This window comes from Ammospiza nelsoni, chromosome Z (genome assembly GCF_027579445.1).
Source record: "Ammospiza nelsoni isolate bAmmNel1 chromosome Z, bAmmNel1.pri, whole genome shotgun sequence".
Lineage (NCBI taxonomy): Eukaryota > Metazoa > Chordata > Aves > Passeriformes > Passerellidae > Ammospiza > Ammospiza nelsoni.
The window spans coordinates 23,867,828-23,939,916 of record NC_080669.1 but is presented as its reverse complement, the minus strand read 5'-3'; the positions used below and the strand labels follow the sequence as shown (position 1 = coordinate 23,939,916).

Genomic DNA, 72,089 nt, shown 5'->3' with positions numbered 1-72,089 from the left:
GGCTTCTAACAAGATAATTTACAGGCCTGGCCTAAGTGGGAAAATGCCTATTATAAAAGTCTGCTCTGTTCTGAGTAAATTGGGAAAAGAGCAACTTTTGGGCAATAGCATATCTGGTATTGCAATGTGGTTTATAATTTCCTTCTTCAGATAACGCCTTAATAGCAAAACATGAACATGTCTAGTGGTTAGCTGCACATCTGCCTGACCTAAACATTCAGTAACAAAGATAAGATAATCCCTATGGTTTCCATTTTCCCTAATGCTACTCAGATGGTAAATCACTCATTTAAAATAAATAAAATGTGAACTTTATCATTGTCTCCTGGTCATCAAGCTTTTAGGACGTCTCGTTTGATTTTGACAATATTTCCAGTAGTCTAGAATTTTACTTATGCATTCAAGATGTCTTTCTGGTCAAAATTTTACATTCACATGCAGTCATACATACCATGAGAACTAGTTCTCACTGCAGAGAGATCTGGACGGGTGAGGAAACCCCAATGCCCATTCACAGCAATATCTGCATTGTCCAGTGTGTTTTCCCTTGTGGGTATTATTACTTGGACTCGTGCTTGGCATAAAATTTGGCAATGTATTGTTGCCATACCGACATCTCTAAATCATTCCAAGTTCAGGAATTTTTTCTCTTCTTTCTATTTAATGAGTCAGCAGTTGAATTATATTTTTTTCAATTTATGTCCAGCAAGAATGACTTGTTAGGCTATTTTTTAGCATCCTTTTCAACAGGGTTCAATGTACAGAGGAGAATGACAAGATTGTTTTTGTTAAAAGAACATTAAAGAACATAATAAATTAGATCAGCCACACCCAGGTAATTTCTGGATATAATCTGTAAAATTGCTCTTTAAATTAATTTCAGGGCAGGAATGTATTTGTTCAGGTTAACAATGTCTTAAAGGGTATGGGAAATGAACTCATGTCAGCTCCTCCTATCCCAACAGATGTTCTACCTCTGATGTGCAGCCTGTTTTTCCTGCTGGTAGTTTGCTGTGGGTGGGTATGGGAGGATGTTTGGAGCACGGAAAAGTTATTACAAAGGCAAATCAGGACTAAAGAAGCCAGGGCTCCTAAAATCTATGATGTTTGTGAGTGTTTCTCATGTTTATCACTCTGGCTGCACTTGGGTCTCCTGTTCATGACCCTGCCAGCACAGTGCTGCTCTGACCCTTGAATCATGCTGCCTGTGAGCCTATGGACTTCTGTTTTCACTGTCTCACCACTATGTCCTAGGGACTGATCATAGCTTTTTCATTGAGGACAGATGGTGGCTCAGTTTCTGCAAAGGGGTTCCTCCTACAGGGAAGGACAGCAAACAAGGAATTCCTCAAGATTTGCCCCATCATCACCCAGCAGTTTCTGTTCTTCCATAGCAATGTAAAGCTACCCTCAGCACCAGCACCAGCCTCCAGAGAAGCAGCCTGTGTCACTTGAAAGAAACCTTTGTACATTTCAGCTGTGAGTCTATGCTTTTTGGGCTTCTAAGCTTTGGGCTGTCCTTGATGCCTCAGGTCAGGCCAGGAAATGCATGGGGCTTCATCTCTGGTGGAGCAGCTCTGCTCTGCAGCTGGGCATTCCATGCTGAGGTAAGCACCTCACCATTATCATCCCCCTTCATCTTTCTTCTGAGTGTGAGCTCCTACCAAGTGACTCCAGCCTGTCAGGAAATGCTTCATCTTGCCCTCACTCTGCCATTGCAGCTGGCAGGGGTCTTGCTGGGCTCTGGCATAGGGCAGGAATAAGGAGCTGAGACCTCCTGACCTGGGCTTTGACTGGGGCACTGCTCTGCACGGGGAGGAGGGCTGCTTTGGGTGGCTGCTGACCACACCTCCTCATTGCTCTGGCGGGGATCGCAGCCTCAAAGGGCTGAAAAACAGCTGAGGGCGGCAGGGGTCTCAGGAGGTCCTGGTCCAGTCCAACCCCCCTGCTCCAGCAGGGTCACTGGGGGTCAGTTGCCCAGATGAGATGTGAGTGGGCTGGATTTAATTGCAGAGAGAGTTTACATTAGACAGAGTCTGCAAACTCTCTGCAATTAAAGGCAGCCAGTGGCTCCAAGACTGCAGACAGTAATTATATGTGGTTTCTCACTTCCCCATCATATGAGAACAGACGCTGTGGGTTTGCAACAATAAGCTCTTGCCACTCCAAGGAAAGAGCTGGTCTTGTTTTCTCCACTCCTAGGGTTGTTGTAAGTATTTTTTATCAAAAATGATTACAGAAGATCTGAGTTTGAACCATGGGATTTACTCTGCTTAAGTGATGGATTTTAGTTTCTCAAATTTACATCTTAGTCAAGCTACTTAGAATATAAAAATAACTGATCATTTCTGAAGTCCAGCTCCAAATTCAACAGTTTATTTAAAGAATATAAAATTATTTCTATGGATTTTTGTCTCTGAAATTAATTCTGTCTTTTTGAGAAAAGAAGTTTCAGAGACAATTTTAGATTAATTCTTTAGTCCTGAAAATAATTTGTTTCAATGGAAGTGAATAGCATTTAGATGATTGTACAAAGACAAGTGTTTGAGGAGTTTCTGAAAGGTGCTTGCAAAAATTTTAATTAAAATACTTTTATCAATGTTTAAGTATTAGTATGGAGTATATAGATATTCCACATAAAGGTTAGGGAGCCTTTCAGTGGTTTTCTCATGGACAAGAAATCCCTCTGCCCTGGGCAGACAGGCAGTGGGACAGTGTTCATTTTATTGTGCTAGACTCTGGATCACTGTTTCACACATCAGCATCTGCCAGAAATGAAAACCAAAATTAATAAGTACTTAATAGTACCTATAGTACTAATAGTAATTAAAAATTAATTATTATTTAAGGGGTCTCATGGCATAAAATAGATTACAATCTAAAACCTGTCACTTTTTTACCTCTTATGAGGCCAAAGAAAATCAGGTACAAGGAGTTAGGGCACAAGACAGTGGAAAGAAACACATCTAGTCCATCCCTTGAGGACAGTTTTAAACAGTGTTCCCCTGCAGGGCTGGCACAGTGTTAAGGAACTGTTCTATACACCTGTTTCTGTGCCATGCACACTTAGATATCTCCTCCTGGAAAAATCAGTATCTGGTACACAAAAACTTCTCACCCAAGAATTCCCCTGTTAAGTTGTTAAGTCATCTTCAGATGACTCTAATAGATAGACTCACCTGCCTGAATTTGCTTCTGTGCCACTTAATTTCAAATTCAGGTGTTTTTCTCCTTGTATCAGCACCAGTGAGCCTGGCAGCATCTGGAGATCTGTGCTGAGTTTTGCCTCCCTGGAACTGGGCAGCCACTAACTCCATGGAAAAAGCCCAGCAGATGCCACAGAGATAGAGAAGGTGCTGGAGCGTAGTACATCTGGAAAGGGATGGAGAAAAGACTTTGGTACAATCTGGAGACAAGAAGGGAGAGAAGGACTCTTTTGGATGTCTTCAACTTCTTTGTGGTGGGGAAACAGAAAGGAAAGAGACAGACCTCTTCTCTGAGGTATAGAGGGACAGCACCAAAGACATTTGCCAGAGACCAAAGGGGCCCCTTTATTCCCCAGCAAGATGCTTGACTGAAGAAGAGACATACAGAAAAGCCATGGGATCTCCACTCCTGTAGATCTTCCCTGCTCTACTGAACAAGTTCTGAGGCACTCTGGTTCAGCTGATACTCCTTTAAACATGGAGCTTAAAAGTGTGATGGGGCAAGTGGTGGATCAGACCTCCAGAGCTCTCTTGGGAAAAAAATATTCTACAATACTATATCACAGTTTCTTGGGCACTATTTCAGCTCATTTTCCTGAAATATTCTCTGCAATCTGTTAGCATTCCAGAACTAACAGGAGTAGTACTCGGTGTGTTGGGTGACTCCTTGACTTGGAGGACAAATGCAGACAATAGGAGATAATTTGTTGTGACGCTTCTTTGACCTGAAGCTGTAGTATTGGTGACAGTTGCCCTGGTGGCAAGCCATCAAGTGCATTTCTACTGCCTGTTCCTCATGAAACTATGATGCCTTGATCTATCCTGATTTCAAAAGTTACTAGTGTTTTAAGAAAAAAGACTTTTAATGTGTCATGTTACAGCCAGGCAAATAAACTGGGATTATTACAAGTAAAGCTTTAAGAAAGCTTTACGGGAATAAAGGGAGGCAGAGGCTTCTGCAAGTCAAGCTAGGTGATGGCTACTGTAGAGGGCTAAGGAAAGTTGGTGGTAGAATCTGTAGTAGCAGCACCAGGTGCAAGTAGGTACAAGAAAAGACTAATAGCCTAATCCAGGATGAAAGTAGCAGAAGACTGAAGAAATTTAAGAACATATTACTGGAGAAAACAAAACAAAACAAAAACCAGCTTAGCAAGGAACAGGGTAGACCTGAAGTCTAACACAAGAATATGCTTTTTGTTTATTCCACAAAGATGGAATACTATCTGTTTGGCATGCTGAAAATATGAAAGTTTTTCACATGAAAATTATCACAAAGCTACGGGACAATGTGTTTCCCTTTATAGATAGCTCATATAAAAAAATAATGTGTGATTTACAGCAAGATATGGACTTTGGGATTATTTTCCATTTCCTGGGTCTGAGCCTTGTATCCCATGATTTGCCCTGGCTTCCTTAGTAACAAAACATCAATGTGCAAGCTGAAAACAACTGAGCTGTGCTGTTCTCCTTATAAGAAGCTAAAAATACAGTCTTTGTATTCCTCTGGTATCCAGCTTCACAAATGTACCCATTGTTTCTGCTTGTTTTCTGCGTGTTGCACTAGAAATACTGAAAAAGTAGTGCTGTACTCTCAGAGCTGTACTTGGGTATTCCAAGAGCCCCCCTCATATCTCAGCTTCAAACTTCTGCATGGCTAGGACAATGTTTCTGTTTGTGTTTTTCCTTTGTTATCTCTGGGAAACACCTTCATTCTCCTTTTAAAGTGTACTCAGCTCCCCTAAAGGTCTGGCTGCTTCAGGAGCCCGGATTCTGCCATCAACATCTCTTATCACTGTACTCTAAACATGATGCTGCACTGGTCACCATAGTAATACCCTGTCACTGTGAGTCTTTCATGCATTTCTCATCATGCAAATACATTTCTCAATTTTCTTTTTTAAAACTGAACTGCAGTAATCTAACCCACAAATGTCTTGGCATGATCACACTATTAATCACTGACATTGCTTTTTAGAAGCCTGGCATCTTGTTTCATCCTGTGTTTGCAGTTTGCTCTTTGATATTAAAGCTGACTTATGAGAAGGGAAGAAAGGTGGGATGGCAGCTTTACTGCCCTCCAACTCTTTGCCCACTCAAGGCTGCAAAAGCTTATGGAAGTTCTATGCCACTGAAATAAGCCTGCAGCCTGCAGATCCTCCCCCACGTGTTGGAAATGCGGCACAGATGGAGCTGTACTGTCTGTGGGGATTACATACTGAGGAGAGTGGCAGTGCACAAGAACCCTGTCAGTATTTAAACCCACTCACTGGAGGCTCATGGGGCGAGTGGGTAAAAAAGAACACAGAGAAGAGTTATGATATCCCAGTCTTGGGCTAGGGCCTGTCCTGGGCAGGCAAGCACAGATTGAGAGGTTTTCTTCTGACCAGAGACAGAAGAACTTCTGGAGAATCACAGTGGAAATGGATTTCCTAGCACCTCTAGGAAGGCCATAAGTGGGGATGAAAATAGATTTCTAATGGGCAAAAGACAGGAAAAACCCCAAACTCTGTATGTTTTCTATTCGTACAGAATGTGAGTTACAATCCAGGGACCTAAAAGGATCAGACCACATCAAATGGAAGTAATGTCTGTCTCTTGCTACTGTTCTCTTCAGGTCTGCCTCTCCTCAGCTCCTATTACAACTCTTCCACGTTGCACCATTCAAAGGCTATGCATATTACCAAATCAGAAAGTGCCAAAAATCATTGTTGAAATAATTTCTCCTTCTCAAAGGAGAATCATGTACTGTTTTGTATTCAGGAGAGTTTCAGGTCGTTCAGTGTCCATCTGACACTAGACATGGGGCAAATGAGGAGGAATTACTTCTGAGATCACTTACTCAAGTGTAGGTCTCTGAGCTCTCACAGATTTTTTGATTGCTGTGGTTTTTTAATGATAGTTGAGCATTACATGTATTTTAGATAACATGGTAATTGAGCTGGTACTGTTGACTGAAGAGGCTGTTGTAATGAAGTCGTGGATGGCTGCTCAGTATGCAAATGTCATAATGACACTGAACTCCGGAAAGCGAAAAGCACCCATATGGGAACTGTTTGCTGTAGCATGCAACAAATCTTTGAACTGCCCAGTGTTAAATGAGCCAAGCTGGATTTTTAAATAAATGGGTGTAGATTAACCATTAGATTATTATCTTCAGTAATTGATTAAATTCTACCCCGTGGCACTCAACAGAATTCTCTTTGACAGAAATTTGGACTCCCCAGGAGAACCCCTTCCCACTCTAACCCTTCCCATCCCAAAGAGAAAGGTCATCCTGTAGGAATCTGCTGAGGGATTTGCTCATCTCCAAATGAGGAGCACCAAACAGCTGCAACCCCAGCTAAGATGGCCCCAACATTGTTCTCAGTCCAGCCAGAGCCTATTGAGCACATTGACCATTTCATTAGACTGGAGATAAATGTGAAGATCTGACTCTGTCTTTACATATAATGAAAATTTAATTTAAATGTCTTAGGCATAAATTTAAATGCAAAACTTTGTATCCACAAACTTGGTTAATTTACATTAGGGGCTTGATCTGATTTCAGAGAGTGCTGGCTAAACTAGATATAATTGGTTTTGCCATGTAAACTGCTCACCTTCTCCAAAGTCCTTTACTGTCGGCCTAGTTTTCTCCCAGGTTAACAGTGAGGACTAGCTCTCCAAAACTACCAAAACAGTGCTAATTAGGTAGCATTTGAGGTACAAATAAAGAAGAAAAAGGTTAAGAAAAAAATCCAAATTTCAAAGCAGGCTAGTACCATGGTTGGTACTTCACCAGTTCTTGTAGTTTTATTTTTTGTTCTCATAGAAACACGGCACACTTTCATTCAAGCCAAAAATCTGAGGGAACCTAAGAGGGATTTAAGAATGGAAGCGAGGTTCTAACTCAATTTTGCTTCTTATTAAAAAAAAAAAAAATTAAAGGCCAATATATTTCAAAAGGGACTAAAGGTATTGATTTAAGAAACCAAAATGAGATGCCAGACTTCTAGAGTGATTATGCAATGCTTCTTATACTGCATCAATTTGAAATACCCCAAGTCGTTAATCACCAGTGACTAACATCATCTTCAAAGTTCATAGAAGGAATAAATGTGTTGCTGTCCATGGCTGGGAACCTTAGCAGACTAAGATTCATTAATCAGAGCTGTCTTTTCCTCAAGGAAAATGACAGCTCTTATAAATTTTATCTGTAGTTTTCATACGTGTGGGTGATTTGGCTGACTCATTAATCCAGACAGAGATTGTTAATCAGTGGATGACTGCTATGCGTGCCACAAAACCATGATTCAGATTTGCTCCTTTATGGAAATGCCTGATTGAAATAATAGTATGTCTTACATTAAGCTGTAGCCTTCTTATTTTGATCTTTGTTTTCCTAAGAAAAATGGCTCATGTCTGCCTCCTCCAAATCTTTGCTTTTCTTTGCCAATCTCCAAGACATTCAGCAATAAAGTGGCAACCTCAGTCTCTAGCTGTCACGAGGTTTATGATAGCAGGTGGCTGGGTCAAGAGACACTACATCACTGTAGCCCTCTTGATGGAAAGAGCTGCAGTCCTTACTAAACCTGGGAAGGAAGAAGGGGTACAGGAGTCAGGCTTTCACTTCCTTTGTTAGGCTGAGTGAGTGTGTCATTGCAGGAAATTCCTTTGTGGCCAATGCAGAAGGAGTTTTAGATAGGCAATTACAGACCTCCTGCTGAAATGTTTGCCCTTTTCCCACTCAGAGAGCTGATTTATTTCTTTGGTTTTGAGTGAACTAGTTCTTCTACAGTTGTGTAGAAAAACTATCCATGTGTGCAGTTACAGAATGGTACAGACACTGTAGAAGTGAAGAAGACCTAGAGGAGGTAGTTAGTATTCAAATCTTAGTATTCTCCAGTATAAGCTACTGTAAAAAGGTCAGTCATAAGCCTGAAAGTGTTGCAGGCTTTGGTACATGTTGTTGGACAAGGGCTAACCACCTCAAATCAGCAATTCCTTTACTAAAGCTATTAAAAAGAGATATGAAAAAAACACAACCCAGAACTTTCTGAGCTTTATAGTGGCTACATTTTAGAAAAAAGCCTTCATTCTAAATGTCTTTTCAAAACCTGTCATAAATTCACAGCTTCAACTATATCGTAGTTCAGCATACCTTGTTTTGAAAGTAAGAGGAATGCACTACTGTCAGTTTGAAAATGCAATAAATCTAACAAGCCAGGTGGCTTTAGTTCATGGCACGTAACCTTGAGACTGCCACATAACCTCTTTGGTTCAATAACAAAAGGGAGGACACCCAAAGGGGGGGACACAAACAGAAGGGGGGACACCCATTTCATTTCCCCTACCAATGCTTTCAAGTTTCCTGCAAAAGAGAAGTGTGTTTGCAGAATATCTGAAAGTGATAAATGGGGAATTGACTTTTACATACACTTAATACATTTTCTGTAAAACTTAAGAAAAAACAAATCCAAACTTCATATGCTCTTTCCTCCACTTTCTTTCTTTGCCCTCTTTCTCCCCTCCTACAGACTTTCAAAGTTTGCTTTAATTTTTTTCCTCCTTCTTTGCAGTATTCTTCTCTCTCTTACGACTAATTTGTGCTTAATTTTCCCCCTGTTTAGTTTGCCTAGCAGATCTCAGGGTGCCTATCTCCCAGCCTCCCTTCATTCCTCTTGCACAGCCCATTTCTTTGCTCCTTGTCCATTCTCTTAGATAAAAAAGAAAAATACTATGCAGTATCAGATGATGGAGCAGTGGAGGAAAAAGGTAAAGATTTATAGGTAGGTTCAGTGATTATAAGGAGGAATACAGTCCAAACACCTTCACTGTCAACATCTACAAGAGATTTGCTTTCAATTTGAGATGTCTAAGACTGTCTTTCGACAATTATCCCGCAAAATTACATCAGTATCTCATCCAAAATAAATAGCTACTTTGGTGACTTTCACTCACCATTAAACATTTCTCTATGTCGAAGGTTCTGTCTGTTCCTTCTTCCTGGTATACTCTTCCAGGTATATGTCACAGAAGGAGGAAACTTGTTCCCTTGTGAGACAGGGTCACAAAGATCAACCAGAAAAAAAGTGATTTACAGTAAAGGGCCTTGCCTTGCCAAGTGCCTTGCGAAGGTGGCTATTTTTCACTGAGTCACATTATCTATCTGAATGTTAAATTAAAAAAGGTAGTTCCGAGGTGTGGGCACACCTCTTGAAAGGTCCAGGTCACTAGCAAACTGGTTTAATCAAACAGCTTTAGACATCCTGTTTGCCCTTCATATATACATACATTTGAATCCTTTTCAAATCTGGGAGTCTCTGCCTAAAGTTAGGTAGCTCACATGCTTCTGTGGAACTTCATGGTAACACGGTGGTGTTAGTAGTTCCTGCTTCAAGAAAGGCTGTGAGAATCACCCACATGATGCAGATCCAGGTATTTCACTGGGTGGTTCGTGTCTCTTAGCACAGAGGGTTTCATGCAGAATCCCTGTAGCTCTTTCAGTCACAACAGAAAATCCCATAAAGTGCCTTCTAAAGCTGCTCAGGACGTGGTTTCTCCCTGTGCCTGCAGGTGTAGCCTGTTCTTGCTGTACTTAAGTCCAGCCATATGATGCAGCTTATCATAAGATAACTTTTTCATCATGGACTATAACTATTTCTTCAGAGTGGGGTGGCTGTTTGTGGCTGTGGTTGGCACAGTATGAATATGCTAGTCCCCCAAATGGATATGATCAGAAGGTGAACATACGAATTCCTGAGGTCTTGATGGCAATAAATTATTATTATAATTATTATTGAGCCTTTTTAACTTCCTATGCCATTTTCCTGATTCCTAGATCAACAGCATACTTTACCTCAAAAGCTGCAGCAGCATCTGGAAACATTTGCACTCAAGTACATCTAATATTGTCACTGATCTGACAAACTTTAGCTTATCATTAGGATGTTCCCCTATTTTTCCTGCCACAAGAAACCTGACCATAAATTTAGAAATCCTATGGTAGACTTTCCTAACTACTTGTCCAATTCCATATGGATGAATTACCAGGTGACCACATTTATAAGGAAAAATGCTTTCCAACAGCGTACTGAACACGTCCATCTACTTCCAAGATAATTAATTAATCTGTTGTAATACCATTGTGAAAAATGCTATAGAGAAGCCTTGCAAAGAATTGGAAAGCTTAGGAGGGAAAGTCCAAGGATGCTCAGGACAGGTTTTAAAAGGAGATTGTTAAAAGCCTCAAAAATCCCTATGCCTTGCTGAAGATCACAACATGTGCTAATGTGTCTTCCCACGGAAGAAAGTGTTTGCACTTCAGCACAAAAGACAATAGGTGATATGGGTCAGGATCAGCCAGGATGCCAGTGGTTTTCTTGGCCAGTCCTGGCTCATGTTCAGCCAGCTATCAACCAGCACCTCTAGGTCCTTTTTCAACAGGCAGTTTTAGAGCCATTCTTCCTTAAGCCTGTGGCACTGCGTGGGGTTGTTGTAACCCAAGGACAGGACCCAGCACTTCATTTTGTCAAGCCTTATACAGCTGGCCTCAGCCTATCAATCCAGCCTGCCCAGATCCTTCTGCAGAGCCTTCCTGCCTTGCAGCAGATCAACACTTCTGCCCAAGGAGACATCTGCAGGCTGACTGAAGGGACACTTGCTCCCTTGTCCAAATCATTGATAAAGATGTTAAACAAGAGTCACCCCAACAGTGAGCCCTGGGGAAAAGTGCTTGCAACCAGCTGCCAGCTGGATGTAACTCCATTTGCCACCACTCTCTTAGTCCAGCTCTTCAGCTAGATATTTACCCAGGCAAGAGTGCACCAATCCAAGCCATGAACAGCCAGTTTCTCCAGAAGAAAGCTGTGGAAAATGGTGTCAAAGGCTTTGCCAAAGTTCACAGAGACAACATCCACCACCTCCCTCATCCACTAAGTGGGTCATCCTGTTATAGAAGGACATCAGGTTGGTCAGCCAGGGCCTGCCTTCCCTAAACCTCTGCTGGCTGGGCCTGATCCCCTGGTTGTCCTGTATGTGCTGCATAATGGCCCTCAATGTGATTTGTTCCATTTGTTCCCCTGGCACCAGTGTCAGACTGACAGGCCTGCAGTTCCCTGGATTGTCTCTCCAGCCCTTCCTGGCAGTGGGTGTCTAGACTAACTTCTGGTCACCTGGGACCTTCCTCTTTAGCCACACCTGCTGGCAAATAATTGAAAATTACTTAGTGACTCCACCAGCTCCCTCAGTACCCTTGGGTGGTACCATCTGGTCCCATGGACTTGTGCTTGTCTAAGTGGTAAATCAGCACATGCTGGATTCTCAGGAAGAAATTATTTTTGTCCCTTTTTCTAAATGTTCCTTTCTCCTGAAGCCTGCTCCTCTTTATAGACTTTACTTCTGGCTTACTAGCTCTGCTTTTAATTTTGTACAGGTTGCATGGAAGTGTGTCTGCAATTAAATTGCTGGAATTTAAGTATTGATCTTTGTGGTTTGTACTTGTGTAGTCGATCAAAAGACTGACCAGTGTTCTTGACAGTGTTCAATGTGGCAAACTAGAGCCAAACTAAAATTGATGGTCATGAAGAAGTCAGGAAGGTAAGCGCCAGTCAGGAGGAGAGCTTCCTCCTCAGTTTCAATGCAATATCTATAAGTGACAGTCACAGGGACCACACATTGCCGTGCACAATGCAGTAGACTGCTGATAACTTTCCTCTTACTGGAGCAAGCTCCAGGTTCTGAGAACAGAATATCCAAGATGAAGAACTCCTGGGACCTGAGAAAGAATTTCTGTTTTACTTCTCCCTGCTGCCCCCTGCCCTCAGTATAAATTTCATAATTTAAAAGTATGTATATTGGTAAAGCTTTTGTGTTTAAAACCCAGATCATTGAAGGGATCTAAGCTGTGTTTATGTAAGGACTAGTTGCAACAGATTCTTATTTCTTGAGTCACTAAATCCCTCACTATTTCTACTTTTCTATCTAATGCTCATCTTTGAAACATTAAGAAGTTTTCTGGTGAGGAGGACTTAATAACAAGAAGTTTCTAATTGCTAGCTAACAGTTACATGCTCCGGCAAGAGCATTAATCTTTCACTTACCAGAGAAAATATTTGTAAGACTAGAGATACTTAAACGTCTGGTATTTGCTTTTTCCTCTTTTACAAATGATTGCTGAATCAGTTTGTCTCATACAGTTCAGTGGATTTGACTAGGGAATGAACTTGATTTATTTGACATTGAGACCAGAGAGAAAATGAAGGATTTTTTTTCCATGGGAAATGGAGGACCTTGAAAGCCAAGTAACAGTGACGACTGAACAGCTCAAATGGGTTGGAATGATTGAGGGTATAGTTAAATATTTATCACTTGGGTTTAAACCTCTCTGAATTTTATAGTATCCTTAATTCATAAAAAACAACTATGCAGATCAGTTTAGGAATAAAACTGTTTAGCTAGAGACTCAGAAAATGCTTTATCAATTCTTTAGCAAGGACAACAGGGAGAAAGATATCAACTCACCAAATCCAAAATATTAAAGTTATTGAAAGAAACAGGAATTTCCTACTATTCTATAGATGCAGGAGTTTGCACAACAGTTATGGTGTTAAAAACATATGGTTATTATGCTTATGCTCAGGTAACATCTATAACAAAATGCTGAACAATATTTCAGAATGTCAGAATTTGGGAAGCAGTGAACCTCCAAATAGTCTCTTGCCAAGACAGTTAGCTGGTTGATTGGCCTGTCACCTATGCAGCTGTGTCTGTAGGGGGTGGTAGCTCACAGCTGCTCCTGTGAAGGACCTCCAGGTCTTTATTTTTAGATCAGAGGATTAATAGACCACATCCCTGAAGCCAGAATATCGCTGTAGTGAAATTGACATTCAAATTACTGTCTTCCAGTGGTTCCTGGGCAAGAGTGAAGTTATCATTCGGTCCTTAGGATGACCATGCAGGATCTATAATGTAAGAATGGCAGTGCTTGGTCTGGGGATAACTAAAGAAGCGACACAGCTGCTCTACCTTATCCTCCTTTGTGCAGGGATCTTGAGTGATATCCAAATGCCCCTTCCAACCTCACGCATTCTGTGTGTGTGTTCTGATAATGCCTATATCTTACAGACTGGCCCATTAGAATATGGTGCTTAAATTTTGTGCCTGGTGCATATGTGTATAAGAAATAAGCTGGTCAATGCCTGAGCTCTTTGGTTTTAGGCTGCAAGGTGTTTGAGTCCAGCCCTGAGATCTTTAATTTCTCCATGATTCTCAGGGACCAAAGTGAGGCTGTAGTTCTCTAAATTATCTTTCTTACTGTTTTCAAAGACAGGTGAAATAATTACTGTTCTCCAGTACTGGGGGACTTGCCTGGTCACCATGATCTCAAAAAGGTGATAGCTGGGGAGTAGCCTTGCAATGGCATCAACAGACTCTCTCAGCACTCGCAGTCTCATTCACAGACCTACAGAACTGATGTAGCTCTTGTGCTCTGAGAAACTACTGGATATTAGTTCTCAATATTTCTCTTCCTAAACATTTTATCATAGTAAGTCTTAAATTAGAGTAATTCAGTCCTTTATTCTCCTACTTTGTGCTTTATTAATTTTATTTGCTACTTTTCTGCTTTGCTTATGAAAATGTGTTGCTTTGTTGGGTTTCTAGTAATTTCTTTGTTTATACCATTAACATTCTCATGCTGACCAGTTCCTTTTCACTGTTAGAAGACCTAAAGAAAGTAAAAAAACCTTCTTTTACCTGAGATGTCTGGGGTGCTTTTTTGTCAACAAGTTCTCAGATTCTGTTCCATGAATTGTTTTAGTGAGGAAATACATGTTTCTGGAAGGTAGAGATTCAATTTACCCATGTTCACATCATGCTCTTATTTGGGTGAAAATTGTGAAGACTAATGCATGTAAAGTGAACTTCAAGATTCTTTTAAATGCAGTTTCTAGTTCTCCTCAAGTCACTCAGAAATTCAGTAGTTTGACCACAGCTCACTGACTGCAATGCAAACAAAAACTTTCACTTCTCTTCTAATATCCAGAGTTGTAGTTCAGAAAAGGCACTCTAATTGTGATATTAGATGCTTTAGTCACTGGCAAAGCTTATATTGCAGAGACACCACTTATGTCTAACACACACTTTAATGGTACTGCCGAAGGCATTAGCACTGATTTTGGGTGATGAGGTTGTGAAGAGAGCAAACCACTGCCTGTGCTCTGAGGGTCACAAATCTTGTCACAATGGGTATATTACCATAAATTGTTGTAGTAGACATGGTCGTATCATCTTGATTAAGGTGCCATCTTCTAAAAAAATTCTATAGCAAGAGAAAGTCAACACCTATACACCGTGGCCTTAATGGTTTTCCCAATTTGTAGTGTTTGGTCTGGAAACACTAGGAAAAAACAAGACAACCAAACAAGAAAAGCAGGCATACAATTTATAATTTCCTGCACATGCTTATAGTTTGTTACTTTTTCTTCTGGATACTTGAACCCCAGTTCCAGGGCTCAGATAGGAAGCCCCATTATTTTCTACAACACACAACAAAGTAATTTGTGGTTAAACTGGAAACAGAATTTATATTTCAGATAGACAAGATGCACTCATGTAACTACATAACCCTTGAACTGAAACAAAGCAAATCTAAAATGCTGACATATTTTCCATTAACTCAGGCTTAGTATCTGGAAAATATAGCTCCCAGAGCCAAGCACAGCCCCTGTCTTGGCACACAATAAAAGCTCAGTAGTTTGTAGAACATGGAGGGCTTGTGCCATATCAGATAGCCCATTTCCAATGGCATTTTTAGACAAGGTGGAAGATTGTCTCATGGCTCATTCTTTGTTGGAAAGGAAGAAAGGAAAGAGGGAAATATGCAGGTATTTTAAAGGATCACATTCAAAATATGTGCATATTTGAGAAGATTGGTGAAGATTGGTTTGCTGTCTTTAGTCTTTGGACAGGTGAATTTTTAAGTACTTGCCTTTGGAAGTTAAACATACAGCTGTTTGGTACAAACTTGAACTTGGCATGGGCTTCCCAAGCTTTGTGCGTGCTCTTTGACCTATGAATTCACAGCTTCAGGAAGACAGGATCTTGTTATTTTATCAGTCAGGAGTGTTTTGAGCCACCTACACTTTGATACAGTGTGTCTTGTGACCAGTACTCTTATTAAAATTTCTCCTTCCACCAAGCTCCTACTGAAGTTTCCACTCTCATCAGTTGGAAAGACACCTGTGCGCTTTTGAGGAAAACCTTTCAGCGAGAAGAGGCGGCTTGGAGCAACGCACAGGCACATCCTGCCTAAAAGCCAACCGCCTTTGCTGATGTCACCTTCCTGCTCACAAGTTGCATGGATTTTTCAAGGCTGGGCACACAGCCTCTACTCCTACCCCTGCTCTCTGCTGGTGTGGCCTCACCTTGAGTGTTATGTTCAGTTCCAGGCACCTCAATGTAAGAAAAGTATCAAGCCATTAATATCCAAAGGAGGGCAGTGAAGACAGCTTTGATGGGAAGCCATTCCAGCAGTGGCTGAGGTCAGTTGGTCTGTTCAGCCTGGAGGAGACTGAGGGGGCATTGGAGTTTCCAACATCCTCACCAGGGGAGACACACGGGCAGGCACTGCTCTCGCCTCTGTGGTGACCAGCGACAGAACCGGAGGGAATGGACTGAAGTTGCGTCAGCAGTGCTTTAGGCTAAGTATCAGGAAAAGGTTCTTCCCCCAGAGGGTGGTTGGGCACTGGAACAGGTCCCCCAGGGAAGTGGTCACACCACCAACCCTGACAGAGCTCAAGAAGCCTTTGGACAATGCTCTCAGGCACATGGTTGTGATTCTGTGATTCTCAGGGGTGTCCTGTGCAAGGATGAGAGAGTTGGACTCGATGATCCTGATGGCACCTTTCCAACCCAGCGTACTGTGCGGTTCTGTGACCGGGACATGGCTCGGGCCCAGCCCTGTCGGGGGCTCCGGACCCCCTTTCGCCGGCCCCGCTGCCCGGGGGAGGGAAGGAGGGGGCGGCCGGCGCCGTGCCCGGGTGAGCGCCCCGCGCGCATGCGCCGCGAGCGCGGCGCCCCCGCTCGGCTCTGCTCGGGCCGCACTCGGCTATTTCCGCCTCTTTGTTTTAAACTCCGGGCCGAGCCCTTTAAATCCCCCGTTTTTCTTTTTAAAATTTTCTTGGGAAAGGGAAGAGGGGCCGGTGGTTCCCTCCGCCTCGCGTTTCCGACTCTTGTGCTCTCTGCCCTGCGGTGGCGCTCGGAGAAGGACGGGCCGGCGAGCGGAGGGTCGGCGGCGGCGGGGGGAGCTCCCGCTGTAGCCCCGAGCGGCGGCCGCGCCCCCCGTCAGGTCAGTGCGGGGCCGGGGCGGGCGTGGGGGTTCCGGCCTTGCCCCGCCGAGGGGCTGAGGGGCAGCCGAGGGGCTCGGGGGCGGGCCCGGCGCCCCCCCGCCCGCCTGCGGGGTATTTGCGGTGTGGGCTGCGGGGTGAGGAGGGGGTGCGGGCCGAGCGTCTTCTCCGCCCCGACGGCTTAGGGGGCTGCGGAGGAGCGGGCTGGGGCTGGGGGGGCCGCGCTGGAACTTTCGGGGCGGGCGTGGGGTGGTCGCAGGCGGGGTGGGGGGTTTTGTGGGGTTCCTCTCCCGAAACTGTCAGGGAGTCTCCGTGGGCCAGGGGAGCGACTGTCCCTGTCCTGCCGCGTGTGCCCACCGCGGGGGAAGGAGGCTCTCGGTGCTGGGGGAAAGGCAACCCGCACACCCCCCGCCCCACCCGTTCCTGCCCGCGGGAGGAGTTGCGGTTGTGTGGAGGGGCCTGGGCAGGGAACAGAATCCCACGGCTTGGGGAGAAGGGGTCTCTTTGAGTGGAGGGGTGAAGATGGCGTTTCCAGTAAGGTGGAGATAGAGGGGACACGTCCCTTGGGTGTGCGACTTCAGCCGTCCAGGTATGTGGCTCCAGTGCTGTGTATCTATGATATGAAGTTGTGAGAAATAGGAAATGAATTGGTACTCGTAGGTAAAGTACAGGGGCTTGTTTTGCAGTCTATAGTCTGTAGTCTGTTTTGCAGTCTATAGTCTGTAGTCTCTTTTACAGTCTAGAAACAAATACACATGTATGAGCACACGCACGCGTATATAGATGTGTATGTGTTCAGTATTAAGAAATTTGGAACGTTTTCTAAACCACTGAGTTCTAGTAACTTGTGGTGTCACATTTGGCCTTTTAAGTTGGTCACTTCTATCCTCAGAGTGTTGGGTGTTACTTCAGTGTCCTGTGTGGAAAGTTTTGCATGTCCCAAAGTTTATAAGGTTCGAAGAGGTTTGATTATTGAGGGTTATCAAGCGCTTGGATGTTCTTTTGCTGCTTCACATATTTGCAATTTCTCCTTTTTTTCTTTTTTCTTTTTTTTTTTTTTTTGCTTACAAAACTGTGCAGGCTTTCTGTCAGATCAGTTTAGGCTCTTCCTGCTTTCTGTATGAAATGCACGCCTCTGAGAAACCAGTTCAAGAAATTCTGGTTTATTACCCCTACATCCTCTGGAATGTTCTGAAAATATTTTCTTTGGTGTTTTTCAAAATAATACTGTGTATTTTCTTCCAGAGTATCACAGAAGAATTAAGTCCATGGATGACAAGTTTTGAATTAAAAAAAAAAAAGTTGAGATGAGCCTTTATGTTTAAGGAGCATCCCATGTATTTGTCCTCCATTATAGATTGTTTTTGTTTATACAGAATGAACAATTAAGCATGTGGTAGCTGTGTTGTTAGGAGTCATTTTAGTTCTAGCTACTGTGCTGTTAAAAGATTATTATTAGTTATTTTGGGGTAGGATACTTGTGAAGTTTTCTATTCATTCTTCTAGTGGCAGATCAGATTAGAATCTCAACTGTGGTACTCATCATGTGTCTCATAAAGGCGCTCTGAAATTCATTAAATTATTTTGTGACAAGGGGAATAGAAACAGAAACTTTGTACACTTTCAGTAGCATTACTATTTCTTTTGAGGCTGTACTTGTAGACAGCTTATAATATGTTTAAGGGAATACAGAAGCTGTGCAGAACCCAAGATATGTGGTGGAAGCACATAGGATGCATTAGAAGAGGGTCATGCGACTTTCTACAGAACGCTTGGAAATATAACATTTCATAAGCCAGTTCTGGAGGAAAATTTATTAGATTTCTCTCTGTGGGCTGATGTGGCTGATTTGATCTTGTTACTCTGCTGTCACTGTTGGAAATCAAGACTGAACACTTGTAAATGTTACAATAAAGTAGACTTAGAGTTTGTAATTATCCTAACCTAATAGTAATGCCAAGAATGGCAGAAATTAATTGCCATGGTATGAAAGATTTCTGCTACTAAGAGGCTGTAAAGTACAGCTTTTAGTCGCTGCAGCTGTCCTGGTCTTACATCTCCTGTTCACTTACATGATTTAGAGGAGGTCATCTCAAAGCTTTATATTTGAGATACAGGTAAGTTTTCTTGTCGAGAGCCATTCTATGCTTACTTTAATAGCTTTCATTTCTTTTTTCCCATATGGCCATTCAATATAGGTAGTGTGGCCTTTTTAGCTTTTATCATGTAATGAACTCCCAAGACTGAAATAATTCTGGATAAAATTCCTGAGCTCTTTGGGTGACACCGTGAGAAGAAGTTGAAGCGTTTCCATTGAAACTCTTAAGTGGAGCTACTAAGCTCTGAGCTGCAAAGTGGCTGTGGACATGATGTTTTGAAAAGCATGCATGTTGATAGCCTTTCACTCTACAACTACTGTTCTAAATTACAATACTGGCTTACAAGAAAGTATAAGGACATCTTGTATTTTATACAATAAATATTTTCTCTACTTCTTGCTTTGGAACTGTTGTTGTGCGGTACATATATGTAGTAAGTCAGTAGTTACTAAGTGGGAATTTGTTTTGATAGTAGCATTTAGAGATGCAGTTGATTTAAGACTGTCAGCATTCCTGAGAGGCTATTTATCTGAACCTCGGTCTCTTTTTGTCAGTGCTGCTAAAGATGTTCAGTGATTTTTAAACTCTGATTTGCTGGGTTAGGTTTGCTGTTATATTTAAAGGAAATGGGGAGGAAAACCTTCTCAGGGCAATCTGACTGCAGTAGGTTAGAAGCCAGGCAGAAGGTGCCCATGTCTTCTAGCTTACACAAGACTTACTTGGAAACTCTGTCTTGAAGTAGTTTTGCATTACTTACACCATCCTTCTTAAAATACAAGCTTGCTGTATTAGACTGCAAGTTTAGGTGGTATGTGAAAGTCTTGCAAGCAGTACAAGAGAAAAAAGAATCAGGTTATTCTGTGTTAAAAGCAATCTTACCTATTGTGATATGTAACACATTTACATTGCTAACTGAAGAAACACTATAAATAGTGGTTTGTTCTATAATTGCTCTGAGGAGCCTAGAGAAAACTTGCTGCTTTTATTGAAATTCATACAGTCATAGCCTGTTTGGGTTGGAAGGGACCTTAAACGTAAATTTGTTCCAACTTCTCTATTGTGGACAGGAACACCTCCCACTAGACCCAGTTCTCCGGGCAGCTTCCAAATTTGCCTTGAAGACCTCTAGGGATGGAGCATCCACAGCTTCTCTGGGCAACCTCTTTCAGTGCCTCACCACCCTTACAGCAAAGAGTTTCCTCGCAGTCTAGACCTCCTGTCTTTCACTTTGAAGCCATTCCACCTTGTCCTGTCAGTAAATGCTCTTGTAAAAAGTCCTTGTCTTTTCTTGTAGTCTCCCTTCAAGTACTGGAAGGCTGCTGTTAGGTCACCCTAAAGCTTTCTCTTTTCCAGGCTGAGAAACCCCAGTTTGCTCAGCCTTTCCTTGTAGGAGCTGCTCTAACCCTCTGGTCGCCTCGATGACCTTCTCTGGACTCGCTGCAGCAGGTCCATGTCCTTCCTGTGCTGCGAGCCCAGAGCTGGATGCAGGGTTAGGGTAGACCCATGTGCGGTCTCACCAGAGCAGAGCAGCAGAATCCGCTCCCTGGCCCTGCTGGCCACCACCAGAAGCCCAAGTCCTTCTCCTCAGGGTGGCTCTATTTATCTGCCAGCTTGATTGCCTCACCAAGGCTTCCAGGTCTGGATGCAGCTCTGAGCTCTTGCTCAGGAGTCCCTGACCTTGGGAACCCCCCTGTACATCTTGATCTAGTGCTCACCCTCGCACTTACCTCAGTCACTGCTGGTGATGCTGCCTCATTGTCTGACTGAAAATTAGCTTTTCTTAAGTCAATTTTACTGAAGAAGTGCATCTGTACTTAAATCAACAGAATATTAAATTGAAATGCTCAGCGTGGTGAGAACTAATTGGACTGAAAACCTTATGTGCTACTGGTAGTTTGACTGAAGTTTGTAGAGACCTGAAGTTTTGCAATCATACCGAAGAGCCAGCATTGTAGGAACAAATAAACCCGCAGTGAGTTCTTCAATGACATTATTTTCTTTCCACGTCTGCCTTTTATCTCTTTAATCAGAAACAATACTTTAGACTTGGAACTTCACACTATGTGTAGGAACTTAAGGGTCTCTTTATTCCTTTGACAAACACAACATGTACTTTCCAAAAATAGGGGATGGTACAGATCATTAAAAGTAGGGGGAATGACAAACTCTGGTGGGCTCAAGTTACTTGTTCTTTGTGCCAGAAAATGAGTGTTCTCACAGTTATGACTGCCTCTTTCAAATCACAGTTTTAAGTTGATGGAGCCAGTGGGGAAATTGTTGAGGAGGTGGGGGTGAGAACTGGAGTAAATCAAGTTATGTATGGTAGCATTATGATAGTGCAGGGATTGTAAGGAAAAATATGCAAGAGTGATAATCAGGTTTTTTTGTAGTTTTGTTGCTAATAGAAGAACTTAAACTAGCTCTGACACTATTTTTCATCTTTGCAAAGTGGTATGGAGAAGACTTACTCTCCCTGCAGATGTCTATATCGGAGAATCTTAAGAGATAACTATTTTGTATTCTGAATTTTTAACTGACAGTAACTTAGAACTTGGTCTACATTAAAAAGGTTTGTGTTCGGGCAGCAGTAAGGATCCTCCTTGTTTGATACTGAGACTGTCCTTATTGCTGGAAACTGTTGATTTATGAATAGCATTAAGTTAATTTTGATTTAAGACAGAAAGCATTCTGTGTATGTTTGGTGTCAATGAGAAAATGCTGTGCAGTAATTAGGAGAGGAAAAGTTAATTTTTTAGGTTCATGGAATGAGTTTGTTATTTGCCAACTTGCAAATCACTGTTTTGTCAAGATTTTCCCTTAAGAACTTTTTTTTCTCTCTGCATAATGAGACAGCATACAATGCCTTCTCTAGCTGATTATTATCCAGTAACATCACAATTATTATATATAATGCAATTTTTGTTTGAATTATGATTATATTATACCAGTACAGGTAATCTTTGTTATTCTTTTACAATATGCATGTAAACATTACAGTTTTTGTAATCATGAATGTCATTTTTTCATGCAAATGTGTCAGTGCAGTGTTTGATGAATTTTCAGGGAATGTGTTATGCTGTATAATTTTTTCTGGTTTGTCACTTGAAAGAAGAAGCTGAAAGATACAGTATAGCTGGCTAAGTTAGAAATTTTTTATTTATGAATAATTGTATGTGACACTTACTGTTGTATTTGGACTATTGAGTATAGAGACTGGCATAATAAAGGCCATGGATCAGTTGATTACTTAATTAAAGGACATTGCCAAATTTATTTTAACTGCCTAGACAAATGTTTTTACAATAAAAAAATATTTGTTTTGCTGTGCAATGGCAATCAGTAGAAGAGATCTGAGGAACAGGATTTTTTTGTTTGTTTGTTTTGTTTTGTTTTTTTTTTTTTCAACATCTTATCCATACAAAGTACCATCTTTTGTTCCTTCAGAGTGACTTTTCCCAGAATTTGTTGGAGCATGGAGACATTTAGAAGCTTAAGCTTTGTCTTGGCACTAACATCAAGGTGGTCTGGGATCCTAACTCCTGCATTTCAAATTATTGTATTTCCTACCTTTTTGTTGTGATAATAACTGGATTTTCTTTTATTTACTTTTTTCCCCCTAATATATAAATTAATTTCTGGACACAAGGACTCAGATATTGATATCAGGATTCAAAATAGGAAGAGGTAAGGAAATTTTTTATGTGCTTTGTAAGTACCTAATCATGCGTGCTGCTAAAAGTGTATATACGCCCCTGTTCCTACATCCAAGTATTTACATTTTAGAATGTAACTTCTGTTAAATCTATATCTATTAAAGATACTTCTAATGGTATTTCATCACTTTAAGAAAGTGCTAAGACATTGTATTCAAACCCATCTTCCTAATGCTTGGAAAGATTTTCTTTCCATCTTGGAGTTAGTCCTTTCCTCTGAGGTCTGAACCTCACACCAGTGTACAGTGTTTGCCTGATTGTTTCTGTCTGTACTCAGGGGAGCCCCTAAGTACAGGGGCTGTTTACTGTCTGTTTTTGAAGCTTTACCAAACCTTTTTTAGGAAAAAGCAAGCATAACTTGTTAAATGCTCACTTAAAATGTCTTACCCCTATGTGCAAATTGTTCTTACCACGTGCAAAAGACTACACTTGTGGAAAAGTTCCATGGTGCAGAAAGTGTAGTAAAAATTACACTCTTGTGTGAAATCCGTGGCCTTAGAGAAAAATGTTTACCTTTTTTAGTAACATTTGCATGGATTTATTTAATTTGTTGAATGAAGTAAGTAATTAAACTATGTTTTCCTGTAGCACTTGCCTTAAACTAATTGCAAAGTAGATTTCCATCTTAAATCAATTTATGCTTTAAGATCATGCTTTTTTTCTTGAGGTGCCATAAGATGATGATTACTTCACAGATATTTAGTTTGAATATTGGTAAAATAAAGTTCTCTGATTTATGCTTGTTCTCAGATAAATTTCAGATGGACACTATTTTTCTATTTTCCTTTGAAAAATCCACATAGGCCTTTTCTGTGACTGAAATTACTGCTTTTTCATATCATGTATTCTTGTTAATAGTAGTGTTAGACTTGGTAGTACCAGAGTAAGTAATTTATTTTCATATCAGTTATTAATTTTCTGTTTCTAGTCTTGTACTTCTCTGTCTAGATTGGCTAGAATGAAGTAGAAATCCCTCCCAAGATCAAGCTATTCTGCAACAATTTCAGAAGACTTGTATTTATATTGGTAAAATACTTCATTTGTCATTTTTTGACCATTGGCCATAGGAAAAGTAGCCTAGTATTGTAAATGGCACCATACCACTCCAGGTGGAGCAGTTTTCTTCTCTTCACTTTCTTGCTTGTGAGATTCTTTCAAGTTTTTTAAAAAGTCACCAGAACTGATCTGTGTGGTATTAAGTGAATCTTGGCACTTCAAGGTTTCATTTTACTGTCTTAGAAATATATAGGTGTGAAAAGTACTGTTTCAGTTGCAGTAACTTTTAATGTAACATTTTAGGGATAACCATAGATAGTGCCACTGGAAATTGTTTATCTAAATATGTTTTCTCTAATCTGTAGCAGTTATTCAAATTATGTAAAGTTATTTTATCCAGACAACAATAGCTCTTGAGTTGTGTGGTTAAGATTTTATTGCTAAAAATGGCTTGAATTTGGACAAAGTTTTGCAGATACAGGGAGGATAATATTTTGTTTTGTTTCCCATTGATTTTGGTTTTTTCTTTTTTTTTTTTTTTTGACAAAGATGTATTTTACCCTGGCCTTTTTTCTAATTTGCTGAATTTATCAATGCTATGGGTTGAAAATAATTGTAGGAGTAATTATTTATATAAGCTATTCTGTGATCAAATATATAAATCGATTATGGTCTTCTTTTGCTGCTTCCCTTAGGGAAGAGAAAGTACATCCTGTCCCCATTCTTCAGTTGCATTCTCCATCACTCCACCAAGTGGGTCAAATTACTTTCATAGTGGAACTTGATGTACATTTCCACAGCCAGTGCTCTGTCAGAGCATTTGTTCTCGAGTCACAAGCATCAGTTGCCAATGAATTGAATTTCTGGAGATGTTTGGAAAGTGTCTTAAGGGTTTTTTGTTTTTTTTTTTCCCCTTAATCTTTAGTATGGGAAATCCAGGGTATAAGTAAATGCAAAAAGTTTCTCGAGTCCTCTTCTGTTATATAGGCCTGATGATACCATAGATATATTCACTGTAAGAGTGAAGGGAAAAATGAGCTGCTTTTGCTTCTCCCCCAGATTCCTTAGCCATTTATGGTTTCCCATAAGTAACCTTTTTTTCGACTTACTCATCCATTATCGCCATCTGCAGAGTTTGACAATTTTAGCATTCAAATGGAGAAAACCTCCAAATTCAGCTCTCTTCTCCCGACTTTTATCCAAAACCAAAGGAATGATTTTTAAAAATTTTTCCTCTGAAATTACATATTTCTAGTATGAAGAGACCTATACATGGTAAATCCTGAGAAAAGAAAGTCTTTGAGATGCCCAGCATTTGCTTTGTGAAGATCGCTGGAGACACGGTCCTTTCTGAGCCTGTCAGCCAAACTTTTACTGGTGCATGCTTGTTGTGATGAATGTTGTGTTCTGAAGAATGGAGGGAGACAAGTGTCAGTGTGGGTGTCATCTGATAAAAAACTATTACATTTTTAATAAAATTAGTAAGTTATTTTGGTTGTCTCTTATGGCATAGTTCAGTCACCAAAAGCAGGTCTTCGTGAATTGCAGAGGACTAAATTCAAGCCTACAGATACTACTAGTGGGCTGCAGTAGTTAATAACTTGCAGTGGAAGATCTTATTTTCTTTTTACTGCATGTCATACATCCATCTAGTATTTGAAATTTAGGGGTGTATGAAAGAGATTTGGCTTTAAGAAATTCCTGAGGGTAGTTCAAAAGTATATCTAGAATGCAATTATTAAGATAAGTAGCAGAGATGATGTTTATTTATTTACTTATTCCTTGCATGGACTGTCAGGGTCTGTTTACGCTGAGCCTTTTCAGAGAATAGTTTATTTCTATAGTTTTTCAACAGTTTGTATCAATGGGCAGCTGAAAAGTTTTGGGTGGTAATGACTATCTGTTTGGATGGTAATTGTCAATTCTGTAAGTTCAGTGATGTTTCTAATAATGGATACCTTTTTTATACAGACTAAGCAAAAGATAATTATAAAAAGCTGTAGCTCATCAATGACTTGCCAGTGCTTTCTTTGTATTTTGCTGCTTTCTGATATGAAACTGTGGATTATAAAAGTTTTCATATATCAGAAAATCATTATGACCATCTGAAATGCTGTCATGACTCTTCACAGCAAAAAAACCATTTCCATTTTAGTAATTATTTTAGTCATTATTTGTCTGCTTTCATACTAGTTTTCCACATAGGTGTTTTTACTTCATTTCACATGTCTGTTAGTGCTGTCTTTTTTACTTGAAATTGGCAAGAGGTAACTGGTTATTCGGTTTCTTTTTGGACATCTTTATTTTCACTAACAATTTCCCATTACCTATAAAAGTTGACATCAGTGTCTTGTTATAAGGGATTCTGAGAGTTTTGTGCAAAGATCTAAATGCAGAACATGTCTTCAACTCTTTTTTGGATTAAAACTAAACTATTCCAGAAACCGTAGAGTACCATTACCAGGACTGGATAAGGAAGAACAACCTAACTTTTGCACTGCTCAAGTATTGTTTTTTATATTTCTGACTCCAGAGAGACAGCCTTCTGTCTGGCTAAATGACAAAAGACAAGACTGGAAAGGGAAACTTGTACTACCTGGATTATGTGGATCTTTTGTTAATGTTGCAGCAGGTGCTGAGGTGCTTTTAAGAGAAACTGGTAACTAACTGCTTACCTTCTCTGGGATTCAGTTAACCAGCTGGTATTTGGCAGTTTAGCAAGTGTTTCCTTGGCTACTCTTTCCTGATTAAACTACAACTCTTAATGAACTAGGGGAAGGAAGTACAGACTATCATTTTGGCAGATCTTAATAATGTATGCTGTTAAAACAGCACTTGAGAGTTCATGTCAGGCAGGTTGGTGGATGTACCTCTTCTTTCATCTGCCTTTTTCCCTGAAGTTTCTCCTTGCTCTTTTGCTATATGAAGCCTGTATTGCTGTAAAGTTGCCTTCATCATTAATTTGTGGTAGTATCTGTTTAAAATAAGCACCTGATCAATAAGAAGGTTCTGCTTTCAGGTGGTCATCTCCAGCAAGGGGAGTGGGCAGTTCCAATCAGCAGTTTCTAAAACCGCAGAAGTGAATGTGTCTAGGCTCTTGCACAAGTGAAACAAGCCTTGGGTGAGATTTCATTGCCTTAGTAATTTAGACCTTTCAGCTCCTACATACTGCCAAGCAAATTTTCTCAATTTTAAATAAACCAGCAAATGTCACATCATGGCAGTGATTAGGTCACTGCAAATAATTCAGATGTAAGCGCTGAAGTCTCTAATGGTGTTATGGTTCACTGTGGGCAATGTTCTTCATTGACACTGACGGACAAAATAGTGATGGTGTAATGGTGTCACTCTGCTTTTTGGTCAGAGTTTGAGGAAGTATCTGTTAATGACTTGATGCAATGTTTGGAATGATTGATATTCTATATATACTATCAGGTTTTCTTGAACTGTGACACATTATTCGGTTATGCAATGAAAAAAAAATTGTTACAGTAAAACTTTGGAAGTATTTTCTTTCTGCAGTGTCTACAGTGAAATATAAAAACAAACCCAAAATCCACAAACCACTCAACAAACTGAAACAAAGCCATCAAAAAAACCTCAAACCAATACCCAGCAAAACAGAAAAAGTTTTGATAACTGTAGATATTTTCTTTTTGTGAAGTATCATTTCATTGTGGAAGATAATGCATGTTTTCATAATGCTAGACATTTTACTTCTTCCCTTTGTTCCTACATGCATGCAAAACACCAGATCTAATGCTGAAATGAAAGAAGAAATGAAAATAGAATGTGAGTGCTTTAAAGGTATCATTCTTTCTACAAGTGTAAGTTTTCAAATGTTGTTGTCCTGCTGAGAATATTTTGAAATGGGAAGTGGAGTAATTCTTATTGCTGAAATCATTCTGACTTGGAAGTGTAGTAGTTGTTTTACATGAGCACACATAGCAATGTAAAGAAATTTCAGAGATGCCTGGCTCATGTCTCTGTAATTATTTCATTAAACCTGCCACAAGCATGAGCGGAATCTTTCCTTCACATAATGGGACCAATCCTGAGTACAAACATAGTAAGAAAAATTCAGAATACCAGAAATGTGAGAGACATGGCTGATGAAATCTAGTTATGAATGTCTTTTGTGTTTCGGTAGAAGATACTATGTGCTGTCTGAATGGATACAGCACCTAATTGCTGAAAATTTGTAAATAAAGGTTAAAAAAATGCTCTTAGGACAGCTGGGTTAGTAGTTTACAGCTGCTCTTTATGTTCCTATTTTGATTTAATATGGTAAAAGTGATATGTTCAAAATAAGCTCAAATCTTAAAAGCTTGAGTTTTACTGTATTGGAAGGATGGTTTCGTGCTTATTGGATGAGTCCAGAGGTTTTTATGCCCTGTCTTAGTCCTCCTTGTTGAAACTGTTGTTTTTCACTTTCCTTTTTATTACCTGTCAATGTGCCCATTTCTTTCCTAATTCCTCTTAGATACTCCTTCTGCTATAAGCCTACATGTTTTTGTCACTCTGTTTTGGCAGCCTTCCTTTTAGTCTGTTTATATTGAGGGCTGTTACTTGAGTTCAGTTTGCATTGGTACAAAGGGAGAAAAGGAGAGTTCTGCTAAGTTTGATTTGCCCAGGTTACTGTTTTCTCCCTGCCTTTGTAGGGGTGACAAGTGCTTATTCATTGCCCTTGATTCTGTGGAGGACAGATGGGCCTAAGGGGTTTTTGTGCAGCTGAGGAATAGTGTCTAACATTTTTTGGACAGTTCTGCTGCTCAGTTTCAGGCTGATGGAAATGGCTTTGGACCTTCACTGCTGGCTATCTGCTCTTTCAAGGGAAGTTCATCACATGCCATGAGTGGTACCTGAAAAAGACTTAACCATGAAAAACATATGTGCAGTACGAGGCCTGTGGGGTTGACACTGAAGAGGGGTCTGCTAGAATAGGAGGAGTGGATGCTTCTTCATGACACATGCAATCTCAATAATAAGTGATGATTTTTTCCTGGTGTATTATTTTGCTTGCAGTGACTGACAAGTGTGGCTTTATCCCAACTGTTGATGGATTAATGTATCATTGAAATTATTTGTAGGTCTTCTTGTTAAAAATGGGAAGCTTTTAATAGTGTATTCTAGCATATATTTAAAAAGGAGAAATCTTCCAGTCTTTGTAAATAACTCAAAACAACCTCTTGTGGTTTAACTCCAGCCAGCAGCCAAGTAGATGCCTGTATTATCAGCACTGTTCAGCACATATCCAAGACATGGCCCCATACTAGCCACTCTAAAGAGAATTAGCTCTGCCCTATTCAAAACCAGCAGATTCCACCCCTTATTCCATGTTGTTTACATCATGCTCAGGTCCCACACTATTCCGTACAAGCTCATTAACCACCATTCTCCTTCCCTCTCTTTGATAAAACACCCAGATGTCATTCCCATAGTCTCTGGACCACCCCTGCAAAATGTCCATAAGATATCCTTTGATTTTGTGTAGTCCATGACTTTGGGCTCCATCTGTTGTGGTAGTCACTGAGGACAGGAGAAGAAATGTGTTGCATGCAATTAATTTAGTCAATTACTGGGGACCAAAGCCAACTCAGATTGTGTCCCTGCTGTGCTTGGACTTCTGGAAGGCTTCTCCTCCATTGGTTTGAATAGTTCTTGTTATATTTACTTCTGCCGCATGCAATTCAGATAATGGATTGTAACAATCTAATGATACATCCATTATAATCTTCACACCTGATCCTTTTGGGTTTATAGGTGTAATATTGCAGTGAAATCCTCTTCTTGTCCCCAGCCCTGCTGCAAGGGGTTTCCTGTTAAGGATCCACTGTTAGCGGAGTCCATATCGTAGGCCTTCCTGGGGCAGCAGGGACACAGCCTGCCTTACCATGGTCTTCAGCACAGGCGGCAAGGGACTCTCTGCTTCCCCTACTCCAGTGTGTGGCCCCACTAATGGGTAACATTGTCCAGCGTGTGTCCTTGCCATGGGTTGCAGTTGTCCATAAACTGATCCAGTGGGGGCCCCCTGTGGAGACACAGGTCCTGCCAACAAACCTGCTTCAGCATGGGTTTCTTTCTTGTTAAGTCATCTGCCTGCTCTAGCAGGGGATTCTATGTGGGCTGCATGGATCACTCCTCCACCATTGAGAACACATCCCAGTCTCTTCAGCTCGTCTTCAGACCAAAGTTGAACCTGTCAGCACAGTGGCACTATGCTAGCCATCTGCCAGTCCAGGTACATCAATGTGGTGTTACCAAAGTGTTCCAAGGCATAACTCAGGAAGGTGAGAAGCAGTGCAGCAGTACAGAAAGCAGTGAAAGCAAAAAGCAAGCACTAGCAAGCACTAGGCTCTTAATACATGTCAGGAAAGCAAGCCCCCAGGCAAGCACGGGAGGCTGCTGTTTATCAGCTGAACAGTACTAACAGCTATTCAGTCTGATACATCCCAATAGAATGTTATCTTGAAGCCTTTGTGATGGTTTAAGGGTGTACTCTAAAAAAACTCATGGATTTAGGTAATGACAGTTTAACAGGGAAAGCAAAAGCTGTATGCAGAAGCAGAAGAAACAAGAAAACAAATTCACTACTACCCATGGGCAGTGTTCAGCCATCTCCAGGAACAGGGCCCCATCACTTTTAACTGTCTCTTGAGAAGACAAATACCATCATGCCAATGTTTTCCTTGTTCCTCTTTCTTCCCCCACTTAATACACTAAGCATTTTAACAATTACATTTGAGAGAGGAAAAAAGATGGAAAATGTTTTCAAAAACCAGAGTTTTAAGACTTCTAGTGAAGAATTGAGGGAATTAAATGCTAAAAAAAATGGAGGACTGAACAGCTGTGGATGGAAAGAAAAATAGCTTTTGTGCTGTATTGGTTAAACTCCTGTTGTAGTATTTAATATAAAGTAAATAATGTAAACAATTTGCTTGTTTCTCATTGCCAGATACGAGGATTGTGTCTGGGGTAAGAAAGCTGCTGCAGCAAGAGTTCAAAGGAGACTTTAAGTTTGTTGTATCATTGCTGCAGTTTATATCAGAAAGAGCAGAATGTCAGAATAATGGGAGAAGCATATGAACGGAGTGCATCTTAGAGTCCTCCCAGGCTTTCAGGAACAAAAGAACAATTTTGCAAGGCTTCTTTATTATTTGAATTATATGGTAGATGGATAGCTAATTTTATGTAATTTACTGTCTGTACATTTGAATCCACAAAGACTCCAGAATACCTGCTAACCACTTGCAGGTTATGGAGCAATTCTAGCAATGTTTTTTTGTTATCTGTTCTAGCAGCACAGATGCAATTATTCGGCAGACCAATGAGGTTGAAAGCCTTAGTCACTTAATTTTTTAAACCAAAGGATATGTAGTTTCTCAGGGCCTTTCAAATCTTTGGATTATTTAACCATCAAGTGCTACTATCTGGGCTTAATCTACATGTGAATGTGAAAAAGTGTTTGTTGGTAAAATGTGTCTTCAGTTGAATTGTAGTACCCTCCTGCTTCTTACCAGCTGGTAGCTTCTGGCCTGTCACTACGTATTTCTGTTTTAACATCTCTTATTGGTCTGCCAGTGTACCTGGACCAATAAGTGGAGTCAGGTGACTGAAAACCAGAATTTTTAAGGACCTTTTAATAGATAGCAAGAGGAGTTGTCTTAGGACAAGTACATGAAGATTCTTCCTCTCTATTTCAGAAATAATTGGTAGAGAAAATTGTTGTTTCTGATAGAGATCTGTGATGAAAGATAAAAAAATCCTAGTGCTCACTTTATCATACAGTTACTTACTAGGGATACACGTTTTTCTTGTCTTTGTTAATAAGTGGTTGATTTCTAGGGTTATACATTTAATTTCTTATATAACTAGACATTTTTATTGTATAATTAGGATTTTTCAAAAGTGGAAGTTAAAACATACATGTGTAAGTAGAGGAAGGCAAAGATCGCCAAACCTTAAAGATTTTGAGGAGCTGATGGCACAGATCCATGAGGCTTCTTCTTTCTAAGGGGTAAACCTTTCAAGCCCTGGTTTTCTTGTCTGGATGGAGTCAGAGCAATCAGTTCAAATGTACACCATCAGATTCAAATGACAGCTGAAAGTAATTTGTTATTTTGAGTTGTCCATCTGTTCTGCAGAGGTCTTCATAATGAATGTAACAGTCTGTTTCAGCTGTGGTTAAGACCTTAAATTACTTCTCTGAAGTGCATGGATATTAAACATTCAAAAAGTGATGTGAAATCAGGTAGTAAAATCTCGCTGAAGATTTTTTTCTTCATGATATTCAGGACTGGTTTTGATCTCAATTTTAATTACTGGAAGTCAAGGATCTCTTGGTCTGTGTGAAACAAAGTGCTTTTTTAATGACTTGTAGTTTACATCTCTAAATTCTCAGCATGTAATGTGCTGGAATATGTTCTTCCAGTGTATGACAAATGTCTCCATAACATTTTGTCAAGACTTGATCTGGGATAGCACTCAAGAGTAGTCTTTTCTTCAAAAGCCAGGAGGCCTTTAGCAATGGTTTTGATTTCTGATAACGAGCCAGATTTTATTTAGAGAAGGTCATAATGGTGTTCATTACAGAAAACCACTTCTGCAGTAATGCTTTGCTTTTATAATATTTTAAAACTTTGGGAACTTTGCTGCTTCCCAGTTTTATCCATGCTTGTAAATGGATGTTGATTGAAAATGACCTCAGCACTAAAAAGGAAATAGCAGAATGTAAAGAGTAATTTGAATGTAATTAAATCTGTGTTTCTTTGTCAGAAGTTGGAAAATGTTTAGTTCGATAAAATCTTGCCAGACAGATGTTTTTATTCAAGCTATCTTGCAGAGAATTTTATCTGTTGTTGCACAAATATTTTTCTCTGTCCTTGTATTTGTTACTTGGTTCTTAGGACTGTGTCAAGACCTTGTCATGAGCATCTCATGGTCTAAACAATTAAGCATGTTTTAATTGGAAGAAGGGTCTGGAAAGCACCTAAATTAAGAGTTTTGAAGGAAGTGGTTTCACAGACTGAGGAGCCAAGGCAGTGGTGTTTTGCTGCCAAAAATTTCAGTTTTCACCATGCAGTGTATCCTCTTTGCTTGAGCATTCTCAAGTTCTCCATTAACCTTCCTGTTAATGAGTGAATTTAGCCGTCCTCAGAAGACTGTCCATAGATTTGAGTCATTCCCAAAGCATCTCTAAGCTCTGAAACAGCACTACCTGTCTGGAAGATACTGTCTTAATGTGACTCTGTTAGGAGGTGCTTTGACTGTACAGTGGTGAAAATCTAAAGTCAGCTAGTCAAGACAAGCTAGATGTCAGTTAAGAAAATATGTTTTCTAATGTAAAGTGCCACAAAATTCTTGCAAGGAATTTTATGGACAATGTAATTTATAAAAGCTTTTCTAAGTAAAGGTTTAATCAACACAATTTTATTTAAATGTATACCTTACTAGTCTGTATAGGACTTTGTGTACATACAGGTATTGTACAATAAACCACAAATACAGTAGTAAGTCCATTTGATTTTTAAAAAATCCACCAAAATAAAAGCAAAGAATAACTGTGGTATTTTAGAACTTTGAAACTATTAAATCACTATTTCTAGTTGGATTATATTACAAATGCTTAAGATTCTCTTAGGTTTTCTGTTACCAAATGAAACATTTGCTTTGAGGCAGTGTTTCCTCATTTTCCTGTTTATGTTGCAGCTGCCTAAATCTTAACAGCATGAAATGGAAATGGCTTACATTACCAAAACATGATTTCATATAGATGTATAAATACATTACTTGCCTTAGATACGTTAATTGCTGTCAGTGAAAGCAGCTCTGTCAAAATGGTTTCTGTTGAGGGCAAGGTAGTGACTGGGCTGAAACACAAAGTGTTGACATGTGACAGTCAAATGAGTTTTAAAAACCATGCCCTCCCTATTAACAGATGAGTACAAAAGTTGTGAAGAATAATTCTTTATCCTATGACTCTTTATAGTCTGACATTATAGTTAAGTATGCATCCCTGATTTCTGTGATACTGCGCACAAGCACAGCCAAAACAAGTACAAGACACCAAGTTTTAAAGGTATTTTGTTGTTTTCAAAACCTTTTTGTCTTGCCCTTTCTTTCTCTCTGGTTTTGTGCTGCTGACTCCTGCTCTGCCCACTGCATTACTTGTCTCAGAGGTTAAAAGGAGTGAATGAATCAGAAGGCTGGAGCTGAAAATGAAAGAATCACATTTCCCTTAGCAGCTGGCACTGCAGGTACAACAAAACTTAAAAATTTTTGTGCTGATGCAGTGGAGCCACCTCATATGCTCTCAGTTTGAGTCTCCAGATACACTGCTGCTCATTGCAGATCTTCTGCCCAGACACTTTTCCTCCCAAAATACAGAAATTCAGTACTAGGTCAAAAGCTTGTAAATCTGATCCCAGTAATTAGGGTCTCTTACTAATGCAGTTCAGTATCTTGCTTCTGAAATTTGGCTGGCTAGCCAGTTGCCTTCATCCTGCCTGATGAAGGAAATGTTGGTGTGGAAAAAGCATGTTTAAATTATAGGAATTCACAATAATAAATATCCCTGTATTTTTCTGGTAGTATGCTTACTGCCATTTTAAATGTCATTCAAGAAAACCTTGAAGAATATAATCACCTTGTTATCCTCTTTATTGAGGTTTACAGTCTAGCTTTATGATGATATTAATACATAAGACCAATACCATTTAGGAATACTGACTGTGGCATGCTGTTTTTGAGATGACTTCTTGGAGACAAAATAGTGAACCACTATATAAACAAGCAATACTCCAAACCGTAGTATCCTAATACACTTCAGTAAAATAATAGGAAAGAAATATTAGCCCATCTGAAAGTACTCTGAGAATTGGATTTATCTTGTGTTTTTTACATTTTTGGCTAGCTGTAGGAATACATGGTCCTTATAATTAATGTTTCCTTCTCTAGGATGAATGTTTTCTCCAGTAATCATCCCCCCCCCCCTTTTTTTTTTAATCCTTTTTCTTTTGTAACAGCAGCAGTCTTTGGATTAGTTTCAATAAATTTTGAATATTGATTTTAAGATAAGATATCATTTTACAGTGAAATCTGTATTGTGACTTACAAGCTCAAGTAAAAGTACTGCAACTGCACTTACTGTAACTTTTTAAGTTAATACTGATACTGAAAGAAAACTGGAAGTACCTATACAAAATTCTCTTATAATGTATTACTTCATGTTCATTATCATGTTTTATTTCTGATAAGAATGCCTGCCATCCGTTGCCACTTGAAAAGCTTCCTATTGATGGATTATGGGAATGTGATCTCTTCCATAATAGCACTTCCAGTGTCTTGGGTGGATGTAATACATATTTTTCCCTTGTCTGACTCTAAGAAATGTTGAGGCAGTGGAAAAAGTGGAGGAGGAAGGATATGGGGAATAATGCACTGGGGCTGACAGTAGTGATGGTAGGTGGGAAGCAATCAAGTAAGTAGGCCAGGATGTTGCATTTAGTGTGTGTGTATGTACATGTTCCTTACTTCAGAAATCTGCCATTCTCTCTTATTTTTCACTCTCACTGCTCTTCTTCCTAAACAGAACCTTTCAAAATGCCAGCTCTGATTTAGTATTGGTGCTTTATGCATATTAATATAAGACAATTATTAATCATCATTGCTTGACACAAGGAAAACCTTAATCTTTAATTGCTTTGCACTGTTTGCTTTTGCCTTTAGAGCTGAAGGCAGCTAATGCCAAAATCTGTCTCCAGCTTCCTGTAGAGAGGCAGGGCGCTTGTTTCTCTGCTCTGTTGAATTCCCATGTGTACATTCTAAATGCAGTTTCATTTTATTTCCTCATTGTGTAGTCCTGCAGCAAAACTCTGTAGTGGGCTTCTATAATAAAGATTTGGAGAAGTTACAGGTGGTCTTTATGGGAGGGGTTAAATAATGGTTGTGGTGCAAGTCAGAGTTGAGAGTATGACATCGTTTGCATTTGTTTTTCTGCAGTTGGCACACTGAGAAGGAAAAACCACTTTTATTGTTATTTTCCTGTGTTTGCTGTGACCTTGCTGTATCAAAGGCACTGTCTTAGAGAAACTATAAAGCCAGAAACTCTTGTCTGGATCATTTAGTTAACTTGACTCTCCCCCTGTCTTTAAGTAAACAAACAAGGTGCCTTATTACATTTCTACATTATCTGAAGTATAGAAGTATTACAGATATTTGGGAACATTTTTCTAAAGCCCACATAAATATAGCTCTTAGATAGTTTGCGCATGTAGTTTCTTTCCAGTGTATATTTAATTTAAAAAACTGTTTTAAGTTTTCTACTTACCTTGTAAGTAACAGTCACATAGCCCTCTCAGATCAGGATGTGATAGGTGAATATAGGAAAGACAGAGATTTTTTTACTCACAGAGTGTTCTGATACTTGGTCCAGTTTCATGTCATTATTCCTTAATGTGTTCATCTAGAATGAAACATTATTTCAAAAGATGCGTTACTTAGTGGCTTGCAACATTGCATTTAAGGCAGACTGTAACTATTTAAGTTGGCTCATGATACATTCTGGATTAGTCTCTATCTGATTATGGCTGCAGTAAATATTGTCAATGTTTGAAGCCTGTGCTTTCACATGTTTGGATGGAAGATACTGTCCATCTGTCCATGCTCAGTTTTTATACTGTTAAGTCTTGGCATCTGTGACTTCAAATCTACAAGGAGTCTAATGAAACTCAATATTTATTGAAAATAAAATATGAATCATAGTGCAGGGATTATGTCTTTCTTCTTTGGAGTCTTATGTTATTGGTAGGTGAAGATGTAGATGTGTTTTTAAAGTAAACACCATGTATAATAATACTCTAGTCTTGCCATTTTTCTGACAAATAGGTATTTGTTGTCTTTGGTTGATTTTATTACAGGAATAATGGTTACTTACTTGATTTTCAGTGTATCTTCCTTAATTTAGTGCTTTGTAAGCATCTGTTGTCAGTTGAAATTTTAAACAACTCTTACTTTGTTGATTTTGGTATTTGCTTATCTCTTTAGCTGCAAAGATGGATCAGTTTTGCAACCATTTTTTAGCTAAATTTACCAGCTTCCTTCCTTTCCTTCACGGTTCAGGATTCTAATGCAGTAAATTAATTTTAATAAAAACTCCAAATCTAAGCAATGTATAAGAGAAAATACTGAAATAAAACCTTATATTAAAATGTCATTGTATTCAACCCTGGTATTAAACACATGTCTAGTGAATGAGATTTTTAAGATATTTGGCAAACCGAGATTGAATAGCTCTTGTTGTTTGTGGTGATCACTTTGTGTGTGTGAAGTTATTTTTAATATGTTTAACATTTTAATAGTATTTATGTCTTACGAATTTTCTAAGGAAGTTAATTCCTGTGACAGCTGGGAGGGGGTGGTGTTTTATGTTCGTCATTTCATTCTTCAGATTGAAATGACAGAAGATGTTACCAAAATTTGTGTGAAGGGGTGTGGGACCAAATTTTGAGTCACTTAGTCACTTAGACTTCAACTTCATTGCTATTTCTCCTGTCTTAAATAAAATCCTTCTTTTCTTCATTATGCCTTTCACTAATGATATGTAAGACAGAAATTTTGAACATCTTTGCTGTTTTGACAATTTACTGCAGGGCCTGTTTCATTTTCTCTGGACACGTGTTTGGTGGAGAAGTACCAGATAGATCAGCCTCCCATTGTACCATAAAAGAAAATATGTGATGTGAATAAAGAGTAGATGGATAGATTTAATGCTTCTGTGTCCTGATTGTTGCTTCTACTTTATCTCAAACATTTGTGTCAGACCTTTAATATCATTTATTATCAGTACTGTCTTTTAATTTACATTGAAATTAATGAACTGTGTGTAAAAGTGAGTGTGTTTTGCTTTGGGGTGAACTTTTTTTAAGCCTCCTCAATGCAACTATTAGTAACATTGTGAATATATCTTGAGTGGTTTCTCTTGAACCAGTTAGTCAAGTCTTTTCGAAAAAAGAGCCAGGTTCTCTTGAGTGTAATAGGTGAAAGAAATAAGTACTACATGGTCACTTTCAAGGATGTTTTCATGAAAGTGGTGTAATCACGCCACATCTTTGTTTTTGTGGTGTTATTACACCACTTCTTTCTTTTTTGATGACTTCTTGTATTACCTGATAGCTGATGTTGTCATTAATCATGATCCAAGTTCTCTAAAATAACACGGCAAACTTAATTACAAATAAGTTGGCTAAAATCTCATTATTTGTATTTGGTTGACTTGTCAGCTCTTTGTCTTTTGATCATGAATGTGAAGTGGGAATTGGCTAGTGAATAGTAAGAACTTCTAGAGTAAAAATCTGTCTAGCATAAAGTTCATCAATGAATCAGCCTCTTGGGTAGCAGTATTGAAGATCAAGTTATACTTCCTATGTATTGGAAATTTAACCAGAGAAATGTTCAGATAGAGTTTATTTGAGTTGCCTGCTGGTTGCAGGGAGGGAGAAAAAAACATTTCACTCATTTGTTTAGTTCCAAAAGCAAGACTAGAGATGAAAAAAAAAACCACGAAATCTAAACATCTTTTTCAGTTACCAACTCACACAGTCACTTTAAAACTAGGATCATAGACTTTGGTTTGTAAAAAATGTTCTCCAGTATTCTTGTGGCAATAGTAATGCTCTTGTATAAATTAGAAATTTTAATATGTCTGTATCAAGGATGTTTTTACTTGCTGTGTGCAAAATAAGGTGGGGATTTTGTCCTTGGTTGGTTTTCTGGGTTTTTTTCCCTTTTTTGATTTCCTCTTAACTGGACTTGAAATAAATAGACTTAGGGAGTGTTGCAGGGAGAAAAATGTGATATTCTAGAGCTTTAAGTACCGCTCCAGTTTTTCTTCTATCACCTTCTCTTTTGCTTAGTTGTATTCTCAGGGTTTGTGAATGTGTTTGGTAAGCATTGTTCTTGGAAGCAGTTACCTCTGACACAAGCACGCAGTAATATGAGTTATTGGGAAGAATTCAATGACTTTTCTGCGTCTTATGAAGTTATCCCTGCTAAAGAAAGTTCCTACTTTATTAAGGAACAGTGAAATGTCCCAGCATCCCCATCCACCTTGTCCTTCTGAAGTATTGGAATACATAAAAACAAAATAGATATGGATGTTAGCGTGGAGTAGGAAGGCATGGTGATTTTCTTCCTAATCACTTCGTGAAAGGTAAATGCATTCTCATAACTTTTATATAGGCCTTGTACTGACCTAGTTTTTAATCTTGATTGATTGACCTGATCTCTTTCAGTGACAAGGTGACCCGCTTAGTGAATGAGGGAAGGGCTTATCTTGTTTATATTTGGCTTCATTTCCTACAGTATTCTGTAGAAACTGGCTGCTTAGGCCTTGGACAAGTGCACTAAAAAAAAAGCTCTCTGGATGGCCAGGCCTAGAGACTGGTGGGAAATGGAATTAAATCCATCTGGTCAGTGGTCACAGGTGGTGTTCCCAAGTGCTCAGTACTGGGGCTGGTTCTATTTAATGATTTTATCAACAACCTGTGTGAGGGGATTAAGTGCTGCTTCAGTCAGCCTGCAGATAACACCAAAGTGGGTGGGAGTATTGATCTGGAGGGCAGGAAGGCTCTACAGGGTTATCTGGACAGGATGAATTGGTAGGCTGAGGCCAGTGATATGAAACTGAACAAGGCCCAGTGCCATGTCCTGCCCTTGGATCAAAACAACCCTATGCAGTGCTACAGGTTAGGGGCAAAGTGGTTGAAAAACTTTCCAGCAGAAAAGGAGCTGGGGATGCTGGTCAACAGCAACTGAACATGAGCCAGGAGTGTGTCCAGGTGGCTAAGAAGGCCGATGGCATCCTGGCCTGTATCAGCAATGGTGTGGTCAGTAGGACCAGGGCAGTGACTGTCGCCCCTGTACTCACCATTGGTGAGTCCACACCTCGAGTTCTTGTTCAGTTCTGGGCCCCTCATGACAGGAAGGACATTGAAGTGCTGGAGCAAGTCCGGAGAAGGGAAAAGGAGCTGGTGAAAGGGTCCTGATTGTAAGTCCAGTGAAGAGCCACTGAGAGAGTTGAAGTTATTTAGTCTGGAGTAAAGGAGGCTTGGGTACACCTTCTAAGTCTTCACCTGAGAGGAGGCTGAACCCAGGTAGGGATCAGTCTCTTCTCCCAGGAAGCAAGTGATATAAGAAGAGGAAGTGACCTCAAACTATGCCAGGTGAGGGTTAGACTGGATATTCAGAAATATTTCTGTGCTGAAATAGTGGTCAGGCATCAAACCAGGCAGTCCAGGGCAGTGTTGGAACCCTGAAGGTGTTTGAAAGATGTGTAGATGTGGCATTAAGGGACATGGTTTAGTGATGTGCTTGGCTGAATCTGTAGTTTATAGTGCCAGCAATTATAGTAAAGCAAGTGAGTGCTACTGACAAACCAGCCAAGCTTACCAGCATGGACAGGCATGTGTGTCTCCTAAGGGGGAGATGGGAGGAACTGTTGGGGTGACCAAGTGTGTCTGGATGGCTTCCAGGGACACAGCAGGATCTGGAAGTCTCCATCGTGAAAATGATGGTGAATGTGTTGTTTTAATGTATTTTTTTCTGTTTCAGAGCAATCCTGTTTTTTTCTGTGCTCAGTTATTAAGGTACAGCTACTGCTTTATTGAAGTCAGGGTACTGGTGCCATCTGGTGGTGTTAGGACATTCCCAGGAATGACAATTGGGAGGAATTCCGCTGAGATGTGAAAAATTGCTGACATGATACTAAAAAAAGTACATGGATACATTTTCTGCCTTAGCATGTAATTATTCTCTTGAATTAAGTCATAAAAATCTGCACATGTACTCATAAATAAGCTTGCTACAGCAAATTAAAATATTTAATCTATTGCTTTCTGCTCAACAGAAAGGTTTGTTTCTAGTAGTATCTTTTATGAAACATTGCTTTGCAAACACAACATAAGAGTTTTATTGGAGCGTACAATATTTTAAAACTAATTTTAAAATACAAAATATTTTCTGTTACGCCATTTTGCTAAATCCAACACAAACTTCTCACTGCTAATGGTTGAAGTCACTGTGCTCTTTTATATGTTGCTTGTATGTTGTTTCAAAGTAAAAGTTCAACAACATACAACTGACAACAGTTGAAATAAAAAACCTTGGTATCTGAAGCAAAAGCAACCACAGTACTGTTTTCTTTGTCCATCTGAAATCGTGTCCTGCACCTTAAGTTTCTTACCTGAGGTAATATCCTCATCCTTCTTCAGAATACTGTACTGGCTGTATTGACATTTCTAGCAATGGAAGTAGGACTATGACTGCTTCTCCAGTTCTCTTGAAGTAAATGTCTGACTGATAAGTGTCTTGCCCTAGAGTGGAAAAACTTGTAAAAGAGAAAGGTATTATTTTAAGCTGGTGAGGCTTTTTAATTAATTTCATTTAGCTGTTACTCTTCATTTGTTGCCGGTCACCGTATTATTTGAATAAGTTATTTTATTTTATCCTTATGGAACAGAGGTCTGTTTGTTCAGTCATTAACAACTTCTACCTTTCTGTTGCAACTGATTGGAAAAACAGACTATTTTTGTTTTAATGCAGGTAGTTGAAAAAGACAAATTCTGTGCTTGTATCTCTTCGTAATCTCTGACCTCATGACCATATAACACTTTACTTGCATTGTGATGGAAGTGCGAATTAGACTTAGTTCTAAAAACTAATTGCATTAGTTCTCTTATTACATGGTTGTGTTCACAATATCAGGAGCCATTTTTTAATTCTGTCTTTATGGAATAAGGTGTTTCCAGGCCTATTCAGCTAGTATAGTGTGTGGAATTAGATAGAAACAGTTATAAAAATTGAACATATATAATAGTTCTTAAGAATTTAATGTTAATATTTAAATTAATAGTTAAGATGTTAATTTATCAATATTTGTTGGTCAGCTTTGAGAATAATGAAACTCATTGCAATAGCAAGGTTAATTCAGCTCATTGAAAATCTAGGTTTAACTAGTGAGTGAGATGTGTGACCTCCGTCATCTCACAAAAGTGAGATGCTTATGCCTGATGTAAGCCACACAATCATAACATCAGATTTGAAATTCTTCTTTTCCACACTTAGTTTTGAATCTGAACAAAGATCTGTTGTTGTAGTGCTTTGTTCTTAGAGCTTTGACTTTCACCTTAAATACCTTGTGAGTTAAGGTACACCTCTTGCTTCCAGTACAGTTGTCATTCAGCTTTCGGTGCTGTATGACTTTAGTACCTTTCAGCAAAATTATTCAACTAAACTGTTATTATTTACTACATATAGTTGTTTTCCTCAGAGTTCCCCCACTGTGAGCATTATCTTTCTGGTTTTTAATAAATTAACATTATTGTGCTATATTTCAGCGAAAGAAAAATACGTATGTTTACTCTGTTAAAATAGAGCAAAGTTGTAATGGTTTGTAAATCTGCCATTCTCTTCAGTTCTGAATTTGTACCTGGTAAGAATAACTTCCCATCTTGTTGTACCACAAAGCTACCAGTTAGTTTGATAATCTGACAAGTTGTTAATAGCAATCCTAGCACTTAAAAAATCCTTAAAGAAAATATTTGTACTCACTTCTAACTTATTACAAGATCAGTACAATGATCCACTTGCCCAGTCTCCAGCAACCATCTAGATCTAAAAATGAACTGAATTTCCCTGTTGTTAGCTTTTATAGTGCATCACTATCACCCTGTAACTAGAATTGGAAGAATATAGTGATGATTTAGGACCAATTTGGTTGATGGTTTTTTTCCTCACAAATTGAGTGCCTCTTTCAACATGAACCGAAGTGTAAGTGTCCTCTTCCAGCAGTAGTGAGGGAAGATGTATGACAAGGCCTTTTGGAAGACTGGTTACTCAAGTTCATGTTATGATGTGCTTTTGGAGTTGTGATAAGCCTCTAAGCTGGTGTCTTTAGAAGCAGAGTGACTGCTCTCCACATTTTGCTGGAAAAATAGATCTTTTAAATAACAAAATCTTATGGAGTTTATTCTAGTGTATGAGAAGCTTTGTGTCCTCAATGGGGATCTTTTTTGTGGATTCCAACCAAAGAGCATCTCCTGCAACTCTGCATTGCTTTCAGTTAATAGTAGTTTTTTTTTTTTTTTTTAATTCAGTCAAAGAAGTTCAGAGTGGAACTGCAAAAAGATTTTTATTGGCATTGTTCTGAAGTTTTTGTGAAGTGCTATCATTAACAGCTTGTTTTGTCATTGTTTTCATAATTCCCTTAGCAATATAACAGCAAAATCAGTAACTACAGGCTGTGCCTTTGATTTTTTGGAGCAGGAAGATGGAACTAGTAGTACTCTTTACCCGTCACTGTAACAGCTGAATCTTCTCTGTGTGAATGAATAAGAAAAATTGCTTTTTCTGTCAAACTTACCTATTCATGTGAGATTGTTTCACTTTTAGCCAAAGAATAAAGATCTTATTTTTTATTATTTTTTAAAATATAATTTTATTCTGGCAAATAGCTAGAGATTCTGGAAATACTAGTTATTTCCTTGAAAGAATTTTGGAAGATTAAGATACAAAGAGCAGATTATTTGAAAGCATAGCTTGAAAACTGAGAAGGTTGCTTGTCTAAATGTGCATCTTCAATTCAAAATGTTTTCTTCCAGACTTTCTAGTCCATACGTTGTTGTTAAAGAAATCTGTTTATTTATTTGGTTATTTTCCCTGGCACTTTTGAAGATAATGAATTTCTTTTTATTTTTCCATCACATGATAACAGGACTTCTTAGAACTTCTTTTTTGAGCAATTCTCCTGGTCTAGTAGGAGACTGTGTTAAATCTTATTTTTCTTTATTTTTCCTGAGGATCATTTTTTCCCCCTTTTCTTGCTTGCAAGTGCTTCTGCCCCACTGTTCTCTTAAATTAATAGAGATACCTAAATACTTAGCTGAATTTAGTGAGCTGAGTATTTCTTTGTGCCAGCTGTATTTTGAGGAATTTTGGATGTTAACTTTCAGACTATTTTTCTGTCTTTTCAGGTCTCTGGATGGCAGACTCTGAAAAGAAATGCTGTTTTAAGAGGTATGCCTCATGTAGGCCAAAATATTCTGGACTGGTTTCTATATAAAGGATAAGGCTGAACTTCTGAGGAGTCCCTCTGCTGATCCTCTCTGTAATCTTGCATGAACAGTAGTTTCAGTGCTGACATCTCTCTGCAGCGTGAAAGCTTGTGCTGAGATATGCAGGCTTGTCATATCAATTTTAGTGGAGAGGTCTGTAATATGTTGCTTAACTTTTTGCTTGATCATCTTAGGAGAACAGTGCCTTAGTGGACGAAGGGGATGATGGACAAACAAAACAAGTCTACTTTCTGAAATGTTCATGTCCACTTTCAGCCACTCATGACTTTGTGTGTGTAGGAGTTCATTTGTTTGCTTGTTTTTTAATTGGGACTATAGTCCAGATTTTGTAAATGCCCTCACTCCCTTTCTGGTGTTTTGTAAGACATCCAGACCGTGAAAGGCTGACACCGTGCCAGCAGTGTGGTTTAAAATAATGTCAGTTGGATCCAAGATGAAGAAATACTAATTTTTTTGCAAATTATCTTTTTTTTCATGTTAGCTGAATGTTTGGAACATTTTCTGTGTTTGTTTGGGGTTTCATGTTCCAGCACTGAAGAAAGTTTCTCTTCTCTCTCCATTGTTGGTATGTTTTTGAACAATTCATTGCTTGGCAGCTGTTAAGAAAACTGTCTCTTCAAAATGGAATTCTTCTACCAGGTCTTCCATCCATTTCAAGCAGATGTGATGGCATGTGTTAGAAAAGTAGGCTTTGTCTTTGTAAGAGAAAGATTGGTGTGAGTGTTTTCTTCTTTTAGCTTTTTTAAACGGGATCTCTCAAGTCTTTTTAAGTACCTCGGAGGGCTTCTTGTTTCTCTAAAGCAGTGCAATGCTGATTTGTTCTGCCTCCAAAATAATAACCAGGATGAAGTACTAACAACTTGGGTTAAGAGTGGCTCTTCAGCTATTGAGTAAGATCTTGGTGTTGCTCTTTTTAATGCAGTGTTTACAAAACTGCTAAAGAAAGTGATGCTGTGAATTAGGGAAGATGTTATTGCTATTTTCTACACAACCTGTGGACAGAAATCAAGATGAGGTGCACCTCCACTACTCTTAGAGGTGCACACTTGTAGGATGAGAGGCATTGTACCCAAGTTACAATATAGGAGATTCCTATGAGACAGTAGGAACATTTTTTGCCTGTGAGGGTGGTCAGGCACTGGAAAATGCTGCCCAAAGAGGCTGTGGAATCTTAATTGTTTAACATTTTCTGAGTGAAGCCCATGGAATAGCCCACTCTGACTCTTTTTAAGTGGGCCTGCTTTGAGTGCAAGGTTGGATTAGAGAAGCTTGAAGAGGTTACTTCATTATATCCATGACATTATCCTATGAATCTGTGCAACATACTGAAGGGACACTTTTTATGAATTTTACATTTCATGTAAACAAGTTAAACAGCTGAGGCTCAGGTTGATGTTTTGTGTGTCTTTTTTTAGATGGGTTTTGTTTTCTGGGGATTTTTTAGTTTGGGGGGGGGGTTGTTTTTGTTTTGCTTTGCTTTGTTTTTTGTTTTTGTTTTGAGTTTTTTTGCTGGGCTGGTTTTTTTTAGGTTGGTTGGTTGGTTAGTGAGTTGAGTAGGGTTCCGTGATTAAAGAACTGAGGAGTGACTTCTTACTATTCCAGCAACATGGTTTTGAGGGAGAAGTGTGGAAACCCAGGGCACCATGAATATTTCTCTGTCTGCTCCTGGGGTGCCCTGACCCCCAGGGGACCACTGACTTTGACCCTCATTCATGGACAAAGTTTCCTAGACTTCAAGATAGACTAGAATCCACAAAAGTGTGAAATAGATTATAGAAAGTAGTGTAGGTGTATCACATGGTGAGAAATTTAGGTTTTGGGATTTTTAGTGTGCTGTGGATGGAAGCAAGATGGAGTGCACAGGGTGTCGTCCTGGATTTCTTCATGCTGCTTCTTCCTTCTTCTTCATGGGTTTGAGTGGCATTTTGTAATTGGGCAGAAAAGTCTGCATTGCAGGCTCTCTGGGGCGAGTTATTGGGTTAAAAGGGAAAATAATCTGGGTGTCAGTTCTTAATTGGATAGTTTAGTCCTAAAATACCTTGTAACAAGAGATAGTTAGCCATTTTGTGCCTTCTAATGAAAAGCTGCTGAACTCATAGTAAGGAGACTGTTTTACTGATAAGAAATAATAAACACTTGAGTCCAAACACGAATTACTGTCTCAAGTGCCTTCAATCTAGACCCAGAAAAGCCAAAAACTGGTACCTCCACAGAGGAGAACTGTGTTTTGGCTCCAGTATTCATTTGTTGACTAAGTACAGAACAAGACTTTAAATTTATTTAATCAAGTGTCACAGTTCAGTGGACTGAAAGTTTCAAGATTATCTACAGTTCTTAAAGTTTGAGATTGCTAGCTTTCCAAGGTTACTATTTGAGGAGGTAAATCTCAGAAGAACTAACAATTTAATTCAGAAGAACTAAAGAATTTATGTTTTACAGAAATTTGGCTTTCTTGGCTTTGACTTTCTTAAAACTAAATTAAGGCATGGTATTTTCTCTTGTCTGCTAACTGCTGTGGGGGTTTAGTGGGAGCCTGAGGTTCACAGTGTTCAAATGAGCTATTAGGTTTGGAAAATGATACTGTAAATATTCAGAATTTGGTCTGTCCTCTGAATTTACCTGTTTTTATATTGGATGGTAGCTTTCTGTGAAACTTTAGCTTATGAACTTGAGTGTGATCCTGTGATTCATGCTCAAGAAGCTCTTGGGCATATGTCTTCTACAGTGCCTGGTGGGTCACATTACAAAAGAAGGCAAATGTAAATAGTGTCTTTTAGAGCTTTGCTACTCCTACTAAATGCTGCACAGTCTAGTAAATGTAAAAAAAAAAAGGAAGTGTCAATTGGGCGATAATGCTTTTGATCTGATTTTTTAAAATATATATATATATATATATGTCTTTAGGCAAGAGGGTATCAGCCTAGGTTGCGCTTTGGAAAAGTAAGCATACGTCCTATTGTTGGTTCAAGCTGGTGTGCATGACTTAAATGTCAACCTGATTCTGCGTGTTTTCTTTTTGCAGCAGCCTGGTTAAGATGTTGTGCTCATGCTAACTTCATTGAGTTGGCGTATCTATGATTTTCTAATGGTCATCAGCAGCTTGAGATCAGTCAATATAGTAAGAACTTCAGCTTGCTTAATACATGGATAGGGAGAGGTAGTAAATTCATTGGATCATATGATGATTCAGGTTAGAAAAAGATCATGTCCTTCATGTAAGGTGATTATCTGTAATAGGATGTCATGACATGGGAATGGCATGACTTGTGTCAGCAGAGATTTAAGTTAGGTGTTGGGGAAAGGTTCTTCCCTCAGAGGGTGGTTGAGCACTGGAGCAGGCTCCCCAGGGAAGTGGTCACAGCACCAAGCCTGACAGAGTTCAAGAAGGGTTCAGACGATACACTCAGACACACGAGACATGTTAGGGATGTCCTGTGCAGGGCAGGATTTGGACTTGATTCCATGTATCTCTTCCAATTTAGGATATTCTATATAATCCAGCTGCTTGAAGAAGAGTAGACTGAGGTCAGACCAAGTGGATCAGTGTGTTATCCAGATATCTGTCTTTGCTTTTAAGTTGCACGGTTTCTTGGGAATATGTATTTAGATTTGTGTGGTTTTTGTTTTTAAGGTTAGATTACTTGTTTTGGAGGTATGTGAATTCATTTTTAGCTTTCTTTTCAGCATATAACTGTTTGAGAGATGAGAAGAGTTCTGTGAAAGAGATCATCTGGAATTCAGATTTTAAAAAATATCCCTTTTTCAAAGGGATATTTCTGGATTTGTCCAGAAAATAGAAAAATTGCTTGTGTAATTCTTAGTCAGACTTGATGTTTAGGATGTTGTGTAGTCTTGCTGTTTAGTTCCAGTTTGTATGGGATTACTGGCATGGATTTTGGTGTGGTGATAACAACTTGTCTGTTTTATATGATAAAAGTGGTGCTTAACTTTTGTTTGGCACTAGGCTGTAGAAACATGAGCATCTTGGGATGCCTTCCCAAGAGAAGATGGTGTGGTTCAAGTAGTGCAAGTACCCCTTCTGAACTGATAGTGTATTCCAGATAGGAACATGAAAGACATCCTGTATTAGCCACCTATCCACGTGGAGTGTTTCTTCTTAAGCATTGTGAGTAGTAGCCTAGCTTTGTATTTCCTAGTATGACTGTGTATCATATTCAAATGCAATAATAGAGAGGAAAAAAAAAAGTAGTTGATGATGAAATCTGCAATTATGTTATTTACTTCCCTCTGAAGTGATATAGAACAGGCTGGTGATTAATGTGGAATTACTGTACATAATATGGAATTACTTTATGTTTTTAATTAGTTTCTGATTAGTGAATTTCTTATATGAGGTTGTAACATTAGTGTCTCTATTTTTCTTTATATGTGTCATTAGTTCTGCTAAATTTTTTTTTTCTATTTCCCTCTAGGAAGCAATTCAAGTTTTCTGCAAAGTCTGAGCATTTATGTTATCTGACTGAACTGACATCTTGGTAATATGCCATTTTTTGCGAGCTTCTCTCTACCTTTCTGAACAGATATGAAGTGGTCTGGCCTTTTTTAAATTTTATTTTTATTAAATTTAAATTTTTAGTAAGTCCTCTTGTTGTAACAGGTTAACTGTTTTGAAAAGCAGGAGAGGCATTCTGAGTTCTTTGTTTTCCTGAGACTGGAGAATGTGGGTCACAATTGTAGAAGACACAGGCCTAAATAAAGTCTGACACTGATAGCTTGCTTACAAAGCCAGTTACCTCAAAAGCTGTGTTGTTTACTGGAGATTGAAGGTGTGCTGAAGCAACCATGGACTCTGCATGAGCAGAGAAGGGATCCTTCTCCTGTTTTAGTAGCTGCAAGAAGGCAGCATGGGACAGACCTCTGGAGAAATGTCCTTCTGTAGGTTTTATCACCTTTTGAGGTGTCTACTGCCCTGGAAAGACCTCTTACCTTTCTGTTGCTTCTTCCAATAGTTCTTATTTTCAGTCCTTCAGACATCTAATGAGAGTGACTTTCTGTGCTCCTTCAAAAAAACCAAATTTTCATAAGATTGATTTGATAGGCTTTCTCTTGATATTCTAGAAGATACTCATTTTTCCAGTGCCAAAATGTGTATGATTTTTTTCCTATTAGGTTGGAAAAGTGTGTATTGTCTTGATATTCTCTTTTTTTTTCCCATGGCACAATGGGCTTTATTACTATTTTGTATTATTTTTGCCTTTGTTGTATGGTTCAGTTGCTGTTCTCATAATATTATACCTCATCTGAATTTTTTTGTTTGTTTGTTGATGGTTCTTCTAGTGGCAGCATTTATCTCTACTGTTGGGAAGAAAAATTGCAATTTTCTTTCTAGAAAAAAAACAATTTCTTTGCTTCAGATTTCGCTGTTAAGTCTTTGGCTCTTCTGCCTTAGAAGTGATTGGATTTCTGCCTGTGGTTATCCTGAACACCTTTTTCTGAATTCCTGTCTAGACAAGCAACTAGTTATATTGGTACTGCCTTTTCCAGGATCTCTTTAGGCTAATTTCTGTTTTATCTGTCATGAATTGTGTTTTTTGTCATGCCCACTTTCAAATTAACTGGTGGCTTGATGCCATCCCTTGAACTCTTCTTGAAGAGTGATGTTGAATCGCTCTTCCTCAGCACAACAGAAACCTACATACCTCGTGTAGTAGTGTTTAACTGATGACCTCATGCACTCACCTGGAAGGATTTAATGTGGGTCTGGTTTTCAGAGAGTTAAAAATAATTCTAAAATTAGGAAAGTAATTCAGGTTCTAAGTGAATGTTTTTCACCTATTTTGTCTACTGCAAAACCAAGCTGTTATTTTATTCTTCTCTAATGGGAGGTTGCTAGATTTGTAACTAAATCTCAAATACTATAAAATAATACTGATTTTTTTTCTCCCATTGTTTACTTCTTAACCATGAGAACTAGAAATCTTCCTAGTCTTTTCTGTATAGGACAATGCAGATTTGAATGGGTGGGTGTTGGGTATGTTTTTCCACAGTTCACAGTGGAACACTTTGTACTTCTCTGCACTGGAATAGTTCAGATTGGTATGGAAGTTTGCTGTGTAATAGTTCTTTTTTCTTAGTACCACTTCACTGAACATAGGGGGAAAAAAAGATGACAAAATTAAAGATCAGACAACCTTGTTGCAGTATTTCAATGTGAAACTTAAAGAGCATGTGTCACCATTCAAATTCTGAAATGTTTTCCAAACTGAGCTAGATGAAAACCAGTATTTGTGAGCCAGGGACAGTAAAATCACTTTAAAGGAAAACAACGTAATTTGGTGACTTCTGCAGTATGGGAACCAAATATAGTAGGTTGTAAGCAATTATAGCCTGCTCTATTAGTTGACTAGAATGCTGGTCAAGTTCTGGTAATAGTACAATTTTCAAAATGTTTTGAAAAAAATAATAACAGCTATGTTTAAAATGTAACAGTTTATTTGTAAAGACATGGGCGTGTTTTCTCTCTAAACAATTGGTGTTACTACAAAAAAAAAGTTAAATGAGCTTTTTCATTTTTGATTCCTAATTTCTTTTTTCCTTTTAAAGATGTTTATGCAATCCCATATTCAAAAGAAAGAAAAAATGTTTAGTTCAAGTTTTAGCACAACCAGCTGCTCCTCTGCCAATGAAATTATTTTAAGCTGTAATGTAGTGTTCAATTACCTTCTGTTTAAATAAAAGGGATTTCAGAAGGTTTACTTGCCAGCCCCATTCAAAATTATGCTTTAATATAGTGACCCAAGTCAAACACTTAAATATGTGGTTGAACTGAACAGTTGCTTTGACTTTTCAATTGTCAAAACACTTTTGAATCTGAAAGTCACCTACTTTGAGGATTTTCTTCCTTCATATTTTGTGAGTTTTCTATCATAACTGGACGGAATATAATGACTCAAGCTACCAGGATAGTAGGGTTTCATCTTGAATCTGAGTCTGTTGGTTGGTAAAGGAACTTAAAGTAGCATACTGGAAGGGCCATTTTCTATGCTATTGCAGTACTGACTTGCAAAATAGTGTGGAGTTTACATTGTTCAGTTTCTGTGAAGCGACATAAAAGTTAGTGCCACCACTGTGCACGCACATCTGTGTACATTGTACAGAAGTCTGAAGCTGGCTTAACACAAGTTAATCATTTATTCCCAAATGACTACAGCTGTGTTACTTTATGATACATCTCTTCCACAGACACCAAAGATGCTAACAAGGAAGATTAAGCTTTGGGACATTAATGCCCATATAACCTGTCGTCTGTGCAATGGATACCTGATCGATGCTACTACTGTAACAGAATGCTTGCATACTTGTAAGTAGAAATATAATGAAGTTAAAGTTGCTGGTTTCTATTTGTTTCTGGTTTGGGGTTTTTGGTTTTAAAACGTGTTGTATGGTTTTCAGTTGAAATTTCAAATAGCTATTGTTCATCAGCCAAAAAAGCATGTGCTTTACTAGACTGCTTTTCTTTGACAGTTGATTTGCTTTTTTAACAAAGCAAATGGAGGGAACATTAAAGCTGTGCTGCATAAACTTGAAGCTATATACAATAATAGTGATAATGTAACTATTCAAGAATGTAGTCTGTCTTCATGCTAAAGGAATGTGGAATACCTAGTTCTCTCTTCTGTGACAGTTGATGTAGCATATATTCTCCACCTGGAGCCTTTCAGATGTCTCTTTCTCTCCTGTTCCTCTGCAGAAAACAGAGTAGTTTTTTGATAAAGTATGTTGTACTGTATCCTAGAAATAAGCTTGTGTTCCAAAACATTGTGATAAAGTAGTTGTTTGTTGATGAATTACTCCTGTGAATTTCTATTTTCATGTAAGCTAAAGATGACTTAAAACCTTGCAACCCATCCCATGTTTTAAAATTGTTCTGCCACAATATTTATGTTTATTCTGATAAAGCTAGTAGGCTTTATCAGCTTAAATTAGCTTAATGACTTAGCCCTAAATTTTCTTGGAAGGCAATTAATTTGTGATGTGTATTTATCATAAAACAAAAAGTGTCGGCAGACTTCAGCTTTTATATCTGACAAAGGGGAATGACAATGTTCATGATTTGTCAGTGATTGTTTTTTATTCCATTTAGAAGCTCTGTTTATCAGCTGTGATCAATTTGCTGCACTTGTCACACTTCATGTTTTTCTGAAATCCTCATAGAATCTAGGATAGTAGAAAGGTTTGTTCTATGATTCTGAGAATCACAGAATAGTTCTAGAATCTATAGGTCATGGGCAGGGTCAGCATCTACTGGATCAGGTTGTTCAAAGACCCATACAACCTAGGCTTGAATGCTTCCAGTGATGGTACGTCCATAGTTTCTTCAGGCAACCTGTGCCAATTACCTGTGCCAGTTATTTCTAATATCTAATCTGAACCTATCTTCCTTCAGTTTGAAGCCATTCCCCCTTGTCCTGTTGGTACATGCCCCTGTACAAAGTTCATCTCCATCTCTCTTGTAGTGCCCTTCAACTTTTTGGAAGACTGCTTTAAGGTCTCTCCAGAGCCTTCTTGCTTCCTGTCTCAATTTCCATACTATTGTTTTCACAGCTAGCCTTCTACTTAGTTTTGCCCAAATTTCTTTACTGCTGCTAGATAGAAGAGTGTATCCAAAATGAGTATCATAACAAGTTAACACGGCTAACAGCTAGAGAGAGGTAATTTTTTATTGTTCTTTAAAAATAAAGTGGAGCGTCACAAATACCCCTCAGCTGGTATCGTCTGCACCATCTCTTACATTTGCTTATGGAGGAAATCCACAGCTCTACGGCATTTACTGCAGAAGTCAGGACATGCACCTTACTACCTTTTCCTGCTACTTTTTCTGGGGTTTTCTTTAACTTGTTTCTCCCTTATTTTGACAATTTATATTTTATGAGTGCTACTTTGCACTGTGCCCTGTATAATCAGTTTTGTGGGAAGAGGCACAGAGTCCTTCCTATGTTTTTAACAAAACTTCATACGTGTTTGTATTGTGTAAGATAATGCTAATGATATATGTTCCTGGAAAAGCATCTTTGCAAAATCCATAATGAAATTACCCTGTGTGTTGAGATAGTGAATTCTCTTCTAAATTACACCACCTTGAAATTTTCATTCTCTTCTACTCAGAACTGCACATTTTTCTTACCTTTTCAATTTTTCTCTCATTTACTGATCTTTAACCATTCAAAGACTCTTCAGTAGTAAATAAAGTTCTTGGGTCCTTTAGTGAAAGTAATTTGGATGACCAAGGCCAGCCCTCTGGAGGAACAGGGCAAATTTTTGTAGAACTGAGTTTAGGAGAAAGCAAAGTGTTTTCACTTTCTTTCCTACTTACTTCTCTGCTATGGTTTTAGTTTGTTGGTGACAGGTAGGCCACTAAGTTAGTTGCTAAAAATTTCATTAGTAGTAACTAAAAAAAAAAGTCAAGTCTTTTTTTTTGTTTGTGTCTGTTCCTTGATTAAACATCTAGGCTAGATGATACATGCTGGTCTTGTTAAACTTTCTGTTTGTAATATCAGTTTTGTTAGTGTTTACATGTTTCACATGTAAATGCTAACAAAACTAAAATTATAAACACAAAGTTTATAATGTTTCTATGTTTTGAAAGGGATTACCTCACATTATGAAATGTATCATCTTTTGAATGCATCAGGTGATAAAAGGTCAACTTGAACTAGATACAGAAATGAAAAAAGTCAAGAGAAGTGAAACTGTTAAAATAAAAAAGTGAACATTAGCCTTGTCTGTTTCTGTTCTTATGAAACCTCTCTGATGTGTATGAGAAATGAGAAAATTTACAGCTCATGTCCACAGTCACTGCCTGTATATCTGGGTAAACAGAGATCAGAGATACTGGAAAACCAAAGTAATGCAAAATTCTAGAAGTAATACTGCTTCAGACCACAGAACAATTTCCATATTGCCTGTCCATTACTCCAAAGACTTCTAGTTTCAGGAGAGTTTATAATCCCAACCTGACTCCAGAAAAAAAGAACCTAGATGGCTGCAGCACCCTTCATGAGCTATCTAGTGGCATTTATTTGGCTGCTGTGCACAGACTGAAACCTGCCAGAACATTAGCTAACTTGTGACTAGTTCATTTTAGGAGTTAGTGTTTACCTAGTCCAAGCTGGAAGATGTACTAACATGGGATGATATTTTAGATATCACAGAATGCTTTGGGTTGGAAGGGAACTATAAAAGTCACCTAATGCATCACCACAGCAATGGGCAGGGGCATCTTCAGTGGCATCAAGTTGCTCAGAGTCCTTGGTGAAGCTGTGCTGGCTGTCTGGAGTCACCTCCCTGTCCTTCACATGCCTTAGCACACATTCTAGTACTCAGTGATCTTCCCAGGCACAGAGTTAAGGTAGACAGGTTGATGATTTCCAGATCTCTCCCTTTCTACCACTTCCTAAAAGTGGAAGCAATGTTTCCCTTTTCCTGGTCACCGGGGACTTCACCTGACTGTCGGGACTGTCGCTGTTAGTGGCTTGGCCACTGGGACGCATCTCGTCAGGTCCCAGAGACTTACGTGTATTCACATTCCCAGGTGTTCGTGGGAATTCACACAGTAGAAGGGACCTTACTACCCAGTGCCTCCTTTGCAGTTCATCTATGCGATAGCTGTGGGAGGAGAAATTGCTAGAGAAGACTGGGGCAGAAAAATTGAATATCTCAGGCATCTTCTTGTCCATTGTTACTGATTTGCCAGTCTGGGGATTACACATTCTTTGACCTTCTTTTTGTTACATACTTACAGAAACCGTTATAATGCTTCATATTCCTTGCCAAGTTCAGCTTCAGCTGTCATTTGGCTTTTCTGACCCTTCCCTACCCAAGTTAGCAACATCCCTATACTCCTTCCAGGATACCTGTCCCTGCTTCCTCTGTCAGATTCTGCTTCTATTGACTTGGTAGGAATGGAGTTTGGCTTCACTTTTGCACTCTGTTCTGGCACTCTGCTGGAGCAAACTGCTGTGCAAGATGAGGCTTTGTCTAACGTCTGCCACCAACAGTGCTGTCATCCTAGGTGTGTAAATGCAAAACACAATGCAAAGTTATAGTACTTCATTTACTGTTACTTTTTTTTTAGTCAACGGATCTTTATGTAATTGTACTGTCTTCTTGTTTGAGAGGTAGATGGCACTATAGTTACAGAAATCCTTTTGTTTTGTGTGAAAAGTGCATTAATACCAAGACTACATGAACTAGTGCACCTCAAGAAAACCTCCCTTCTTTTCTCCATACCTTTTCAGTTGTAACTTCAAGTGAGTGAGGATATCATTTAGTAGTGTATTTTATGAGTACTGTTTTGGGGCAGGAGAGTGGTGTATAAATAGTTTACTTTGAAAACAATGGACGATTGTGTGTATGCGTATAGAAACATACAGCTTAGCAGTGAATCACTACTCAGCAACTCCTAGCATGACATTTTACTAATATTGAAGGTCTGTGACAATGTCATTTTTTTTTTCTGGTGGAAGTTCAGCTGTAGTATACTCTGTGAAAGTTAGAATTAAAATAACACCAAGATATCCACTTTCCTGCTTTGGAATTCTTTTTGTGTGCTGCCACCACACATGCCACTTGTACTGTAGGTGGCCATGGTTAAAGCAAATATTTTTTGTCTAGTATCTTAATGGCAAATAGTTCCTGTAATGTCATCCAATGCAAGCTGAATGTTGACCTGCTAGAAATTGTTCTAGTAAATTTTGAAGTGAGATTTTCTGTTGTGTAATGTGTTAATGTTTTTGATAGGTATAGATTCTCTAATTCGACTGCATCCTTTTCCTGTATCAGGAAATCTTATGAAAGGTACTTGAAACTGTGTTCTGCAAGATTAGACATATGATGCAGAAAAATGAACTTCGTGTAAATTTCAGTATTGTGCATTCTGTGACTGTATAAAAGCAGACTTCTGTTATGCTACTTTTATTCCTTTTAAATTGTGAATGTCTTTTTTACTAGTCTGTAGAAGCTGCCTAGTGAAATATTTGGAGGAAAACAACACCTGTCCAACCTGTAGGATTGTTATACATCAGAGCCACCCATTACAGTATATTGGGTAAGTATAAAAGCAGAAGTGCTAGTAGCTTCACTCTAGTCTGGGTCATCCCCTTTGGTACAGTACAGCTTCTCTCAGAATTTTTGCTCTTGCTTATCAGCATGTTAAACATTGAAAAAGAAGTATGAAGGCAACTGAGAAGGAGATACAGAATGAAACTTCTGCTATGAGATTGCAAGGCCTTAGCATGGCAGCTTGTTCCAGACTTACAAGCAAGTTAACTGTACACTTAATTTCAGTGTGATTTTTAATGGGATATAGTCATTCCTCATTTTGTATGCTTGGGTTGTAAAAATTATATATATGAAACATTTGTAGGAATTACACTTTTACAAAATTATCAAAAATTAGTCTCGGTTGAACAGTGCTTTTCTGTGTGACAGTAATAAGAGAAATAATTTTCAGCTTTATTGTTCAGTTAATCTTTCAAAGGTCTGCTTAGGTTGTAGGAACAGATAAGAATGTCATAGAATCATCATAGAATGGTTTGGGCTGGAAGGGACCTTTGAGATCGTCTAGTTCAGGTTTCTCAAAGTACCATGAAGCCTGGACTGACCCCCCCACCCCACCTCCTTTCTGGGGGTGGGGTATGCACAACTTCTCTGAACAACCTCTTCCAGCCTTGCCACTCTCACTGAAGAATTTCTACCTGTTATCTAACCTATATCTGTCATCTTTTAGTTTAAAACCATTCCCCCTTGTCCTATGACTACATGCTTGTCTAAAAAGTCTATTTCCAGCCTTCTTTTGGGTTCCCTGCATGTACTGGAAGACTGCTCTGACAGTTCCCTGCAGTCTTCCTTCTCCAGGCTCTACAGCTCCAACTCTATCAGCCTGTCTTCACATGAGAGGAGGTCATTTTCATGGCTCTCCTGTGGACTCACTCCAGTAGGTCCACATCCTTTGGGGGTCTCAGAGCTGAAAGCACTGGTCTAGGTAGGGGCTTTTGCAGGCAGAGTAGAAGGACAGAATCACCTGCTTCGATCTGCTGCTGAGTTTCTTTTGATGCAGCCTAGGTTGCAGTTGGCTTTCTGGACTGCAAGTGCACATTGCCAGGTCATGTTGATTTTTCCATTTGCTAATATCCCCATGTCCTTCCCCTCAGAGCTGCGCTCAGTCACTTCTCTGCCCAGCCTATATTTGTGCTTGGGATTACCCCAGTCCAGGTGCAGGACCTTGTACTTGGCCTTGTTGAACTTTGAGCTTCACATGGACCTACCTCCTAAGTATTGCTTCCTTCCAGCATGTCTACTGCCCCATACAGCTTGGTCTTGCTGGCAAATTTGCTGAGGGTGCTCTCAATCCCACTGTCACTGACAAAGATGTTAAATAGCATTGATCTCAGTACTGACCCCTGAGGGACAGCACTTGTGACTGGTCTCCTCTTGGATATTGAACTGTTGATCACAACTCTTTTGAGTGCAACCATCCAGACTTTCTTTATCCAGCCTTTCTTAATCCAACAATTCTTTATGCGCTAAGTGCTGCATTAGTCAAATCCAGATCTCTCCAGTTAGGGACAAGGATGTTGTGCGGGACAGCATCAAATGCTTTGCACAAGTCCAGGTAGATGCCATGACTCACCCTTTCCTCATCCACTGTCTCTGTAACCTCATCATAGAAGACCACCCAATTTGTCAGACCTGGTTTGCTTATAGTGAAAGCCATGTTGGCTTTTGCCAGTCACCTCTCTCTTTATTTTCCATCTGCATTTGCATAGTCAAATTGCATGTTCACTAAGTATTTTTGTTGGGTTTTTTCCTCCTTTTCTTGTCAGAAAAGACGTTCTTTTTCTTTTCCTTGAGTGCTTTCTTTCCATTTTACTCCTGGTGATGAAAATACATTGTAATGGTGTGTCTGCATTAGCTGTTGCGTATCAAATAGTGATTTGTCTTCCACTATAAAGCGCTTGTGTTTGTTCATAGCATTTTTCAACATGCCTTTCTCACTTCTATAACAATTTTGGAAGCAATGGTTTTAGCAAATGAGTTTGATTGCACTTTTGCAGAAAACTGTCAATGTTCTACACATACTTACATTGCTCAAGCTCACCCTCATTCAGGAGCCTGTAACTAAGTATGCTGTCTCCACATTTATAATATACACTCCTACTCCTGTAAGAGGGTATAATTAAAGGGACAGGTACATGCAAATAGGCAAGAATGAATAAATGACATGTAAGACAACGTGTTTGCCTCGGTTCAAAAACTTGGTTTTTGTGCAAAAAGGGCCAGGAAACAACATGATATTGAGAGCAGCTAGAAGGCAATTTGTTATTTGTTTTTTGTTGTTGAATACACTTCAACTTAAATAAGCTGTTTAAATTAGTTGTAAAATATTGCCCATTGAAACTGAAACAGACTTTGTCCAGTCTATTTATTTACCTTTTTAAAAAAATAATTGACAGTCTGGAGTATCACAAAGTGTTTGAAAATGGAGATTTAAACTCCTATTCATCTGTCTGAAAAACAGGTAAACCAAATGTGTCTCCTTGTTTACATTTTTAAATACTCTTAAAAAGCATCACAGAGTCTTAAATTCTTTGGTACCTTAAAGATCATCTGTATGATCTAGTTCCAACCCCCAAATTGTCACCTCTGATTTAATGGTGGTGTCATACTTATATATTTTTGTTCAAATAATTTTGGCAAAGTGTTTGCAATCCATAAATCACATTTCATCATCTCAGCCTGTACAAATGAGATTGCTGCTGGTGAAAATGACATGAATTTAGGATAAGTGATATTCTGAATCTTGTAGTGCTACTTAGAATATTGTAATTACTGCTTGTAAATGTCTTGATTTGTCACCATTTCTGTACTTGCTTACTGATCTCCACTGATGTGGAGTGCTCATGTCAGGTTATGAGAAGCCTGAGACTACTCTTGTAAGCCTTTTTTGTTGAAATCCAATTCAGGACTTGATACTGCAGACACTCTTGAGATTATGACATTGCAGCAGTCAAGGCAGACACTTGAAATGCTTCTTATACTATTTCTTAATTGGAATTTAATGTAATACTTAATTTCTTTGAGACCCATAACTTATTTTAGATTAGAACAGGATTTTTCTAGGTGAGCTGGGGATTAAAGTTTAGAATTTTACCTGTCCCCACTGTCCTGCAGTGGGATTGTTGATTTTTTTTCATTTGAGCCACACTACGTCTACAGGCTACTTAGCTAAATAATGTTTCTCACCGTTACTTTGCCCTTTTAAGAATAAAAGGGCATGGCTGGAAGTGTAGCTTGAGCTGATAAGCACAATTTGGGAATAGCAAAAATTTTAAAATTTAGTTTGTTGTGGTCTTTTTCTCTGAACTCGTCTCATGCATTTTAGAAGATCCTAGTAAAGATAACTAATCTAGAAATGTGAGAAATTAGTCTTTAGGGGTGAGAAACAAGCTATTATTGATTCTTTTGTAATAAAAATGAGTTTATCTCTAAGTTGGAAAAGAGTTTTAGGTTATTACTGTCATACTTGTCTTGATGCAGAAGGACATACTCAGTGGGCTGAATTGTGAAAACTAGTCTACAGAATAGTTTTTCTCACACTTCCATTTGTTTTCTGCCTTAGCTTATACTTTTTCATAGTTTCTTTTGTGTTGCTGTTCTTTCTGGTTCAATAGAAATACTGATTGAAAAGTAAAATTCTTCTTAAATGAATTTAGAGATTTTTGCATATGGTTACTACTGGAACTTTTTAAAGAGAAATATTTTCAATCAAGATCATGAACTTAAGCTTTTGATTTTGTTTTTGTTTTTTTGTTGATTTTGTTTTTGTTTTTCCTTGCTAGTCATGACAGAACAATGCAAGATATTGTTTACAAACTTGTGCCAGGCCTCCAAGAAGGTAAGTTGCGGTGTGACCTTTTTAAAGGTCAGTTTGCACATCCTTCTTTGACATTAAAGATAAAAGAAAGTTTCAAGTGATGTAAAGAGGGGCCAGGGGGGCAACTGAGGAAAAATACAGTGGAAAACGAGACTCTTTCACTTGTGTAATTTTTAGCAATTAATTTAATTTTTTACCTGTTGTACCAGCAACTGAGTGTGGGGGTGGTCGGAGGCAACATGGGATGTTTCTTCCAAAAGCAGTATTATGTAAAGCAGAATAGTCGTTCAGCTTTCAAATGTTGCCATACCATAACTCTAATTTGTTTTTGTTATACCTGTTGTGCAAGCTTTCTAGAATTCTCAGAGGTAAAATGCAATTTTAAAATGCTTTTAGTTTCTGCTTAGAGAAATTTCAATTACTGTTTTCATAATCCTCTTTGATGCTAGATCTGTTAAACTAAAGAAATACTTTATAAATATTGCTCAGTGGGTTTTTTTGGTCTTAATGTATGTTAAAGTTTTCATTTAAATAGAGTATTTTAATCTATTGAAGCTGCTTTTTAACCAGGGCATTTCCAACTGTCAGTGTGATTAAATAGATACTTTAAAAATAATTTCTGGGATATTGAAAACCAGAACTATGAATAAAAATTCAAAACCAATGTTTTGACTGAAATACTCAACATTCAAAATGAGGATCATATTCAAAATGGGGGTCATGTTCAAAATGGGGGATATTCAAAATTAGCTGCAGTATTTTAAATTCCATCTCATTCTAGCAGCAATAGTATAGTAGTAACTATACAGATAACTTTATGCTTTTCTAATTCTGAAAAATAAGATTAGGTGTAACTTGATGCAATAGGAGTGATAGAAGACAGTAAATAATGACAGTACCGCCACTTGTTGGCAATCCTAAAGTGGGAAGGGATTTGGAATAACTTCATAAATATTGCATTAGAACTTTATTACAGGAATTAATATTTGCAATTTTAAACAGCGGAAATGAAAAAGCAAAGGGAGTTTTATCACAAACTGGGCATGGAAGTTCCAGGGGATATCAAAGGGGAGACATGTTCTACAAAACAGCACCTAGATTCTCATCGAAATGGTAAATAGTCCTTTATTTATTCTGTCTTTGGTGGGTGATATATAGTAAATTGATGAACAGATCTTTTGGAAGTATGTGCCCAGTGAGTATATTACAATCATTGTTTTGTAACAGCAAGGAATAGAGTCAGCATAGGATTGTTGCCTTGTCCCTTATTTCTGCACAGAATTTTGGTTTTAGGTGTTAATTGCATGTTGCTTGTGGCAAAGTTGGTCTCCATAGCAGTGCCTACATGGGGACTGTGAAATTACCCAGCTTCTGGGCTGTTAGCTGCTGAACTCCATAGGTGTTCTCCTCTTTCATGTCACGGGCTGTTGGCTGGACGTGTAGCTTAAGCTGATAAGCACAATTTAGGAATAGCAAAGCTTATTCTATACTGCAGTCCTGAAACTTGCTGTTTTAATTGTATTGGAGCTATCAGATGCTGCTGAGTGTATGTGGAGTTTATATATGATAATAATATTTGAGTATCCCATATATGTGGTTTTTTTATCTAAGGTGAAACTAAAGCAGATGAAAATATAAATAAAGAAACTTCGGAGGAAAAACAGGAAGAAGATAATGACTACCACCGAAGTGATGAACAGGTGGGCTCATAGGGCATGCTCTAGTTTTATCTTGTGTTTTAGCTGTTGTGGTTTGGTAAGGTAACTTTGATAATCTAACAGAGAAGAAAATGAGTTTATTTCAAGCTACTTCTTCTGTTCTCTGATACAAACATGATGCAGTTTGGACAGTGCTTTTTTGTAAGCATGAGGTTTTACCTTTGGGTTTTGCCAGGAATGGAGAATACATTCAAATCTTCTTCCAAATATCTTTATAGTTTTGATTGTTTATGAGTCTTTAAAGTTTGCTGTCAAAACAAATTAATGTAATTTTCCACTTTATACAGGAGTGTACCCCAGTGTTACCACGATACATTAAGCTGAATGTGTATTGGTAATTATGAATTAAACCTCTGGCACTGTTCACACATTCAGTGCAGGTAGCTCAGGGTGCAGTTGCAATGAGAGCTGCAGGCTGAGCTCTGGATGGGAGCCCGAGGCAAGAGGCCATGAACTGCCAACCCCTGGCACAGGAAGGGGCACAGAGACCTGTGGCACCAGCCTGGGGACTGGACACCGAGACACAGAAGCAGCTGAGACCCCCAGACTTTGGTGCTGTGAGGGTATGAGAGCCCAGGGTTCCTTTGTTCGGGGCCCCTTCTCAGAGGCACCAGCTGGAGCTGTTATTTAGTTACTGCACCACGATTAAGCTGTTTGAAGGACCTGGATGTCTGACTCTGCTATGGAAAACCTGGGGTTGAGCTAGTAGGGAATCCTGGTCTGAATGCGAGTGTGAGGGGTGTAGCTGTGAAGGGGCTTCATTCTCAGCTTAGGTGGTGGGAATGTGGCTGCCAGAGTGGCTCTTGGATGGCCAGACAGGTTTCCTTAACAGCAGTCTTACTAACTTACTACATATTTTGTTTTCAACCTTTAATACTAATACAATGTTAGCCCTGAATCATAAAAAGATTATAAAAGCAGGGAAGCCCACTGTTAAGTTTAGAACACAAAGCTTGTTTGAAGGTGAAACTTCCCTTTGGTATAAACAAGCCATGCCTTTTATAACTTCTGGTTATGCAAGTCCAGAGTAACTTTAGCTTGGGTTAATTTTCTTCCCAGTTGCCATGTAAGGGAACTTTCAAAGGGATTGTACATGTTACTAGATCCTCCTAGTGTAATACAAGCATGCCATCACAAAGAGTTTAGACTGTAATGAATAGCTGGATGGGAGAAAAAGTGAGAATTTGAAATATTTGTCATATCATTTGTATTCATTCCTTTTAAACATGTTAAAATTAAACTAGATTAGCAGTTGCATTGACAGCAAGAAATTATGTTAGAAGCAATCTTTAAGAATTGACAATGGTTTTCTTACTGTTTTCTTGCTCTAGCTTTTAGCTTATGGCCCTCTTAAGCTATTGACAACCTATGAATTTGGACTGAGGCAGTGTTGTTCCAACATCAAAAATTACTACTTGAGCATATTTGTCTTATTACTTACCACTCAACTTAGGAAATCTTAGAAAATATGGTTTTCTTAATAGGCATTTCAGTGTAAAGAACACTAGTACTGTGCTTCGCTATATTGGATTAATAAAAATTGCATGTGGAATACATAAGACTGCAGATAATTGTTGCAGCCAACTCTTGATTTTTTGCCTTTTCCTGAAGGTAAGCATCTGCTTGGAGTGCAATAGCAGCAAACTGCGTGGATTGAAACGAAAATGGATTCGTTGCTCTGCACAAGCAACAGTCTTGCATCTAAAGAAGTTCATTGCCAAAAAACTCAACCTTTCTTCTTTTAATGAGGTAATATTTTAATTTTTAAAAGTAAGTTTACAGATACAAAAACTTGAAAGGGGTGGGTTTGTTCCTTTGCAAAAGGATGTCTTTTATTCTGATTTTATTTTCAGAAAACAGAAGCATACACCGCTTCTTGAATGCTATATATGTTACATAGCAATTTTCTTGTCCTTTCTTGGGTCTGTACAGGACTTTCCACTTAGTTTGCAGTGCATCTTTTCATGCGCATTTTTAAATAGTTGGGCAAAAAGTTTGGTTATGTGCTTCCACATGTGTTTAAACGGACTCTGGCAAGATGATTTGTTTGATATATTGTAGTTGAGTTTATCTCCAACATTTTAGGAAGTTTGCACTCTACAGGGGCCAAACAGAACCACTTCAACAGTGAAGTCCCATTGAAGAGAAAGCACCACAAATATGTTGTTCTTTTCTGTGCTCTTAGTGAAGCTCAGTCTGAAGTTGCTGCCTACCTCAACCAGAGTGTTATCAGATGCCTACTTTTCCCTGTCTTTACAGGATATCATGAGAAGAATTTAAGTTGAAAGATACAGCAAGAAAGGCAATACTTTGAACTTGTCCTAGACTAGATTCAAAAATTAAAAGTGGCAAACTATTAATGCAGCCCCTATTTATCACTTGGCTGGATCTTGTGAACAGTTTCTGGACATCTCAGTTGACTCTCAGCTTGACATCTCTCAAATCCATATTATGACACAGATTCACTGAATTTCATTAAGACATTTCATGCAAATCAAATAATCTGCTTTCCAGTCCAGTGTGTCAACACCTTGCTGCTTGATCTTGTCAACAGCCAATTTGCATCTCTATCACTTTTCCTCCATAGCTTCTGTACACTTCAAACTAACACTCTCTCTCTCTTATGGTTCAAGTATATCCCCAAACTCTGCCAGTTTTCCTGAAACAAAACCTTGTATCCCGTCTTGTCCTGAGCTGGCTCAGAGGTGGTTGTCTCCTGACATAGCTACAAGGATTGTTCAGAAGAGATTTTTTTAATGTATTCTTTTGGTATATGCATGTGTAAGCCGCTTCTCCGATGCAGTGTGCCAAGATGTGACTTAAGAATCTACTTAGTTTCTACTGAAAGAAAAACTTTTCTGGAGTACTGTTTATTTTTTTGTTATCCCTTTCTGCCTTCTTAAAAAATACATAAATGGTCATGTAATCATTTTACTAGTACTAAGTCATATAGAAGGAGAATTTGAGCATGTGGTTACTTGGTTGCTTGATACAGACTATTTCAGGTTTGAGTTACTGCTGTGTAAGTGGACAGCATGCACATTCAGGCCTTCCTGGGCTATGGGGTAAAACATTGTAACATAAGCCAACTTGGTGGAACTTGTTGTTTTCATACATGTTCCCTGGTTTTAGTTCATGTTCAGCTATTGTAGTTCAGCTGATTAGTAGTCATATGATCCCTCATACTTTTATGTTGAGATCTTCCCTTGTTTCTAATACCAAGATTTTTAAAAACAGAGATAGAAAACAAAAAATACCTGTTTAGTATCTGTAAAACCCCTATAAATGCAGCATATAAATATATGGCAGACTGTTTTTTTAAAAAAACCTCTGTCCTTGTAACAATGCTCCCTGACTGGTGTTAGGTAAAAAAAATTTCATAGTATGCTAAATAACAGCTCTCTTTGAGAGTTCTCTCCCCTTGTCCTGTATTCAAGCATTTTAGAAGCATGTAAAGCTTTCAGGAAAGGACCTTAGTACTGCTTGGGAAGATAAATCAAACATTAAATCCATATCTTACTGTATTTCTTAGGCGGGCATTGACATCGTCTTTCAGTACTTCATGTTGAGAGCAGATTTTGTCTTTTCTTTCCTGGTGTGATTTTTGTCTTCAGGGCAACTTCAGGATTACCAGTTCCAGTGTCTTCAGAGAAAAAAAGTCTTGTCAAATGTATAGTAATATGTGAAATACATTGTTTGTTGAATTGGGTCCCAGTGAATTAACTGTCACCTTTATTTTGTCAGCTGGACATATTATGCAATGAAGAGATTCTTGGCAAGGACCATACGCTCAAGTTTGTAGTTGTTACTAGATGGAGATTTAAGGTATGACACAATGATTCAATGTAAATCATGAAATGGCCAAATGTTTATAAAATAGCGATAATTTGGAACTGTACTGCAGTATAGCTTTATAGAAGGTACTTTTATAAGTATCTACCACAATATCCCTAGATGCCAAGTATTTATTTGTTTCCAGTAAATGAAGGAAAGGAGTAAGTATTCATTGGAAGAGAAAAGGAAACACTGTATTAATAGTCTAATTGTTTTCAAGTCTGTCAGAGGAAGTAGAAGCTACAAAAAGTATTATTTTTAACTCCTTCAGGCAGTAAGAATGAGTAGCAAAACGACGGAACACTTCGGAGGGAGATCAGTATATGTACACACAGAGTTACTGGAACAAGAAGTTTGTATTTGTAATGCAAAAGCAACACATTCTGAGCATACAGTGTACACTGAGGTGAAATCACTTGGTGGCTTTGGATGCATATCTAGAAGAGGTCCATGTGGGAGTAGAGAAGTATTTTTCTGTTTGGAATTACAAAATAATTGACCTGTGTAAGAGTCACAGGATAAAGTCAATGGTCAGTGTTAAAAATGCAGAGATGTCACAAGTGGAATCCTGCTGGAATCTGTTTCATATGGTGTTTCTGAATGACCTGGAAATGGTCTTTACAGTTCTGAGTGACAGGAGATTAACAAACACCTGAAGTTGAATGTAGGTATAGATAAAAGGATACAATGTAAACATTAGGGTTTTGTGATGTAGCAGAGAGAACCAAACAGGAGCATCAAACTGATGTGCATCCATACAGTCTACTCTTCACCTGTGAGAGATCTGTGTAATTGTGAGTCATATGGAAAGCAGAACTGTGAACTGCCCTCCCAAATGAAAGAAGTGGTGGATGTAAAATGGAACTGAGACACGAAAGGCCCAGAACAAACAAGCTGAAGTAATTGTTTTTATGAGACACAAAAGTCCATGGTGCAGGATGTTGTGGTGTAAAAGTTTGCCTATTCATAAAAAAAAATCAATGGATGCTATCACAGAAGAGGAATCAAGTGAGAGCTATTAAATATGAAGTACCACATACTCTAATTTCTGCTTTCTGGACATCCCTTACTTCAGGGAGTTTTCCAAGATAAACAGATCTGCTCCTGAGATAAAGGGGAAAGGGTTCTTTATCACTTGTTTGAGCCCCACAGATGAAGTTGCCCCTTGTCTTTGTCTTGGTGAATTTTTGACAGATCAGATAGCTGCTCTTGACTTTAATTGAAGCTTTAGTTTATGACACAGAAGTTTTTTCAACTGAACAGATTAGTTCTGGATTTGTTTCTTAACTTACTGGTATTTCTGTCTTGCAGAAAGCACCTCTACTGCTACATTATAGACCCAAAATGGACTTGCTGTAAGGGAACTTAAGTGTCCTTCTGGACAGAGCTTTTTGCAGAGACTATCATCTGGCACCTTCTTAGTGCATCACTAATCACATGACACAAACCAGCTGAATAATTTTGGAAGACTGGAGGGCTTTCATAGTGGGCTGTCCTGAATATTTCTTCTAGGGATGTGTTACCTAGACTTCTGGGCAGACAATATTTATACTTTTTTGTATGGAAGAAAGAAGTTTCAACTCAGCAAGACACTACCAGCATTAAGTTTACAGATACTGAAAACACTTCACAGTTCCATGTAGCTCAGCCTGATTTGTCTCTTACAGTTACACACAGAAAAAAAGTTTGAGTGTTGTGGGGTGATATAAATATGTTGCTTTTGACACCAAGTTGCTTTAGTTACTTCTCGCATTCTAAATCTTTAAAAACTATATTTTTGCAAAGTGTTATTGTCTTATATAGTATGCCTGATTGCATTGGCTTTATTCAAGTTACTCTGTAGAGCATTGAACATACCTGATAATACAGTGACTGGTGATAATTTATTATGCTGCATTGAAAACTTAAGAAAATCTGGGAAACCAGTAAATTTGTCATTTTTGCCCAGTTATTGCTCTCCCTCACCTTGTGTTTTAATAAAGTTTTGATACTTCTGTATACGTGTTAATTTGGTAAGACTAATAGAAATAATTTCAGTTGATTTTAATGTGCTGTGATATATATTTTGCTATGGTATAAATTGCACCACGTAATGACAAATACTCACAAGTGCTAGATTTGTGAATTTCTTAAAAAATAAACATTTATGTATTGTGGCTTGCAGAAATCAGTTTTTAATTTAGAGAGAATTTGCTATCACTAGCTATTGAAACAGTGGCTCTTGGACAATTGTGGGAGTATTGCAGATTTTTCATTTCACTGATTAAAACTTACAAGCAACTTTAAATTTCTTTAGCTGTTTTCTTACAAAACCATAGCATTTTCTGTACTGCAATTCCAAACTTACATGGGGTGGGGAGGAAGGGGGAGTCAAGACAAGATTATTTTAGCACCTTTTGGCCTTAACTAGTAATTTTGCTTGCATCAGCCCTAATGGATGCAAGGTAATACACATGAATCTATGTATGGGTACATACATCTATATACACATATAACTATATATGTTGTAGAAAGCACCCTCAATGGCACTTAGCAGGGCTCACTGCACTTTTTGTAAGGCTTTTGGAAATAATTGGCTTTTAAAAAACTGTAGTTGAAAGTGATTTCTGCAAGCTATATCCACTATGTATCATCCATAGTACAATTGTAAGAACATTTGTCTGGCGCAGGTGTGAAGTCACTGAAAATAGTGTATGCCCTATTATGGCCAGCTGGAAATAGTTAACCTAATTTTTGGAAGAGTTTTCCTGTCAGCTGAAAATGCTAGTCGCTATTCCTATTATTAAACCCTGTTATTTTTTGATAAATTATCTTTTGATAAGAAGCCCTGCTTCCTCTTGCTGTGCTCCTTTGCTTCTTCTGCTAGAAAGTGTTACTTAGTAACCAGAAGCTGATACTGCAAGAGATTTATGTAAGCATTTTAAATATTCTTCCTCTTGAGTTTTCAAAGCGCTACATTCCTCAGCACATTTCCCTTAATTTCCCTCTCTGGAGTCTTCAGTTCTCCTTTCCCAGCTCTGCTGCTGCTTGTGCTTACCTTTGACAACAGGGCTCCTTATTTTGATTACAGTCACAGATGTGAGGAGGAAGGAAACGAAAAAGAAATTATGTGAGCAGAGAATGAAAAGGATTCTCCTGAATTGTGGAGATGGAAAGGAGAGCCACACAAAGGCCAGAACATGCTGCTGTCCATGCAGACAAAAGTGTTAAGATAGCTGTATTTGAATGTTTAGGTCACACAGAACTCCACATCTGGTTCGTGTGTGGTGTTTGTGTGCATGTCTGTGATTCGTGCAGTCAAATTTGGCTCTGATTTTGTCTTGCTGTTTGTGTATTTTCAGCTTTTTTTCTGTCTTTAGCATTACTTGATCTGGCAGAAAAGAACAAACAAGATCATGTGTCTACCATTTTTAAAACTTTCCATGAAAGCAGTCAATGCAGGTGGTATGGATGTGTACACAGGCTGACATACTGGGCCTCTCTGGAGCTGTTTCTTACAGGATTGTTACTGTTCTAGTGTGAAAAAGAGTCTGGCTTTGCCACCGAGGCCCTGAGAATGTGGACAGGACTGTAAGGGTCCCAGCTCTGTGCACCCAGAGTATACACCAAGTGGCTGTACCTGATGTAGACATTAAACTAAAGCTGCCAGACAGCATTCTGGTTAACCACCTTAATCAGAATATATATATATATATATATATATATACACAAACAAATATATATATATATATATATATATACAAACAAATATATATATATATATATATATACACATATACACATATAAATGAGATCTGTCTACCTCAAGTGTGTGTACTGCAGGAAACTTTTGTATGACGATATTGACGCAGTGCTGTTAAAGTACATTGGGATTTCATTTCTTCCTTGTGTACTTGAGCAACTGAGAAATTAATTTACGAACACGCAAATTCAGAAGCCTTTCAAATCTATCTCTTGCTGTAACAACTTACAATAGAAAACGTAAAACTTCATAACCATCTTTAGAATCACTTGAATTTGTTATGGTGCTATCAGTATATAGAAAACTCTGTTTATATGGATACATAAATTCAAGCCAGTATTAATACCTATAGCTGGGGTTTTTGCTTGTAATTGTGTGTAACTGCTTTTGCAATGTGTTTAATCTGATAATATCGCACCATTAAAAAAAAAAACAAAAAAAGCAAAAAAACAAACTAAGAGAACCAAACAAAAAACCCCCAAACCAACAAAAAACTCCAAAGTTACTCAGTTGTTTTTCTAAATCACATGTGATAACATCTTCACTTCAAAAATTGCCCTCGGGAGTGGTGTGACTCTGTCTGTACCATATGTTAGTCTCACTAAAAGACTACAGTGTAGAGCAAGGTCTTCTTTGGGTCAGAGGCTTGTTTAATTTCTGTGACACTTAAGAGACAGTTTATATCAAGACTATATTGGGTAAAGTAACCCTGATACTGTTGAAAGTTGAACTAAAATTTGGACACGGCCATACATATTTCTTAGTTCTGATGAGATCATGGTCGTTGATTTTGGCTTTTGTGAAGATGCCATTACTGTGAAGTAGTTTTTATAATTTCTTACGCTGGTAAATAGTTGCAGTAAGGAAGTATCTTGTTGCATTATCCTCAGCAGCAGTGAGACTGATGAATCACCTGGGCTTAGAGTCTCATTAAGTATACTTTCATTAAAAATAAAGAATTCAGATAGAATATATAATATTGAATTTAAATAAGATTTGGGGGTTTAAATTTTAACTTTATAAAATTATTTATTCTATTTTAAGCCTTCTGTCTTATTTTACCATCCAAGTATTTTTGGTTTTAGTGGTCCAGCTTTATTTACGGGCATATAAATTGAAATTGTAAGATGTTTTTACAAGCTTCTTCCTTTTACATTGAGTTTGAGTAGCTTTCATCTGTATGTTTTTGTTTTGTATGGATAAAGAGCATTACTTATGCTTTTGTGCAATAGGTTTGAAACATGCATTTATTAGGCTTATGTTTAAATTGTAAATGTTGCATCTACTTACCATTACATTGAAAAGGAATGTAGATGGCTTTTCTCACTTGTTCAAATGGAGTTTTGTTTGGGGCTGTTATTTGGGGGTGGGTGTGTGTGTTTTATGCTTTGTTCCATTTTTTATTTTACGAGTGAAATGGGGGATTTAAAATTTCTGTAAGTACAAGAACTATCTGTCAGCAATATTTTAAAATAAACGATCTTGCAAGAAACCTTAATGTGAATTGTGGAAGCAATCGACAAGACTTGCAGCCTATCTGAAAATGTTTTGTGCCATTGTTAGGTCTGGTATATTTGTGTACCATCACACCTGGGAATATTTTTTTCTATGGTTGTGCAATAGTATACACAACACTGTCACTCAGGAGATATGGGACCGTAAAAAATATCAGACTACAACTATGATGGTGCTATTTTTTCCAGTAGGCTATGAGCCTTTGAAAGCTTATCTGGCTCTTATTGTCTTTATAACAACACAGTCCTAGGGGATATACAGATTTTTTTTTTCTACTAGATGATAAATATAACTTGCTGTTTTACAGCATTCTCAATATTACATTGAGATAAAGATAATAGGAAAAAGCCAACCAGTCTGTACATCAGTGAGATGAATCTTAGGTACACATTTTGTACAGAAGGCTTTACTGAACAGAAAAATCAAGTTTCTGCTTTTCCTCAGGTAATCACTTCAGTTTGGATGTTTCACTGAAAACATTAATGCAACTTTAGTTAGTCTGCCTAAAGTTGGTAACAGAAATTGTTCCACGCATGAATCTCCCTACATAAGATACAACTAGATGCTACTTGGGTCTTGAGATCCATTTTTGAAGAAAAAGTTGCAGAGAACAATACTAAAGAACATGGAACAATGCTTCAATCTCTGCTCTCATCAAAATTTGCAGTCAGGACAAAAATTACCTAGGAACTTGGGTCTTGTGGCAAATCAACAGGTAATGTTTTACCTGTTTATTTATATACAAAATAAATGTATGACTCTACTATTTGTTCCATATTTTATCCTACTTAAGAGTTTTTTGGAAATCTTTTGAAGCCACAATGACCTGTGCATGTCCTGGTCATAGGGTAGGAACTACATGTCCAATTCTATGAACATTTACATTGGTAACTTTAGTAATAACCTGGATGGTTCCACAGAAACCAGTGGGATCATTAATTCAAACAGAGGTATGGCTGAAGGAAGAAGTCCTGAGTTTTGAGTACTGATACTCCGCTATTTTTGTTATTTCTGTTTGAAATGTAAAGTATTGGTTTGATGGAATCTTTAATTCAAGTGACTTATCTGGACAAAAGGAAAGTTTGTTCTTTCCTTCTGCAAACAGGATCATTTTGCAGTTAAGGGACAATTAGCCAGTGCAACCACTAAGCCTTTTATCCTCATATGTGGCATAATAAAGATTCTGGAACTGTCAGAGTGTAAAACCATATTTTTGGCTTAGCTTCATTTAAAAGTTTACAATTTTTTATGCTTTGTGTTGCTGTGTAATTTCTGTACTACTGGTGGCTAGTTTTGTCTGAATAAGCCTTTTGGGGATTAATGCTTAATGTTTTGATTTTATGATAGTGAAGCTTGTATCCAGTGTTTTGCCAATGAATATTATATGCTTGTTAATAAAAGCAGAGAAACTAACTGAAATGCTGTGAGGCTGAAAGTTTTTGTCCCATTCTCTTGAAGGAACATAAGGAGCTAGCAGTCATCGTAGCACTGAATAAATACAGTGTGACTGAAACAGAGGTGGTGTGGCATTGCATTGTCATAAAATCTGCCTTTTACTCAAAACAGAAGGATGGCTTAAAGTATTACTCCACTGGCAGTATGTTTGTGACAAGTGTGTGTCAAGTAACTGCCAGATAGGAAATTAAATGGCTTCAGTCACTCAGAGGGAAAATAGCATTATTCTGGTGTTTTTATGTACCTGAATAAAAAGGTACTTTCCTGATCTGTATGTGTTCCTTTCAATCTTACTCTTACAACCTTACCCTGGTTGAGACATTAATAATGCAAAACAGATGCTACAGTAGGTGAATTTCTTGCAGCATCTGCATTATATGTAATGCAGATGTATAGCTTGTGAACTGCTCTACATGCTGAGTACCTTTATTTATACTCTTGGCTTGTTAGGAACTGCCAGTA

At 38.5% G+C, this 72,089-nt stretch overlaps 1 protein-coding gene across 2 annotated transcripts; it reads left to right on the top strand.

Moving 5' to 3' along the window:
- The first annotated feature begins 16,298 nt into the window (after positions 1 to 16,298).
- On the top strand, positions 16,299 to 71,591 carry PCGF3 (polycomb group ring finger 3). Of its 2 annotated transcripts, XM_059492816.1 has the most exons (10): positions 16,358 to 16,533; positions 47,902 to 47,964; positions 50,672 to 50,789; positions 55,439 to 55,535; positions 59,329 to 59,384; positions 60,366 to 60,476; positions 60,975 to 61,063; positions 62,693 to 62,830; positions 64,826 to 64,906; positions 66,227 to 71,591. In XM_059492816.1, the coding sequence occupies exons 3-10, from the start codon at positions 50,681 to 50,683 to the stop codon at positions 66,272 to 66,274; spliced, it is 729 nt and encodes a 242-aa protein (XP_059348799.1). In that variant the 5' UTR covers positions 16,358 to 16,533; positions 47,902 to 47,964; positions 50,672 to 50,680; the 3' UTR covers positions 66,275 to 71,591. The 2 variants fall into 2 exon arrangements, with proteins under 2 accessions (XP_059348800.1, XP_059348799.1); XM_059492817.1 differs by lacking the exon at positions 47,902 to 47,964 and having other exon boundaries at positions 16,299 to 16,533.
- Positions 71,592 to 72,089: the final 498 nt, after the last annotated feature.

Bases quoted from the DNA above. Each gene is read 5' to 3' on its own strand.
- PCGF3 (XM_059492817.1), top strand. From the start codon at position 50,681: ATGCTAACAAGGAAGATTAAGCTTTGGGACATTAATGCCCATATAACC. The intron at 55,536-59,328 runs GTAAGTATAAAA...TTTCCTTGCTAG, and splicing joins CACCCATTACAGTATATTGG to TCATGACAGAACAATGCAAG. The intron at 61,064-62,692 runs GTGGGCTCATAG...CTTTTCCTGAAG, and splicing joins ACCACCGAAGTGATGAACAG to GTAAGCATCTGCTTGGAGTG.